General features: G+C 29.2%; 5 protein-coding genes and 1 pseudogene across 5 annotated transcripts; 4 read left to right on the plus strand and 2 right to left on the minus strand.

Annotated features, from left to right (window-relative positions):
- The first annotated feature begins 12,453 nt into the window (after positions 1 to 12,453).
- On the plus strand, positions 12,454 to 18,448 carry LOC130965602 (probable amidase At4g34880). The gene is made up of 5 exons (XM_057890371.1): positions 12,454 to 12,984; positions 15,373 to 15,587; positions 16,624 to 16,869; positions 17,170 to 17,356; positions 18,035 to 18,448. Exons 1-5 carry the CDS (start codon positions 12,454 to 12,456, stop codon positions 18,446 to 18,448), a joined length of 1,593 nt encoding a protein of 530 aa, XP_057746354.1.
- A 1,032-nt stretch (positions 18,449 to 19,480) lies between these two features.
- LOC130967921 (ubiquitin-like modifier-activating enzyme atg7) lies at positions 19,481 to 23,432 on the plus strand. Its single transcript, XM_057892973.1, has 14 exons — positions 19,481 to 19,752; positions 19,985 to 20,202; positions 20,339 to 20,530; positions 20,621 to 20,675; positions 20,762 to 20,856; positions 20,950 to 21,139; positions 21,229 to 21,328; positions 21,424 to 21,568; positions 21,651 to 21,809; positions 21,904 to 22,092; positions 22,261 to 22,455; positions 22,535 to 22,650; positions 22,756 to 22,912; positions 23,039 to 23,432. The coding sequence occupies exons 1-14, from the start codon at positions 19,620 to 19,622 to the stop codon at positions 23,216 to 23,218; spliced, it is 2,124 nt and encodes a 707-aa protein (XP_057748956.1). The 5' UTR covers positions 19,481 to 19,619; the 3' UTR covers positions 23,219 to 23,432.
- A 75-nt stretch (positions 23,433 to 23,507) lies between these two features.
- Positions 23,508 to 29,245, minus strand: LOC130967922 (serine carboxypeptidase-like 40). Its single transcript, XM_057892974.1, has 7 exons — positions 28,805 to 29,245; positions 27,407 to 27,514; positions 26,744 to 27,018; positions 24,742 to 24,996; positions 24,238 to 24,446; positions 24,023 to 24,128; positions 23,508 to 23,836 (listed from the first exon to the last, which is right to left on the minus strand). The coding sequence occupies exons 1-7, from the start codon at positions 29,217 to 29,219 to the stop codon at positions 23,678 to 23,680; spliced, it is 1,527 nt and encodes a 508-aa protein (XP_057748957.1). The 5' UTR covers positions 29,220 to 29,245; the 3' UTR covers positions 23,508 to 23,677.
- A 5,895-nt stretch (positions 29,246 to 35,140) lies between these two features.
- Positions 35,141 to 37,495, plus strand: LOC130965603 (uncharacterized; annotated as a pseudogene).
- An 8,768-nt stretch (positions 37,496 to 46,263) lies between these two features.
- On the plus strand, positions 46,264 to 47,948 carry LOC130968753 (protein BPS1, chloroplastic-like). The gene has a single exon (XM_057894201.1). It carries the CDS (start codon positions 46,809 to 46,811, stop codon positions 47,820 to 47,822), a length of 1,014 nt encoding a protein of 337 aa, XP_057750184.1. The 5' UTR covers positions 46,264 to 46,808; the 3' UTR covers positions 47,823 to 47,948.
- Positions 47,949 to 48,375: 427 nt separating this feature from the next.
- Positions 48,376 to 51,856, minus strand: LOC130968754 (agamous-like MADS-box protein AGL15). Its single transcript, XM_057894203.1, has 8 exons — positions 51,258 to 51,856; positions 50,420 to 50,495; positions 50,123 to 50,187; positions 49,926 to 50,025; positions 49,751 to 49,792; positions 49,332 to 49,373; positions 49,074 to 49,249; positions 48,376 to 48,918 (listed from the first exon to the last, which is right to left on the minus strand). The coding sequence occupies exons 1-8, from the start codon at positions 51,437 to 51,439 to the stop codon at positions 48,831 to 48,833; spliced, it is 771 nt and encodes a 256-aa protein (XP_057750186.1). The 5' UTR covers positions 51,440 to 51,856; the 3' UTR covers positions 48,376 to 48,830.
- Between the last annotated feature and the right edge of the window lie 12,824 nt (positions 51,857 to 64,680).

A 64,680-nucleotide genomic window follows, 5' to 3' on the forward strand; every position in this document is an offset into this window, starting at 1 on the left:
CAATTCCTTCATTTATTCATCAATGTTTCAAGCCTCCAAGAGAAAAATCAATACTTCACAAATCCAACACAATTCCATCTAAGTCAAGTCACAATTCATAATTCACAATCAATTAATGCCACAAAAGACCCATTATCAAACAAGGAAGGTCACTAGTGATAGTTAGTTAGAAAGTGCATTTGATTGTAATTTGAATTTTATTTAAATTTGTAATTTAGGATAGCTTATAAATAGGACCTTAGATACCTTGAGAAAAGGACCTTTGAAGAGGAGTCTTCGGTCTCTCTTATCCTCTTTCTCACTTTCTCTTCTTCCATCTTTTTTCTTACCCATTTTATAATTCTAAAGTTATGAGTTTCTAGTTTTCATTATTGGGGAAAGAGCTCTATTGTATTTTAATGGGTTAATGTGATTTCTTCTTCATCTTCAATTCATCTTTCATTTACTTCTTTAGAAAGAGTTTTTATTCTTCAGCAAAGGAACTAAATTTATTGGAAGATAGTTTAAATCCAATTTGAGTTTTATGATCACTTGGAAAGGTTAATTCATGGAATCAAAACTAGAAAACTCTTTCTTCCAATTCTTGTGATTTTGGATTTAGATTTGATACGTGACATTTAATCAATCCATATTTAGATTCATAAAATTATGTGGCACTAAATCAGAGGATAGGCTTCATCTCTTTTTCGTAAGGGATTGATCAAGGAATTGGCAACTAATCAAGTCAAGAGAAATTGGATTGTCAAGGAATTGAAATTCAATTACTTATGATTTGCCAAGAGATCAATGATTGCATATTGAAGTGGCGATGAGAGCTATTGATCCTAAGAATGCAACATCTCTTGATCCCAATGTTCTCTCCATTCTTAATTCTTGTCATTTACTTTTCAGTCATTTATATTATTGCAATTTACATTTCTAGTGATTTACATTCCTGTCATTTACATTCAAGTCATTTATTGCTTTTATTTATTTCTTTGTTAAGTCATTTCAATTCCAATTTACTTGATTAATCATAATCCAAATATGAATTGTCTAACTAGAATAATGGTGCACAAAATTAGAACTCGCACAACTTTATCGGCAAGCGAACTGAGTCATCCAAGTAATACCTTAGGTAAGTAAGGGTCGATCCCATGAGGATTGTCAGACTAAGCAAGAAATAGTTATCCTGTTGGACTTAGTCAGGCAAAAAGTAAAAGGAGTGGTTGTTGAAAATGCATAAACAAGAGAAATAAAGAAAGCAATTAAAGGTTTGGTGTAAAATCAATATAAGAAAATAGTTAAGGTCTCAGAGATGTTTACTTTTCCAGATTAAAACGTTTTACCAACTATTTTAACAATGAGTGATTCATTCTATGACAAACCATAAGTGATTAAACCCTAATCTCTTAGCGATTCAATCTCCTCTAATCCTCACCAAAAGCCACTCTCGTGGTCATTCAACTCAGATCAGAGGTTGAAGTTCAGAAAACTAGTTTAGCGCCACAAAAACCTCAATTACCCAAAGTTAACAGAATTTTATGTCACATATCCCAATTAGTTCATGTAATTAGCAGTTTAGGAGGAGTGTCTTCAAGCTGTAGCTCAAGCGAGATAGCTCTCTCGAGAATCACAAGAACTCATGTAGAATAAGGGTCGTACTCTCGTTCCACCCAAATTTATAAGATTAAGAATGAAAACAACACCTTAGAATTGAATCAAATATTAATTAAAATAGAAGAATAATAATCTTAATCCATATAAATAAACAGAGCTCCTAACCTTAACCAAGAAGTTTAGTTGCTCATAACTTACGGAGAAAATAGGGTTCTAAAAAGTACCGAAGGAAGAAGATCATAAACCTAATTGATCTTTTCCTTTAAATACTAACATAATAATAAATGCTAAACCTAAAAGATATTAATTAAAAATAAAGACTACAAAGATAAAATTAATAAGTGCTAAATCCACTTGGAGGCCCAATTGAGTGTGGTTCAGGCTGCTTGCTGGCGTTCAACTCTGGGATTGGGCGTTGAACGCCAGGGAGGGAAGCTTATGTTCTGGTTTCTTGGCCCCTGCTGGTGTTGAACGCCAGGTTGGCGTTCAGCGCCCAGGGAGAGTACTGCCAGCATTTTTCTCTCTTGCTCCAGACTCCTCCAAATTGCTCCGAACTTCACCTAAAACCATAAAAACACATGAAAAACTCAAAGTAGCATCCAAGGATGAATTTTGCACTAAAATCAAGCAAAAGTAATTAAAATCTAACAAAAATAGTATAAAAATGACTAGAAAAGGGTATAAGATGCTCACGCATCAAATAATCAATTGATCATTTGTTGCTTAATCCATTAATTCTCGTGGGAATGATAACCCACTCACCATGGTATTACTTGATGCAAATTGATGCACTTATTGGTAGATATGCGGAAATTCTGTATCAAGTTCTTGGCGTCGTTCTCGGGGATTAACGGTGATTAACAAACTACCGGTTGATTGATTATCTAGATTAGACATTTTTTTCATTTTTTGTTGTTCTAGTTATTTACTTGCTTTCAATGATTTCTTTTCTTTCGCCACTTAACTGTTTGTGTTATTGCCTCACTATAGAATTTTCTACTTCTGACATAAGAAATTTCAATTTTCCTATATCTTGGTGATTGTGTTTCTACATTATCAAGGAGAAATAGAATTTACATTACCCTTTGAGCAAGAAAATTACATGGTATATTTTTCTCCACCACAAAATGGTCATGCTATTATCCTGATTGTGGGTGGGAATATTAAGAACAAAGAATGAGCAAGTAAACCATTTGGAGTACTTCCCAGGACCACAACATGATTCATACTCCTATGAATGGAGCAACTATCCAAATGATGGTTGGAAAAATCAAAACCAAAGAAATTTCAATGTTTCATATCCCATCCATCAAGATCCATCATTTCTTGATCGTGCCATAGACAAACTACAACAAACACTGGATTCATTCATGCAAAATTGTCTAATTTTTTCTCATGATTTTTCACTTGACCCTACCTTACCACAAAACTCCTTTCAAAATTCACAAAATCCATTTCAATCATTTCACCACCAACAAAATCCATTTCACTATACACAAACCTTCTTTCAAAATCCACAAAACTCATTTCACTACCCACAAAACTCCTTTCAAAATTCACAAAATTTATTTTACTACCCACAAAACTCATTCCATAGCCCTCAAAACAACTTCACTACAGCACTTACATATCCACAAAACTATTTTCGACCTTTATCTCTCGAGCTAGCATCAGAACTATTTTTTCAAACTATCAATAGTTTCATTCAAGAGTCCAGAGTAAATAGAAAAAACTAAGAAGCCTCAAGGAGAAACTTAGAAGTGCATATAAGACAAATGACACAATATCTTACTGAGAAACCAACCAATGCCCTCCCTAACCCAAGGGAGGAATTCAAGGCCATAATCATGAGAAATGGAGTAGTGTTTAGCAAGGAAAATGAAGTGGTTACAAAGGAAGAGTTAGAAGTGCAAGAGCAAGACCAAGAAACCCCTGTGTCGAGTGAAATTTCAATGAAGAAGGAGGTTGTGGAGGCATACAAGCCTAGAATTCTATATCCTCCCAAAAGAAGTAATGCAAAATTTTACAAAAGAAAGGGAGAAAATTAACCAAAGGAGTCCATACTCCAATGAAGCAGAAAGTTGTATGGAGGGTGATTTCATTGAATCATCAATCCAAGAAGTTCTTGATAAAGGATATCCTCCAACCATTACACAACACCTAAACCTTAAAAAGGAAGAAGTGAAGGCAATCAAGAAAAGCACTGAAAGAAGAATTATGACCAATAAATAAAAGACAATATCCATGAAGAAAAGAAGGTCAACAAAAAGCAATCAAATTCCTATCCCAACAAGCAAGTTGAATCAAGCTAATAACAATAAAAGAAAGCTTGTTAGAAAAAAATCAAATCTGGGGGCATCAATTTTCTCCTATTCTTTTTTGAAGCTTAACCTATTGAAAAAAGAGGAAGAAAATTCAAGAACCAAAAGTCAAGCTAATTATATTAAAAGAGCACTTGTTGGGAGGCAACCCAACCATTAGTAACAAAATTTCTTGCTTTGCATAGTTTTAACCTTCAAATAATTTGCATGTGATTGCATAAAACAAATTTGGTGTTACCATATAACAATTTGAATTTTAATCTTCACTAGGGTCCTTGCATAATTTTAAGATAAAAGTATCAAACCAAATTTGGTTTTGGCACATAATTCCCATGCAATGTACCATGCATGACCACTTATTCATACAATCACACTCTCTGTTTTTAGTCACTTTATTTAGTCTTTAATTTTGCTTGCGTTAGTTGAATAAAAGCATGCATTATTCACATTACTTTTTGAAGACATTTATGATTGATCACAAATTCTATCACCGTTGTTTTAATTGTTGTTTAAGGACAAGTAATCATTTCAAGTTTAGTGTTGGAGAGGAAGATGATGAAAAAATTAATAACAAGAATGATGATGAAGTAATTTACAAAATGGTTAAGTTTTTTTTCCTCTCATTTCTTTCCTATGCTTTCAATTATTTTTTGTATTAATGTAGTTTAGTTATTAAAATTTTTTTATTTATGGGCCTCAATTTTACCAAAAATGCAGCCTAGTTAAATTTTTTTTTTTTAATTCGAAAAAAACTCTAATTTTTTGGGTGAACAATTTTGAAAAAATAATATTACCCACAAAAAAAATATTTTTGAGTTAACCATGTCAATTTTTTTTAAGGGATTGGTCAAATTTCAGGTCAGTCCTAAAAAAATGTACTACCTTATTAAAAAAAAGCATCCATTTGGCCTAAAAGTCGGCCATCTTAATTTGCTATTTTTTTCTGGTTAATCGAGCTAAGTCATTTAGACTCGTATTTTTACGAGTATTTTTTTAGCGTCAAATACTCATCTATTTAATTAAAGTAAACGTGTTAGTCTAATGAATTTGGCCCATTTTGACAATGCTAATTAATTCAAGAGCTAATTCAACTTAATTTTTATTGAATAAATTTCTAAATAATTTTAATTAATAATAAAACTTGTACGATCATATGTAAATAAATCTTCATATATAACAATTTAATTATCTTATATATTATATATTTTTATAGTATATTTTGTGACGGAAAATTCATTATGCTCCCATTTCTTAAAAATAAAATTTTAAATTTATCTTTAAATTATATTAATTTTAAACGTCAATTCAAAATAACATCAAACCTCCAATTAAAAATAACGATAAATTTGTGATCTAATTGCAGCAAAATGCTTTTTTAAGAAAAAGTTTTTTATTTGAGTTGTTTGTGAGATTTTTGAGACTCGGTATCTTACTAAAATATTGTAAGTTATTAGTTATTAAAAAAATAAAAATTAACTAACTAATTAGTCACGACTTTGGGACTTTAATTATTCTCTCATTTAAAATAGTTTTAAATTAGTGACAAAATTGTGACAAATTACATTATCTTATTTGGCAAATTTACTTCAAACTTTTCATGAATTTTTCATGGATTTATATAGAGATTATCAATTAGTAGCAACATGACATAAGAACAAAATAAGGACTAACGTTTTTTCTCATAAATTAGTAGCAACATGAAATAAGCGAAGAAAGTCTATCAGTTGTTAAGTAATCACTAATTTCTCACTAAATAAACTTTTGATTACTGACTCAATTTTGACCAGTTTACTTCTAAAATTTTCCCAGTTAACTTTAGATTTGTTATAACTCTGCGACAAACTTCCAATGAAATTAGCGAGTAATTTGCTACAAATTAGGTAGGGTATAGCTTTTGTTTTGCAACAAGATTGTAGTTGTTAAGTCGCTTCGCTAAATTAAACTTACGACAACTTAGCGACAAATGTATTTTGCCTACTAATTAGCAACTTGAAATTAGCGAATGAAGTGTATCAGTTGTTAAAAGGTCACAAATTTCTCGCTATTGAGGTCCTAGGTGCTCAATATCCATATTTCAACTTTAGCGACTAATTAGTAGGGAACACTTCCCTAACTGAATGATTTATCTGTTGCGATGACTATTTTCCGCCTCTAACTTAATTTGAATTTTACAATATTATGCGACAAATTAGCGAGAAACTACTTGCTCGCTAAAAATAAAAACTTTGGTAATAAATTAGTTAGAAAATTGTCCATCGCAAAATGCATTTCAAGTCTTTATGACAGATTGGCTAGGAACATTGTTCCTTACTAATTAGCCTTTTCGTACAAAGTTTATTTTGCGATGAACTAGTATGTTTTTTGTTTCTCGCTAATTGTATATCAAACACTTGCGATGGAATGGTGACAACAATATCTCTTGCTATTTTAGTTTTATTCGATTAAACTTCTCAGTGACTGATTTGCTAAAATATTGTCGCTCGCTAATTAATTTGTGACAAATTAGTGAGAAAAAATTTTTTCGCTCTTTTTTTAGCTACAAAACTCAATTTACGAGAAACAAACTTACTCGTAAATCTCTCATTAATCAGTTACATTTTTCAAGTTTATGATATTTGTGACCATTCATTAATTTTGTCATTAGTGCGTCACTAATTCTTCGCTAGTTAGTCACGAACTAGTGACAAAAATATTTCTCACAAAAGCTCATCGCTAATTTATCAAATTCTTATAGTGCGAATCAACTGAATTTGATTTATCTACCAAGGTAAATCGAATGAATTAGATTCGATTTATATATATATATATATATATATATATATATATATAATTTGAATAAGGTAGTTTCGAATTACAATTAGAATTTCTTCCCTCCCCATCTCACACACACACGGGAGAGAAAAAAAGCGAGACCACAACACGATAAAATTCAAAACTGCGGATATGGAAGACGACTCATATTCTATCTATCAATTGGACGGAGTTGTTCATATTGCTGGTAGTATCAATAAAGAGGTTAGTAAACAAAATCTATGTTCTTCAAGATAAATTAAAAATGCATGTTAGTAATATTAAGTCTCTTAGAGTATTTGATTATATTATAAAAGTTTGTTAGAATTTTTAAACTACAAATGTTAGTTAAAGTAGTGATTTAGTAGTTTGTTAGAATTTTAAAACTACAAATGTTACTTAGAGTAGTGATTATAAATGTTAGTTAGAATAACAATTAAAAAGTTTGTTAGAATTCGTAAGTTATAAATGTTAGAATAATTAGTGACTAGAAGTTTAGTTAAAATTTGTTTTAAATAAAAGTATCAGTGATAATAATAATTTAGGATTGTAATATATTTTATATTAATTTTTTATTAGAATTTTTCGAGTCAGGTAATTTTAGATTTAGCTTGGATTTGATTTTTTTGAATTTATTTAATATATGAATATTGTAAGATTATAATTTTGGGTATTTGTATTTTTTTCAAAAAGACATGCATAATTTAAAATTCATTTAATGTATTATTTTATTAATTATTATGGTTCTTAAATTTTTTTATCATTATGCAGTTCACCCATGTATTACCAGCATAAGAAGGTAGTATAGAATGCTCCTTGATGATAAGATCATACTGTACTTAGCTTGCAAATATTCATCTTATACCATCTTGTGAGGTTGAATGACCAGTGGTTTAGGTTGAATGAGCCGCTAGTCAATACATTTGTGGAGAGATTGCGTCTAGAGACGCATATTTTTCATATGTCATTCAGAGTGTGCATGATTATTCTACAGAATGTAACACATCGGTTAGGCTTCCTAATCGATGGTAAGTATTTTAGTAGATGTCTGACGAACTTTAATAAGTACATTGAAGGTGCTCGACCTGCATAGACTTAGTTTGAGGAGCTATTATGTATCTTTCTTCCTACAGACTGCATCGATAAATTTATTGTGAAGTACATTTGGATGCAGGACACATTCAATGTGTAAACTCTGCTAAATTAGCAAATAATTAATCAATAAATTAATTTTAATAAAAAAAAAATTAGAAATGCAAATTTACTAGTAAAATAATATAGAGCTAATTAAAACGAAAATTTTGACACCAATTTTAAAGGATTTGGCCCAAGATTGGGTCGAATGAGCCGAACTAGTCAAACCGGACCCAGAATAAGCCCAAGCCCAACCCAACGGCCCAAATTCACTTTAGAAAAAGCATTCTTCTTTCTTCCATTCAGCATAAACGCTGAAGCAACACCAAGGAAGGGGAAGAACACATGCAAACTCATAAACCCTCACCACAAATTCAAATCCACATAACTTTTGATTCGGAACTCCGATTGCTGCATCGTTTGCGGCCACGCAACCGCAGTGATAAGCTCTACAAAGCTCAATACCATTCAATATGAGAAAATCAAAATCTCAGCTTCTATTATCTCTTCTTCAATTCGATAATAGTAAGATTTTTGGGTGTTAAGATTTTGAATAAACTGATGTTATAGAATCAAATTGAGTTGAGGAATGAGTGAGCTTTGGTTCGATTGAGACACATACAAGGTAAGGTTCATAAACCTTAGCCAATTTCAGTTTTAGTATGTTAAATGTGAATTTTGAGTATGTATGGTGATATATGTGAAATTAGGTGTATATGTGTATATGTTGGAGGCTTGGTGGTGATTGGAGCTAAGATTTTGGTGGGTTTCTCTAAGCTTGAGGGGCTGTGTGGTGACTTGGGGGGCTGCCTTGGACTAAATATCGTAATTGGCTAAGGTATGGTTTATGTTTTGCGTGTTTAATATGTAAGGTTTTGTGAAAACTTGGGCTAGAGCACTATAAGATAAGTTGAAACGATTAATTATGTTAAATTATTAGTCTTTATGGTATTGATAGACAAGTTGATGTGGACATGTGTTGAGTAATTGATAATGTGGGTTGAATGCAAATATATATATATATATATATATATATATATATATATATATATATATATATATATATATATATATATATATATATGTAAGTTAGTATAATGATGATGGATGAAGGATTAATGATTATGGTAATTTAATGATATGGTTGAGATTGAGTGGTGTTTATGTGGAATTGTTGGTATGGTTATTTTGATTAATATTGTGGTGATGAGTTAATAAGATTGTTGTTGTTGTTGAAATTCTGTTGATTGGTTGGTTTATTATTGTTAAAAGAAGTGCAGAATTTTAATGCTTTAAAGTGAGCTTGTATGATATAAATCATGGTGATTTTTGATAGGTACATGGAACTGAGATTTCGGGGTAGGGTTGTGATATAATTTAAGTAGATAAGGTGATGAATAAGAGGAATGGTGGATTAGTATAAGTTGAAAACCTAGAGGACTAAATTTGGTTAGTGAAACTGAGAAGTCTTGCTGCAGAAATTTCTAAACTATTTGGACAGCAATTTAAAACGAGAACTGGGAATAATTTGGGCATGATTTTTGAACCAACCCATTTTCCTAACAAATTAATATAAGTCAAGATTACCCCATAAAAATTTCATGAAATTTGGCCAAGTGGTTTGAAAGATATGAATTTTTGAAGTTTAGTGGTTACTGCAAAATTTTCTGGTTTTCTGGTTCTGCAATACCAATTTTTAGATGCTATAACTTTTGATTTAAACAAAATTTTGAGTTGATTTCAAAGAGATTTTGAATATCTATGAGTCTACTTTAATTGAGCACCAATTTCATATCCATAGCTACTTTGTAGAGTTAGTTATGTCTCTTGGAAGTTGGGCTGTTCACAGAAAATTCAGAACCAATTACTAAAAATAGGGCAGCAATTCCAATTGACATTTAAATTAACCAAACGAAGTGCTATGAACCTGAAACATATTTTTCCTAAAATTTAGGGGTGTAAAGTGTATCCTCACCAAAATCTAGGAGTAACGGATTAGAATTGAATTTGTTATAGATTTTACAAAAACAGAGCTTCCTGTTATATTTTTCTGAATCTTCTTAAGTGCAGCAGCGAATTTTTATTGAATTTGTTATAAAATTCAATTCTAATCCAAAGGCGGTAAAACTTTGATTTAGATCCAAAAGGTATGTCCAAATTTGACTGTATGTATGAACGTAGGTAAGTAAAAGTGTGTAAGTTATCTTTAGGACACATTTAAAGTTAAACGGTGGTAATTTAGAGATGAAGAAAGATAACTAATAATTGGAGAAGATAGTATTTGATTCGATAAGATGAAGGAAGAGAGTAATGTAAGAAATTGAGACTTGATGATATTAATTAGTCAAGAATAATAAAAATGTATAATCAATGAGTTGAGTGAAATGGAGGATGACGAGATTGAGACATGAATTAGTATTAAGAATGAAAATGATAAATTGTAAGACATGATTGAATAACCTGAGCTTGGGGCGTTGTCTTCCCCATGTCAGCCGGGATTTTCCCGTGATATTTATTGAGAAAGTGCAGTAATGTCGCGAGTATGCCGGAGTTGCATATGTACGCTAATGATTGAACATTATTGAGTTTGGGGTACTATCTTCCCCATGTCAGCTTGGGGTATTCCTTCCCCATGTCAGCTTGGGGTGTTGTCTCTTCTCCCCATGTCAGCTTGGGATTCGTCCCATGGATATTATTGAGTTTGGGGCATTCTTTTCCTATGTCAGCTTGGGGTCCTCCCCATGGTGTATTCTGAGCTTGAGAACATGTCGGGATGGTTACGTAACCGATAGTTGATATCAACAGTCATAGGACATGCATGCATCATGCGCATTTGTTTGTTTTGATTGCTATGTATTATCTGAGATTGCCTAACTGAATATATATCCTGCTACCTGCTATACTTGCTACTTGCTCTATCTGCTTCTTCTTGTATGTGAATTTATCTGGTTGCTTGTCTCTACATGATTTATGGATGACGGAGGAGTGGAGAAAGGGTAAAATGGGTTGGAGTTGATGTTAGGTTTAAAAGTGAGTAAGTCTAGGAATGTTTTATATTACCTACCTCTTTTTATGGCTTCTGCTTAGAAATTAAGTTTTATAACTGTATGTTAGAGTTCTAGGATTGCCTTTGGCATTCCCAAGACCTTATATATTATATGTGTGGCACCTTTACCATGCTGAGAACCTCCGGTTCTCACCCCATACTATATTGTTGTTTTCAGATGCAGGTCGAGTGGCTCCTCGGTAGGCGTCTGAAGGTTCTGCGGCGAAGTGGTTTACTTTGGGGTCTCCTTTTGTTATTTTGATGTATATATATGTATAGTTTCTCCTCTTGTATGTAAGAATACTTTGTTTATGTACCTCTTAGAGGTTTTATGGAGAATTGAACTAGAGTTTTGAACATGTTCTTTTGGGTTATTATTATGTTTATATATGTACGTATAGGTTCTCCGACTAGCCTTGACTTCGCATGCTGAGTCAGGAGCTAGTTATGCTGTGTTCTTGGCCCTCTACTCATATCATCTATACATATATGTTATTGAACTTTAGTTTTCTTCTCACGCAAGTAACCACGTTTTCTGAGGGTTGCGCTTTTGAATTTTGCGATCTTGTTTTACCCGTTTTTCAATGCTCCTAGTTAAGTATCTCTTTCTCTATTTTATATATATATTTTAGAGGTCGTAATATCTTACTATCTCAGTCTTATAATTTAAGCATAAGATTAAGTATGGTAGGGTGTTACACAATGAACTTCCTCAGGGCGGACGCAAATGAAAATACAATTAAGAGGTATGCGAATATTATTTTAATAGTTGATATTTTATAAAAAAATAATAATATGTATAAATATTTATATAAATATAATGACTAATTTAGTCATTAGAGATGATTTCTTTAAACAATCTCATATTTTTTTGTGCTGTTTAGAAAGATTATGAGTTATATCTTATCTTTATAGTTTTTAGAAGTTAAAAATATTTAAAGAGTTAATTTTTAAAATTAGTTTATATTTATTAAAATTAAAAATTTTAACATAATTTAATATATGAATATAAATATTTAGGTTTATCCTTAATTAAATTATATTAATGTACATCAAATTCTATTGATGATCAAAATTTTCTCTCTATTTATATTTTTCATTGTTACTTTAAATTTTAAAATTTTTTTATCAAATATAATTATTATTTATATTATTAAAAGTCAATTTCAGTCTAATTTATTAAACATAAGTATTACAACTTTTTAAAAAAAATTCTTTTTAAGACCAACTTTAATAAATTATCTATAGAAAATATAAAAGTTATTTTACCAAATGATATCTAATTATTATCTGGCTTTAACTTCTTATTATATATACTTTTTTTTGTGTATTACACTCTACAAATCATGTATGTCCTTTTTTCTTTATTTTAAGGTATGACTATAGATTTTCGTAATATTCTATTCCATTGATAACTATTTTAAGTAATTTAGAGTAAAAATTTGTACACGTTAAAAATAATTAATGATTTGGAAGGGAGTGAAATCAGAACTCTATTTAAAGCAACCCTATGCATGGTGCAAACTACACACTACTCACTAAATAGAACTCGCTAAAGCTAATATGGCAAAGGCTTTCTTTTTCTTCTCATTGCTGCTTCTTCAAACACTACTCATCATGATCATTGCAACAAGCCATGTTCATGCAGTGTTTCAACTAAAAGAAGCAACCATCGACGAAATCCAAAGCGCTTTTGCGCAAAACGAAATCACATCAAAGCAACTAGTTAAGTTGTATAAAGATGAGATCTTTAAAAGAAACCCTATCCTTAGTGGCGTCTCGGATCTAAATCCGGACGCAGAATCTGAGGCTGAGAAAGCCGACCAAGAGCGCGCGGCCGGAAAAAAAGGGACAAAGTTGAGTGGAATACCGGTGTTGGTAAAAGACAACATTGTATACAAAAAAAACCAAATGAGTACGACGGCCGGTTCGTATGCGCTTGTTGGGTCGGTGGTGGCGGAGGACGCTTTTGTGGTGAAGAAGTTGAGGGAGGCTGGGGCCATCATTATTGGCAAAGCCACCCTGAAGGAATGGGCTGGCTTTAGGTCTTACAATATGCCTGGTGGTTGGTCTGCCTATGGTGGCCAAGGCAAGGTAATTAACCTCATTTTTTATTTTTATTTTTATTTTTCCAATAAATTTAATTAATTAAGATTTTAAATTGCTTAATAATTTTAATTTGTTTCCTATTTAGGAAAGGAAAAAATATATAGTGGAAAAACTTTCTAAGTGCAGGTTTGGAAGGTGGCAAGTGAGAAGAGGCGAGATAGTGGAGCAAGCTTCTGATGAATCAGAAATGAAATTCCGCATGCATTAAATGATGAAACAAACTTTACAAAACTATGTATATATTGATTAGTTTATATACAACTAATTTAACTGAACAAACTAAACTACAAGTCTACAACAAAAAATATTAAACACTATCACAATTTATTATTTTTGATATTCTAATAATTTAATAATATATTTTATTTTATATTTTTTAATATTAATAATTAATTGATAAACAAAAATAATAAATTTTGATGATTCTCTAAATATTTTTTGTCTACAATTATGTTCTAACTCGAGCAATAATTAATATCTAATTCCAGTAGTAAGTTAACCAACACATACTAACTAACTTAACTGGCAGCATAACTAAATATAACTGTCACCAAGTTAGTTATGCTGCTAAATCAGGAAAGTCAATCTATTACTATTCAACCACGACTTCTAACTTCTAGTTAGTAAAGAACAAGAACTTTTTTAAAAAAATTTACTACACTAAATAAATATATCATTTTTTTTAGAGTACACCTAAATATATTATAACAATAATATTTGAGAGACAGTAATAAATCAGTTTAAATAATTTAAAGTTATTTTATTTAGTATTATTAATTATTGTTAGAATAATTATATAATTTTAGATGAAATAAATATGTATATAATTATGAATGTTGTGTTTATAAAATTATAAATATTATATTATATAAAATAACTTTAGGTATTATCTCTCTATCATTATCGATATCATTAATTATTGTGGAAATTGTTGTATTTAATAACTTTATGATACTAAATATATTAAATCCTTATAAGTTATTTTGATGAACTATGTTATGTGTGTCCAAAAATTAATCATTAAATTAATCAGTAACTCATATAAAATATACATTATTGGAATATAAAACAAATTAAAATTAATCCATATAAAAGTAATCATCTTCACTTTTTTCATATATTAATTTATGACTTATCATTTTATTATTGTAGAAAAAATAAGATTCAAATTTTATCCAATATGCTAATCAAAATATAAATTCTAATTAGAGATGACAATGAATATTTATGGGTTGGTTTTTTTTCTATCCGTTTTTCATTTTTACTTCTGTTTAAAAATAAGGGTGTATGTGGATCGGATTAAATTGGATATGGCCGAAAATTCGATTCGATTTGAACAATTCCTATCAAATCGGATCAGATATGATATCTGCATTTTTTAGTGTCGGATCTAATCCGATCCGCAAATGTGCGGATCGGATATCGACTATATCCGTATAATTGAACTTTTTCTTTTTAATTATTTTTTTATGTAAAATATTCAATAAAAATATTTTTTCACACTTTTAAACTTATTTATTCCTAAAATATTTTTAATCAAACTTTTTTCTAAATAACAAAAAAAAAATAATACAGTATATAAATAATAATTACTAACTAAAACACACAAACAAGTAAATATAATACCAAAACATATATATATTTATTTATTTTGTAATTATGGTTGTGCGGATCTACAAATCCGTGAACGTAGAGCAGATATCCATTATTCGATCCGCAAAAGGTGCGGATCGAATGTTATCTGATCCGATCAATCTGCGAATCGAATCGTATCCGCAATTTTTGAATCGAATGCGAATATTTACTGCGGATCTGTAGATACGATATGATCCATGAACACCACTGTTTAAAACAATGTCTCTTGTCGTCTTTCCATTTTCATTGCAGGTCCCATTTTATTATCTTGATAGAAAAGACGAATAATTGTATATAACTATGAATATTCTTTAAAATTTATATTTAAAAAGTTTAACAAAAAATAATAACATAACAATTATAAAATAAATCAATCCAATATTATTCATAACATACATAATCATTATAAAAATATTAATTTCACAAAAAAATATAAAAAAAAAACAATTCTAATTAACACGATGACATAACTTAATTTTTGGTAGTTGATTAATGTTATAGATCTAATGATGAGTGAAAGGCCATACATATGCGCTCGTCCTTATTCCATGTATATAGGAGGATTCTTATCCGTTGCTTCGAAGAATTTTTTTTCAACCCTAATCCTAAGTAATAAGTACACCAAAAATAAATAGTCATACATATTACAAACCTACCTTGTGATATATATATATATACTTTCATTTTATATATTTTTATTTCTGATTAATGATATGGGTGCATGGATGGCATATGCAGAACCCTTATAACTTGAGCAATGAAGTGTGTGGATCAAGCAGTGGATCAGCAATATCAATGGCAGCAAACTTTGCAACGGTGTCATTAGGGACTGAAACAGATGGCTCAATAATTTGTCCTTCGTCATACAACTCAGTCGTTGGAATCAAACCCACCGTTAACCTCACTAGCAGATCCGGCGTGGTCCCTATTTCTCGAAGACAAGATTCCGTTGGGTACATATTGCATCATACAATTTTAAATTTATTACGTCATACGAAAAAAAATTATTTTATAATAATATGCATGCAAATCAAAAAGAACATGCACGCATCATTATATCATATCGCGTTCTTTTGCAATCAACACTCCTTAAACCTCCATTGTCTACATTGTACGCTTAGGCCATTGGCTCCCTATACTTTCTCATAATTTAATGAGTAATGTCTCGAATCAACTCTTGTTTTTTTAATCATTTTATTTATCCTAAATTTTATATATTTAATTTTAAATTTTAAATTATAATCCTAAATTTTAAAGTTGGCTCATATTAATTAAAAATTAATTGATATTAACTAATCAAAAATTAATTCTTTATATTTTTAATTTAATTTATGTTTTTACTTCAGTTTTGTAATTAATTCGTTGGTCTGTCTTACACAAAGTTCATTATCGCTGTTTATTGATTTTTGTATTGAGTTAATTAATTAATTAATTTTTTATATTGATATTAAATTAAATTTAATAAAATAATTAATATTGTATGTTAAGTATAATAAAATATTTTTTAATTTAAAGCTCAAAAGTTTAATTTATATTTTATTACGGAAACTAATATAACAATGAAAACACTTATACACATTTATATATAATTTTTAAATTGTTTTCTAAACTTTATTATTGGGTGAAAATCCTCTATGACGAAGATGTCTCTGTCTCTGGCCATAATATATCATGGAGATTCATGTAATTGTTTTTATATAAAATTTATAGTTAAGATCTGTTAGATGATTTGATATGATAGATTTAAATTAAATTATTATCTAATAATTTTTAATTATTATTTTCACACAAAGACGCTATACATGAATTTTCACTGTATTACACTTATTAGGTATTACACATATCTATTTTTATTAATAAAATATTTAATTTTACGCAATTGAATTAGATATAATTGTTCACTTAATTAGGATAAGAGAGAGAAATAATGGATATGACTTTAACAAAAAAAAAAAACCTCTTTTAATTAATTTTTTGTTGGATGAACAGGCCTGTGGCTAGAACGGTAGAAGATGCAGTTTATGTTCTTGACGTAATTGTAGGGAAAGATGAGAAAGATGAAGGAACTGTGAATGCCTCTAAACACATTCCAGAGGGTGGCTATGCTCAATATCTGAATCCTCGTGGTCTACAAGGAAAAAGACTTGGAATCTTGAGATACCCTGATTCTTTTAATAATTTTCCTGAAAATTCTGTCGAGAATGCTACATATCAACAACTCTTCCAAATAATGAGGTTCTGCTGCATCACCACTTTACATTATGCCACATTTATACATTTTTAATTTTAACTAAGAATTTAAGTGAAAACTCACATGCATTATTTTTATATAAAGTTAATATTTAATAATTATTAAATAATTTTACATAAAGACAACATGTGAATGTTTACTAAGAATTTATTATCATGTACGTATAGCTAATTAATATAAAAAAGTATTATATTTTCATATAAAAAAATAATTAGATGACAACGGAATTATTTTAGCATAATGTAAGTAGATTATTAATTTCTTGATGAATAATATATAATCAGGGATGAAGGTGCGACACTTGTGGATGACATAGTAATTGAGAAGAGTGAAGAAATTTATGAGAATGCAATGATAGCATTGTTAGCTGAGCTCAAGAGAGACTTGAATTCTTATCTGCAAAATCTCGTCTCTTCACCTGTGAGATCCTTGGCAGATCTTATAACCTTCAACTATAAACACGACGTTCTTGTAAGTATATGCATCATTTGTATAATTATTTATTTATTTATTATTTTATTACAATTATATATAATGACTTGTATGTTTGGAGAACTTTTTCAAAAATGGCCTTTTTAATAAATTTTAAATGTAAAAAATATTTACAGTTGGATATAAAATTAACGATTATGCTAAGTATAAATAAAAATATTAATATAAATATTAAAATATAAAATATATATATTTAATATTTATACACAATACATAATGATTAGTTTAGTGATTATTTTTACCTGTATGTAGCATTTTTTTAAACTAATTTACATACACTTGAAGTAATAACAACTAAAATATCTTATTTTGTCTTATAAATATTTTTTTGTAATCCAGAAAAAATTATCTAAAAGATTAAAATATTAAATATATTTTATCAAACATATTAAAACACTTTCAACCGTCAATAATATCTAAATGTTGATTTCTTTTTCTCTAAACATATAACGTCACACAAACTAAAAACCATCAAAATTAATTAGCACTTCCAACCGTGCATGTATAGATAATTTATTATTATCTTAAGAAAAAGTATATGTAAACAACTTTTAACCAACCAATTTTAAATAATTTTAAAAATATATGTTAATTTGTTGTTGGCTAGACTTTTGTTGATTATTTAGCGAAATTGTTATTTTAATTATCTTGGTACAGGAGAAAATCGTTGAATATCCACAAGACATGTTTCTAGATGCAAACAAGTTCGATGGAATAAGCAAAGAAGTTCAAGAAGCAATATCAAATCTAGAAACACTTTCCGAAAATGGGTTTGAGAAGATGATGAAGGAGAAAAAGCTTGATGCATTAATATATGTGGGACAAAAATTGGTTCCATTTTTAGCAGTTGGTGGTCACCCAGCAATAACAGTGCCGGGTGGATACAACAATGAGAAGATGCCATTGGGTGTTTCCTTTGGAGGATTAAAGTATTCAGAACCAACTCTGATTGAAATTGCTTATTCTTTTGAACAAGCTACCAAGAAACGTAGGCCTCCTCCTGATGATTTAATCATACTGCAACTACCACAAGGCAGGAGCCGCCGAGCAGCTCGATTTAATAAATATTAAATAAGATAAATATGTCCTAAAAGATTTTGAGATCCACTTATAAATTTTTACGTTAAAAAATATAAGGTAATTAAGTTTTTAAGAAAAATTTTGTGGCCACTTATACATCTTGAGAAAAAAAAAAAGTCAAGTTCGTTTTTGAAAATTATAACATTGAACTTATCGTTTTTTTTCTTTTGAAATAAAACTTTGTTCAGTGTTATAATTTTTAAAAATTTATTATTTTATTTCAAAGACTTATAAGTTTATTACAAAATTTTTTTAGAGACTTATTACCTAATATTTTTTTCTTATAAATTTATCGCAAAATCTTTTAGGACTTATTTATACTATTACTCTATAATAAATTTGTATGAATTGAATAAATTGGCGAATTAATTAGAATTGTTGTTTAATGTAATGGTATTCACACATTAGGTGATGAGTACAAAATGTTGTGAGTGATGTGGCTTTGTCATCCCCCTTATGAGATGAAAGCAATGAAATAAGTAGCATCTTGGTGCTGTCAATGCGTAAGTTTAATTAGTTTATTGTTTCAAGTTATTAGATGTAAGCACATGATTTATGTCATAAATTCACAATATTTTAATGAAAAAATATTGGTGGCAATCCCTATTTCAGCTTATTTCAGCACATGAGTTATTTAGTAAATTAATGCTTTTTTTTGTCAGCGTAGATTAATATACTTAAAATCCTATGATTATTAAATAATTTTTTTACGGTATCTCCTAATTTGGTAAGTTAAAAATTAATTCGTCACATATCAAAACTTTATTTAAAGATTTTTCGTTAAACGATGGTTACTACTTACTTTACAACAAAGCGAAATTCGAACTACTAATGGTTGTTTAGTTAGATTAATAGTCTACCAATTAGACTGATTTAAATTGGTCATATATACATATTTTTTATTGGTTTAAGATATTGAACTGGTCCATAGAAACAAAAAAGCCCATATGAGAAAGATCTAATTCGGCCCGTTTGGTAGGTGAAGAACTCAAACCGAAAAAAAAAGAAACAAAAGAGTGAAGAACAAGTTCCATTGATGAACACAAAGGTTGTTGACTGAAGAACCCCAAGAAGATTGGGAACCCAACAACAACCCAGATCTTCTTCACCTTCGCATTCCGTTTTGAAAGAAGCAAAAGTCAAAACACAATTGAAGAAAGCCATGTCGAAAAAGGAAGGAGCTTTGCTTCAATTCGCTCCGATGCAGAGTTCCGTCGATGAAGGCTTCTGGCACAGATTCTCTTCCTTGAAGCTCAACAAGCTCGGCATTGATGATTCTCCATTACCCATCATTGGTTCTTCCCCTTTTCTTGATTCTCTACCAACTACCATGCTTTTCCTTACAAATTTCCTCCCTTTAACAAAAGGGCAACATCAAAATTATAGTCTTTTTTTTTTCTTGTAATTTATTCTGATACATGCATAAGCATAATCCTATTGGAGCTGAAATGTAAACTAATTTTTTTTATGATCTTTTTAGTGGGTTCATTCATCCATTTAAGATGCTGCTATTACTTGAATTTATAGGTTTCTATGCACCTTGCTCACATTCTCAAGTGTCAAATCATTTAACTCTGCTAGCTGAGTCTTTGCCTTCTGAATCAAGTGATTCTTCATTGGTACCAGAACCAAGCTCCGGTAACAGGAACAAGTGTTCTGTACCTGGGATTCTTTACAATACTAATACTGTGGAAGGTTTTCATGCACTTGATAAAATGAAACTCTTGAAGGAAGAGGCAGCAAAGGTAAACTCTTCAATTCAGTTCTTATAGATATCTCAAAGATGAGATAGTTCAAAGTGGAAAAGTAGTTTAGACTTTTGGACTAAAATTATCAATCTCACGTGTTTTTTTTAACCTTTAACTTTTGATGTTAATTTAGATATGGAATGACATAGTAACTGGAAAAGCTGTGGAGGACTGTTCAATGCTTTCAAGATTCCTTCTTATTTCTTTTGCAGACCTCAAAAAATGGAGCTTTCACTATTGGTTCGCTTTCCCAGCTCTGATGCTTGATCCTCCTGCAGCCTTGGTTAACCTAAGGCCAGCTTCTCAGTGGTTGAGCGCAGCCGAGGTGCTCTGAGTTTTTCATCATTATTTGATATTATACCGTTGTTTAAGTTCGCTCTAACGTTGGTTTAGTTGTTTGATTGTGAAATGCCAGGCAGAATCCCTCTCAACTGCCTGTAATGAGTGGCGGAACTCAAAATCAACGGCAGGTATAAATATCATTAATTTCGTCAAGCACTGGGGTATAGTGTCACAGTTTGTTTCCACTGCTTCCTAATAACAGAGAATGTTGCAGATGTTCCGTTCTTTTTAGTCACTATGGATCCTCAATCGCGTGCTACTATTAGGCTCTTGAAAGACTGGGATGCGTGTCAGAGCGATGCTCACAAGGTCGCTTACCCTGACTCTGGTTATGATACTTAAATGCAGCCTTTGTGAAAATACAGATGTCCTTGTATGAAATTTACTAGATTTTATTGGCAGATCCTCTTTGGATTTTATGACCCATGTCATCTTCCAAATAATCCTGGCTGGCCTCTACGCAACTTCTTAGCACTTATCTCTGCAAAGTGGAATCTCAAGTCTGTTCAATTTTTATGCTACAGAGAGAATCGTGGTTTTGCCGATATGGGATTATCCCTTGTTGGTGAAGCATTGATAACTGTTTCGGAAGGTAGATATGCATTGATTGTTTAACAATTACGATATCATATCTATTTCTATTTTAACTTGAGGTTCTTACTTGAAGGGCTAATTTTTTAGGGTGGAAGGACACCATGCCGAATGCAGTTGGATGGGAACTCAATAAGGGGAGAAAAGTACCTAGGTGTATTAGCCTTGCACAGTCCATGGATCCAACAAGGTTTCTTTCCTTTGCTGTTTTCTCCCATTTATTTTATCAGCTAGTGCTTCTTCCCTCATGAGCGCTTCTATTGTTTTGTTTTACTGTTTTTACAGGTTGGCCGTATCTGCTGCAGATTTGAATTTAAAGCTTATAAGGTGGCGTGCGCTGCCTTCTCTAAACTTGAGTGCCTTATCTTCTGTCAAGTGTCTTCTCCTTGGAGCAGGAACTCTAGGATGCCAGGTTGCACGCATGCTTATGGTGTGTATTGAGGAAGTTATATAGTTACAATTGTTTAAATTCTTCTCATGGAGAGAGTTTATGATGCTTTTGCCTTTTTCAGGCATGGGGAGTCAGAAAAATTACTCTAGTAGACAATGGCAAGGTGGCCATGTCTAACCCGTTGAGGCAGTCTCTATATACTTTAGATGACTGTCTTAACGGTGGTAGTTTCAAAGCAACAGCAGCCGTTGAAAGCCTCAAACGGATATTTCCTGCAGTGGTAAGTTGTTGATCTCTAGGACTTTGCTAGATGCTAAACCTGATAACCCCTCCTTTTTTCCCTTCCTAACTGCATTCTTTTTCTTCGTTTTCAGGAAGCAGAAGGTGTTGTTATGGCTATACCGATGCCTGGACATCCAGTAAATAGCCAAGAACAGGAGAGTGTGCTCAATGATTGTAGGCGCTTGTCCGATTTGATCGATGCTCATGATTCAGTTTTCTTATTGACAGATACCAGGGAAAGTCGATGGCTGCCAACTCTTCTCTGTGCCAATACTAACAAGGTTGGCCAATTTATTCTCATTAATGGTATATCTATCGCTATAACATTACGTCACTGCCTGCACGTGATTCGCATTTTTTACAGAAGCATGTCTTATCCCATCCATAGTTTGATTTGGTATTTTTGACTAACATGCTTGCACATTTATATATTACCTATCCTTTTGCAGATTACCATTACCGCGGCACTAGGGTTTGATAGTTTCTTGGTTATGCGGCATGGAGCTGGTCCTTTTAGTCATGCCCATGGCTTCAATGCTGAAACTGCTATTTCTTCATCTGCTGATGTGCACAAAATAAAAGATGCAAAGGGAAAGCATAGACTGGGCTGTTATTTTTGCAATGATGTTGTAGCGCCGACTGATGTAATTTCCTTGTAGCATTAAGTGTGGTTGTGTTGAACTATTATAACATATGTAACTGATTCATAGATGCTTTCCGCAGTCAACCTCCAACCGCACCTTGGACCAGCAATGTACGGTGACCCGACCGGGACTGGCTCCAATTGCTTCGGCCCTTGCAGTTGAACTTTTAGTATCAATTTTGCATCATCCTGAAGGGTAATTCAACGAAGATTGATTTTTGTGCATGAAATTTGAGGCTTACAATTGAAAAAAAAAAATATATTCTACATGAATCTCATCACATCTTCACTATTTTTTCAGGATATTTGCAGAAGGTGATATTAGCAACAATGTCATTGGAACTAGTGAGCAACCTCTTGGTATTTTACCTCATCAGATTCGCGGTTCGCTTGCTCAATTTTCTCAAATGACCCTTGTAGGTTACTCGTCTCCTAGCTGCACAGCCTGTTGCGATACGGTAAGTTTTGGTGGCGTATGCGTCTGATAACGCCTCTTCTATTAGTTAGTGTTGTATGCTTCTATTCATTGCTCTGGTTCCATATTTTCTTAATCCCTTTGTTCTATAAAATTGTAAACCATTCAGGTTTTATCGGAATATCGAAACAAAGGGATGGAGTTCATACTACAAGCAATAAATCATCCTACATACCTAGAGGATCTCACTGGACTAACAGAGTTGATGAAATCTGCCACCGCGTTCTCATTGGATTGGGACAAAGATGATGATGATGGTGGTGGTGATGAGGACTGTGTTGAAATCTAAGAATTTCACTCAGTTGTACATAGATAAAACTAATCTATGTAAGTTGTATGATTCTTTTTTACCTATGTTAACTATATTCCCAAATAGTCAAATGTACAAAACTAATTTACAATGCTGTAAGGAAAGAACTTTCCACTCAGAATTTGTCATCTCCTCAAACTAACCAGAGTTGTGGTAATTAAATTCTGCTGCATAAATAAATCTTTGAAGACAACCTTGTTCATTTCATCAATTAGTCTTGGCATTTATTTCTTACAGGAGGCATAAGTGTAAAAAAGCAAGCTTAGAGTAAAAAATATTTCTATTTCATTTCAAAGTGAAGGCTTGTTTTGTTACAAGAAATAATGGAACCAAAGAAATCCAATTTTGATTGAATTTTGCTTTCTTTGGGGGAATAAATAAAAACTAGGCCCCAACTACAATTATTAGTTTTTATTGAAAGCATGATTACAAGAAAAACTACTGATATCTTTTAGTATCAGGAAGAGGGGTGCCATTTAAGAAATGCATAATCAAAGAGAGTGCTCTTGCTGGTTGGTAACTTGGTACTTGATGCCCTGCTCCTCTCACTGTAGCCAATGTTAGGCCTCCTTTGTAAACTTCAGTGTAGCCACCAACCTGTCTCACATGAAAAGGTTCAAAATGAGTTCTTAATCAATAACAGTTCAGAAAGAGTTCACTGAGGGAGTTAACTTTTTTCAGCCAACATTAATCAATTCTTTTGAATTCTAAATTTTAAAGTGAAAAAAAGTTGGCCAATGTTGACTACTTAAAAGTTGATTCTCTAATTTTTCGGAAAATTACCTCTCCATAGGCAAACCAAGCATGCCATTTAGTTTTGATGGGAAGGTTCATCTTCTTAATGGAATACTTGGTTGAAGTCACTGGCACCCTTCCATCTATGTCACCACTGTATCATACAATAATAACCACATTTACACATGTACAAATATTAGGAGACTATATGAAGTGGAAGGAATATTATACTATAGAAAAGGGTAATGAAGATATGATTTCACCTAAAAATCCAAACTCTAAGGTTATTATTGAGGAATTCATGTAAAAGGGGAAGGACTGTTGAGGAGCTATCACCCCATCTTCCAATGACATTACTGCATAGCTCCCAATCATATACGAGCTTAGTGACATTTGCATGGAGTGCTTCTTGAACATCTTCCCTATTCATATATGCATGTACATAACTCTCACTACATGGATCAGTCACAATCTGCAAAACCAAACAAGCCATCAGTTCATCTTCAGTTTCATATATATCATGAATTTTCTTAATTCATCTTAACCATATTCCGTATTTTTTTTAATTAATTGAGAAAAGAAAAATATTTGAATGACTCATTTTGCATATACTCTACTGACTTATATTTTATCATTATTGGATAAAGATATGAGTCAGTTTAACGTACAATGCAAAATGTGTACACTTAATAATTATCACTCAAAGTTATTTAAAAAAAAAAGATAATTAAGGATTAGAAAAATAAGGAATGAAATTTGAAGCTTACAGAAGGTTTCTTAGGATAAGCAGTGAGATTGTTATTCTTGCAGTCAGGAGCATAAATGTTGTATAAATCAATGTAGTAAATATTCTTGTCAGCTTCATAAGAGGCATCATCACACTCACTTGTAGTCTTTGAGGATGAGAAATCACAAAATTTTTCAATATCGGATGCTGTTTGGTCTGAGATGATTGCATGGGTAGCAAGAAAATCATACATTCCTTTGTTGTCAGTGTCATCATTAATCACTGCATTCCCAATCTGCATAATACAAAAAAGTTACAAGCATCCAGCATTGTTAGCTTAGTCTCATTTAAGTTCTATATTAATCCATTAATAATGCTTCTTTGTATAACTAATAATTGAATTGCAATTTTTCAAATGACTTTAAATCTTATCTGTTAAAGTTTCATACTATTGTATATTGCATCCAAATAATTAAAATACATATAAAGGTGCCATTATTGGCACAAGTGTCTGTAAAAGGCACCAAAAATGGTTTGGTCCTTATGCAACTTCTTACCACCCATACAATGGAAAGTTCCCAAAGGGGTTAAAGGACCACTTATCATAACTGGTCATAAGTCCAATAAAATAGGTCTTTTTTATATTGGAGAATCTCATCCATTTGGATATCACCATTACCCAAAAACAGAATGATATCATCATAGAAGAAACATGCCATCATGAGTCAACATTAACACAACTTGTGATACTCGTTTTAGTGTGCAGTCCAAGAATTCCAGGTATTTTAGGAATATTGGTATTTTAGTCATTTTAACAATTAATTTTAATTATTAATTTTAATTATATATATTTTATGATTGAAATCAACGGATAACATTATTAGAACACCAGTATTTTTTAGATTTGAATCCTCTAAAATTTGAATTTCATTTTAGAGAGTAAAGTGTGATTTCTCACAATTTATTTTATAGGTGGAATCAAGAATAAATATGAAAGAGAAACTATTCAATGGTAGAAGATCACACTTTACTTTCTAAAGTAAAATTCAAACTTTAAAAGATCCAAATCGATATTTTTTAATTAGTTAAAAAAAATTAATGTATAAACATAAGTATCCATTATAAATAAATTATACTTATTCTATAGAAGATGTAGTATCAACTTATTTATTATCTATTATCGAATAAAATTTGAACTTTATTAAGTCTAATTTAATAATAAAGAATAGATAAATTAACACAATTCTTTGTGTAAAATAAGTATAATAAAAAAAAATAAATATCCAATTCGGCCTTGATAATTATTTTGAAGGACTACGAGATTTTCAAACAAAAAAATACTCTTTTTAATTTTTGATATTTAACTTTGTAACACTGGTTAGTCTTTGTCAATGATCTCTTTTCAAAACATATTTATGTGACATGTTAATCACTAATATATCATTTATTTATAAGTAAAAATAATTTAAAAATTACTAATATTTTTTAATTTTACACAATAAATTTAACTAATGTATTTAAAAAAAGTAATAACAAATAAAAATAAAAATTAAACAGCCTTAATAATTATCTTTAAAAGACAATGAGATTTCCAACAAAAAAGAATTTGTTAATTCTAGTTGATTTTTAATGGATAAATTAACAGTTTAACATGTCATGTAGATTTATTCCGTTAATATAGATAAAAAGTATTGACAGAATAGCTAATCAATTTACAAAAATAAAGATCAACAACTAAAAAAGATCTTTTTTATTGAGAGTCTCATTGTCTTTCGAAATAATTATTAGCACCGTTTAAAATTTTTTCTCTCAAAAAAAAAAACCTTTCAGTCATTGTCATAATGAAAGTAACATAGAATTATGGAAAATGCCTAATGCACTTATATAGACTCTAAATAGTGTAGGACACAGGACCATATCATTAGTTTCTTTACTTTTCTAGACCTAAAACTAACATGTGAGTTGATAATTTTTTCCAAGCTCTTTTCAATTATTGGAAAAGCAAAGAGTAGTAGTAATAGAAGAGCAAGCTAAGCACATACCAATATTCCTTTGAGGTTGATGATTGTCCTTTTTGCCCTTTTATTATGGTAAAGGATAGTGTGTGCAAGTTGAGGAACATAATGTCCAGCATAACTCTCTCCAGAAATATAGAATTCTCTATCCTTGTATTCAGGAAATCTTTCCAACCAATTCACCAAGAACAAATAATTATCTGCTGCTGTTTTCTTATCCCCATTTGTCTTGTAATCTGATGTTGTGTTTGAGTAAGAAAATCCTACCCCAGTAGGTGATTCCAGGAACAAAACATTTGCAGCTTCAAAAATCAAAATCCAATAATTAAATTATATAACTAAGAAATTAATTTTTCAAATGGTTATTTTGGTATTTTACTCTAGAATTTAATTTTGATGCACTAACAATATAAAACAGTCGTTCAATCATATCTGTTTTTTTAGATAACTATTCATGTGATCAATGAAAAATTAGTTATTTTACTAACGTGACATTACATGATTGGATGCACGTATAAAACTAATTTACACGATAGTGCATAAAATTAAATTATTTTTTTATCTAATAATAATGGTTACATTGACAAAATTGTTACATAAAAAGAAAAATGTATCTAGACTTAATTTATATCTAAATACATTTTATAAGCAGAGAAATTGATTTAATTTATTTTTTAATTAATTAATTACCATAGTTCCATGAATATCTATTTTTGTAGAGTGTTTTGCCATCACTATTTACTCTGAAGGGTCCAAGTTCTTGCATTGCTCCATAGGCAAGAGATGAACACCCTGGACCTGGAAGAAATGAAATCATAGACAACAACAAAGTTTAATTTAGTTAGTTAATTTATTTTATTCTTAGCTTTTACAATTTTATATTCATTTGCATGTTACAATTATATGCATATTCTTTATTTTTATATGCAAACAAAGAAATCCTCTAGGTGCTTGAATTTTGGGATTTGTACAACCTGTTATACCACAAGATTACATGTTTAATTATTAATTGTTTGTAACTAGCAACATGGACCAAAATATATTAAAATTATTAACTTCATAAAATAACTATAACAGTCAATCAATTCTACAGCACATACATTTATTTAATAAATTTATATTATTAAATGAACAGTTCATTCCAGCATATTAGCAATTATATGAGTAAATAATATCTCAAGATGATGAAAGAGAAGAAAAGTAGCACTAATGATGGAGTATAATAATATGTTAGTTGAACAAATCTAATTGAATTTTGAAAACATAGAACATCATGCAACTTGCATTATTTTGACACTATGATGATTGATGTGATTATTATCATTTATCTAACATGATGTATATATACTTGCAAGATAAATTGACTACAGGAAAAAAAATGTTAATTTTATAAAAACAAAATAAATCATTGCTTAGGAAATAATAATTAATGAAGGGAAACGTCTCTATAGTCTATAGTAGTATATATGGCAGCTTCTTCTAATTTAGGATTTTTCTATGACATAATTTCCTTTGCCTCTAAAGTGATGTCTAGCTTAATATGAGAGCAAAGAAGAATCCAATGGGGACATTTCCATGTGCATTTTTTGTGGCCATACTCATATACAGAGTGTGAAATGATTTCATATCAACAAGAAGCTTCATTTTTCTTATTGTAATATTAATAGTATTTTGACATCAAGAATAGACCTCATAATTTAACTAATAACAACCACAAATTATTTGACAACATTTCTAACATCATTAAAATGTCTTTTTTCCGTGGTTTGGTTTGGCCGGCTGCTATTGACAACATAAATATATAATTTTAGTTGTAATTATGAATATTTTTAAAGGTGAAACAACTAATTTAACTGAATTAATCGAAAATCGATCCAATTCATACTTAAATTAGGCCGTCAATAAATTAGTCAAAATTAGTTATTTAGTATAATTTTTTAATAAAAAAAAACTAATTCTAAAAAAATATTTTTTAAAAATATATTTTAACATATTCAATTTAGTTTTGGTTAAATTTTTTATTTTAATTTTAAATTTAACTGCAAAGATACGTTATTAGTATGATAGTGATAGTGACATAAACATTACCTCCATTGAGCCAAAGAAGAAGAGGCAATGTATCCTTAGAATTTTGAGCTTCAACAAAATAGTAATAAAAGGCACGACCATTGGATTTGTCAACTGTAACATAGCCTCCATACTGAGAAAACTTCACTTGGGGTTGCCCTGGAAGCCTCAAAATCCTGTCTTTCTCTTTAAGTCCTTCTTGAGAATCAATGACATCATCATAGTTATGAAGCTCTTCAACCTCAAATTCACTCCTATGTGTAACATCTTGAGATGATGATGATGATGATGATCTTGCTCTAAACTTGGACTTATGAAGATTGTTAAGTGCTTGAACTTGCTTGTTGTTGCTACCATGAATTTCTGCCACAAAAGATGATAGAACGAGAAGGGATAGAAAAACAGAACAACTTGTTCTGCCCATTATTATGTTCATTGTTTTTGTATGTTTTTTTGAGAGAACAAATGAAGGTATGGGGGTTTTGTATGTATATATATATAGTTGAAGAGTGGAGAATAATTGTTAAAGATTTCTTATTTTTTATTATTATTATTTTAACTTTTTTTTGTTGCTGATAGTATCCTCTAACTCGACAGTTTAAGGACTAATCCATTGCGAATCTGAGTTTTATTTAAGAGTTTATCATTGACCAATAAATTACTGCATGCATAAGATGAGATTCAAATCCCGACACTTACTTAAGCAGACGAGTGAACTGACTACTCGACCAACGAAATTGGTTTATGATTTTTTTTAACTATTCCAAGTTTTAAGAACCATGAAAATGGGTCAAATTATTAGGTAGTCCAAAATGAATGTTAAAAGAGTTTGTTATTGGCCATCAATCATGTTCAGCCATGTGAATGGGATTTTTAAGGGGTACAAATTTCAATTGACAACACATGCAAAGTATATGAATAAGAAAAAAAAAACGGAAATGGTATTTAGTTTATACAACTACTAAATGTTTGTCTTTTTTTTGGGATAATTCTAAACAAATTATAATTTCTATTAGGATTTATAACTTCTAAAAAATTAAAAGAGAAAATGTAGAAGAAAAAGGTATACAGAACACCAAATTAAATTTTACTACTCAAAATCAAAATTGTCCAAATAGCACAAATCTAAAAATAATATAATTTAAATAAGAACGTACGAGTATTTTAAATGTATTGTGTTTTAATATTGAAAGTTCTCTTTTTTTTTCGTGTGATCCCAACAGCTATATAGGTTGTGGGAAGGAGGAGTGACAAAAGAAAAATCCATAAGAAATTAAGGAAAATCAGTTTTTTTTTTTTTATAAATTTCAGCATCATTTTATTTATTGAAGTTGAGAATAGGATAATATAATAATTATAGAAAAATACTATTTATATACTAAATATTCTTGACATTTGTATGAAAAATATAATTATTAATTAATTATATATTTAAATTATATTTTAATTAATAAAATAAAAAAATACATGTTAAATTGTAAAAATACTGGTGTCAATAATTTTCTTTTGACTTTTACATCTGTCATGACAATAAGTCATCATTATTTCAATAAACCTCTCTTCTTTAATACTAATAGGCTGAAATGATTTTTGGTGTAAAATACACTAAGGTGAAAGAGAGAGAGAGATAGAGAGGATTATTGAGGATTGGAAGAAAAAGAAGGAAGTAGGAAGATTCACACATTGCTTAATCATTCTTCATTAACATGTGAAATAATGATGCCCTTCATATGGATTTCTAAATCAAAATAATAAACAAAGTCAACGCACTGTTTCTAAAATTGATAAATAATTAGATGAACTTTTTCTCAGCTCTTCCTAACATTTTTTTACCTTTTTTAATATATGGTATACCATATAAGAAGAATTTTAAATGTTCCAATAGTTTAAGCCACTAATTTCAATTATAAAAAATATAAATATATATTATTTAAAATCAACGGTTAAATTTTTAACACCGATATTTCATAAATATTTAAAAAATTTTCAATCAGGTATATAGGTGAATACTTTTCATAGCGCCAAACCATCAATCTGCAATTTAAGACCTCCAATGTAAAAGTGTTAATATATATATATATAATATACACGTGTGTGCGTGTTTTTTAGATGGAGAAAGATGGCATTTGTTATTTCCACCAAGTTATAGTTTGTGCAAATCATATGTTTATATATTAATTTTTTTTTCTAGGTTATATTAAAGGGCAATAGCAATAATTATTACAAAAAATATCAGATATCATCAAATTTATTGATGGATTTATTAAAAGAATTTGTCGTAACTTATTTATCATTAGATTTAATAGTAAAATAAATTTGACAGTATAAACTTTACCAATAATTATTTATTGACGAATTTTTTCGTCCACCATTAATTACTGGCGAATTTTAGCGACTAATATAAAATTTTAATTACAAAATTATGGAGATTGTTACTGTTGAATTTTTTCTCCCGTAAATTTAACGGTAATATATTATTTATTATTAATAATTAAATTAATAGTTACTGGTGAATTTAATCGACGATAAATCCGACGGTAAAATTAAATTTTAAATTTTTTAAAAATTTAATATATAATTTTAAATATTTAAATTTAATAATTTTTAAACTAAAAAAATTTAAAATTTTGTAATTTCTTATAATAATTTATCTATACTTTTTTGTTAAAAGTTTACAAATAAGTTCAATTAAATTAAATTAAAAATCGAAAGAACAATTATTTACTTAACATTTACAATAAACCAAAGATAAATAATTTATTTCACATTTAAAAATATAAATTTAAACATTTAATCTAAGAACATGTTGTCAAAATCAATTATACCGTATAAACTATAAGTCTACAACAAAAAAAGTATAACTCTTATATACTAAAAATAATTATATCACATTAACTTTTAGGTCATGTTATGTTTCTATCACCGAGCATTCTATTAGAATAATGATCATAACTAGCAATCCAAGATTACACATAATAAAAAAAACTTAAAATACTTCTAAGTTCTAACAAATTGTCAAAAACATCAACAACACATTACATTATACAATAAAAAACATCAATGTTTATTGCACCAAATATTCAAAATTGTTTCATACATGATTGTTACTTCATGATAGAATGTGTAAATTATTGCTAATTTATTTTTATTCTATTTTAGCAAAATCAAAATTGCAATTATAAGTGCATATGACTTAAATTAGTAGTTTACATTAGAGATATCTTCACATTTCATAATAAGCAAGCATTATTCATTTGAACATTAAAAGTTAAAACAGCAATTACTTTAATAAAGTTTTGTATCGGACCTCATCAATTTATCATAAAAAAATCCCAAAAAATGTCGACATCTTATTACTTTAACTGACACAATTTATTAGCGTCCTATTAGAAGAATGAATGATTATTCAACCTAACTACTGATTGACTGGATCAAAAGTTCAACTGTAATTCAATCACAGTAACCGAATTATAATAAAATAATATATAAAATATAAATAAACACACAAAATATAATTATATTCTAATATAAACCTTAACCTCATCCAAAGTAAAAATTCTACATCAAACAAAGTATTACATAATCTCGTCTAAATCCGCACAAGTCAAATAAGAAAAGAAATATTCAAATAAGATTAATAAGTAGACACTAATTAGTATGCAAATAAATAACAGTTAGAACAATAAGTAAGCAGTAAGAATAATAACAGCTAGGGCCAAGGTAGTCAGAATCGCGTGTAAACTCGTGAAAACGCACGATTATACGCTTCTACTTCATCTTCTCGTTGCGCTTCTGCTTCTCGTCCAGAACCAGGTTGCTCCCTATGAAATCGCCGTTGAAGATCGCAGAGTCGCCGAAATCGTCGCTTCTGCTGCGTGGTTGCGTTTCAGGTTGAAGAAGTTCTTTTTCTTGGCCCTGAGCCCCTGATTGCAGCCCAACCCAACCCAACTCAATGACCCAATCTAAATTGAAGACCATGGAAGAGGAGCCCTAGCAGAGTAACGTAACAGTCTCTAATCTCTTAATCTCCCTCACTTTTACAGTTTATCTCCAATTCTCCATGGCCAAAATTTTAAATTTTCACCTCTCTGAACTCTGAAGTCTCAATCTCTGACTCTATCTCTCTTTCCTTCTGAAATTTGAATTTAGCGCGACTGGAAACCCCAATTTGGAGCATCGCCAACTCGCCGTGAGGTTTGCTGCTTGTGTTATCGACTCGGACTGGTGGTGGTTGGACTGCATGAGGCCGTGAGCATCACTTTGTGATTGCAACTTGCGAGACTCTCTGGCTCTGCCTCCCTGTCTCTGGCTCTTGCTGCTAGTTCATCAGGTAAGTTAAGAGTTAAGACATCTTTAATCTTTATCCTCTTCAATCTTATTTTAATTAGAAAAAAAGGTAAATGATATAGAGACATAGGGATAGAGTTGATTACAGGGTATGGTAGTGTCAAACATTTGTTCAAGAGCTTTAACCAATTCATGGTAACCATCATGATCTTAAAGATTGAGTTTAATCTCTGAGCATTGTGTCTTAATTTATTATGCCCAATAATGTTTAACACAAAATGTATTGAGATAGTAGTTCTCAAATTATGAATAATAATTATCTTGATTCTTGACACTTTAATTAAGCTAACTAGCTAAGTGTTCCTCTGCTATATATATGAGTTTAATTACCTTGAGACTTGAGTGACTTTATTAAAAATTTAGAAAAGCTGTAGTAGAATCTGTAAACAACATGGACTTCTCTATTCACAGAAAAAGAAGCTGCAATTGGTGGCATGTGCATCAATATATTATCCTTTATCTGAAACCAGCCATTAATCTTCTTTAGCAAACCTTATAAGCTTTTCTAAAAGGTAGATATAACAAATATGATATATAGAAGAAGCATATCACTTCCTCACTCTAGTAAGATAATTGAACGCTACTTCTGTGGTTCTATGTCAATATATGACAAAATTTCATCCTAATTTATGTTAAAAGTACAAGCAATGTACCTAACTAATTAGACTAATTAGGCCAATTTCTGTATTTTCTAAAAAAGATTGAAAAGAAAGTAACTGCCACTAGGAATCTGACCTACATGCTACATGATTGTAAAATTATATGGACATATATTATATTATAGGAAACAGCACCTACCAACCAACCAATAACAGGAATGTCCATTTTCAATTCAAGGAATTTATAGCTACCAATTTCACACCAAAGAATTCTGCATAATTAAAGACATTACTCTTTAAAGTAATATCAGGTAAGTGAAATGTTAGAAGTCACAAATTCAGTTAGAGACTATAAATTTCACAGCATTGGTTCAGTGCATTATGGAGGACAAGACAAAGAACTTTGCATATCTCAACTCTCAACCAACTTAATCTATTAACTTATTTTTGATAGGATTTGTTAACCATTAATTAATCTTGTTTACTGTCCTGTACTTTTGAATTTCTTATCTCTCTTATTTTGGTGTATATATATTTGTATAAATAAGGGACATTAGATCATGTGCCTGTTGTATAATAATTAACCATATAGATAAATGTTTAAATTTGATTTGATTCAGGATTTTAAATTCATCAACCATTAGCACATACATATTTTATGATTGGTTGAATTAGATATCCAAGTGATGCTTATATAATCTTTGTTCTCTATCAGATAAAATAAACTATAACAATAATTAAATAAGTGCTGAGTTATAAAATTCTATCACGATTAATTAAACCTTTGGCCTTATGTTGATTTACCTCAAGATCTAAGGCATGTATGTGGTGGTGTTCTCACTTGAATAAACCCTGACAAGAACAAGATGGCTGGCCTTATTACTTTTCACAACTCAGAAGCCTTGCTTGTGTTATTATTGTACTTCCATTCTAACTGATGCATTTCAATGATTTGCTTATACTAAGTTGCTGAATTGTAATGTATTCGATCTTCAATTCTTCACCATAAGCAATTATGATAGTACTAATAGTTGTGTAGCAATAAGCACTACTACACTATATTGGTGTGGGGTTTGTATGTAATAATATTTATTGAAAAAGACTATCTATCTATGTTTTTATATAACGCATAAAATTAAATTGTATGTGTACATTCATTATTTGAGCTTTATGGTTTTGTTGCAATAATATTTATTTCATGCATGTTATAACTATCTATATCTTAATCAATTCATTATTTGTCACCTATATTATCCCAATAATTTTATAACTATCTATATCTCTGAATTATTGTTGTGGACTTGTGGCATTGAATATAATTCTTGAATTTTTGTTAAATTGTTGAATTTTTGCTATGATATTGAATTGATTCATTGAATATTTACTGTTTTTATTTTTTTTCTGAACAGGAATGGCATCGACTCAAGCTAATGCAAGTGAAAATCCGACTAACATTCCAGCTTCTCAATCAGGAAGTACAGCTGGAATTGCTAGTAAAAGAAAAGTTTCTAAGAATGCTCTTGGAAGTAGAACTGATGTAGGATGGGAGCACGGGATATCTGTTGGAGAAGATGGAAAGAAGATACAATGTAAATACTGTCATAAAATTTTTTCAGGGGGAGTTTATAGATTGAAACACCACTTAGCAGGAACTCAAAAAGATGTTGGGGCCTGTACAGCTATTAGTGATGAAGTTAAGAAGCAAATGTGGGATGTTGTGAGTGGGTTGCAAGTGAATTTGATGAAGAAAACAAGCGTGGGTGGGGCAAGCCCAGGGGAAGCTACTAAAGAAGTTGACACTACCGGTGAAAAAAGAAAGGGAAAAGAACTAGATGGCAACATATTCAAGAAAACACGCATTAGTACTCAAACAACAATCAACAATATATTTAAGAAGAATTTGAGAGAGGAAGTATGTTTAGAGATTAGTGCTTTTTTCTACAACAATGGCATCCCCTTTAATGTTTCAAGGAGCGAGGAATACAGTAGAATGTTTGAGAAAGCTATAAGATATGGACAAGGATTCAAGCCACCATCCTACCATGAATTAAGGGTGCCTCTTTTGAAGAAACACGTGGAGCTTGTTCAACAATTACTAGAGGGACATAGAGCATATTGGAAGCAGGTTGGTTGCACAATAATGACTGATGGTTGGACAGATAAGAGAAGACGGACCATCCTAAATTTTTTGGTTAATAGTCCTAAAGGGACTGTTTTTCTAAAATCTATTGATGCCTCTCATATTACTAAGACAGCTGATAAAATCTTTAAAATGATAGATGATGTGGTTGAAGAGGTTAGTGAAGAAAATGTCATCCAAGTTGTCACCGACAATGCGGCTAACTACAAAGCTGCAGGAGAAATGCTAATGAAAAAGAGAAAAAAATTGTTTTGGACGCCTTGTGCAGCACATTGCATTGATTTAATGTTAGAAGACTTGGAAAAAAAAAGTAACACTTCACAAGGACACAATTTACAAAGGTAGAAAGATTACTACTTACATATATGCTAGAACTGCTCTTATTGCACTACTACACATCCACACTAAGGGGAAAGATTTGGTGAGGCCGGGTATGACCCGTTTTGCAACTTCTTACCTTACTTTGGGATGTCTCAATGACAACAAAGGTTCCTTAATAAGAATGTTTCTTTCTGATCAATGGACTTCTAGTAAATTTGCAAAGACAAAAGATGGAAAGATAATTGCAAGTGTGGTGTTAGATAAGGTGTTTTGGAAAGAAGTGGTAATTTGCTTGAGGGCTGCCTACCCTCTTCTTCATGTGCTTCGTATGGTGGATTCAGAAGAAAAGCCGGCAATGAGATTTATTTATGAAGAAATGACAAGTGCAAAGGAGAAAATACGAGATGCATTTCAAGGAGTTGAGACAAAGTAAAGTGTCTAATTATTTTATTTTTTAATTATTTTATTTTTTAATTAATGCAATTCTAAAAATATTATTTATTTTGTAAATAATTTATTAATTTTTTTATGTTTTAGTTATATACCTATTTGGGATATTATTGATGCAAGATGGGGAAACCAACTTCATAGGCCATTGCATGCTGCAGGCTATTATTTGAATCCTCAAATTCATTATAGCTCTGGTTTTAAAATTGCTTATGAGCTTAAGAAGCAGTTTTATGCTTGTATGGAAAGGATGACAGGAAATCCAGATTTAATCACTAAGATGGATGTTCAACTTGAAGATTTTAAGACTCAAAAAGAGTTTTTTGGTAGTAAAGTAGCTCAAAATGCAATTTATACTAAAACTCCAGCTCAATGGTGGGATTCTTATGGAGATCAGCATCCAGAGCTCCAACAATTTGCAATTCGTGTCCTGAATTTGACATGTAGTTCATCTGGATGTGAACGTAATTGGAGTGCTTTTGAGATGGTTAATAATTAAATATAAGTTGCATTTTACTTTTATAAATTTGGTTGTTAATTCCTCAATTCTATCTTGTTGTTTGACTAATATTTTTTATCTACTTTTGAAAGGTTCACACAAAAAGGAGAAACCGTTTAAAAGCTAAAACCATGAATGATGTTATGTTTGTGATGACAAACTCAAGATTAGCAAAGAAAAAACAAACTAGAAGAAGTCTTGATTATGACTATAGTCTTGATGAGTTGGACTCTGATGAAGAGTGGATTGTTGCTGACGAAGATGGAGAAGAAGAAGATTTAGATGCTCTAATTCCAGATGAAGATGGTAATGCAGAAGTTTGTGAAACTCGTGAAGATTTTATGACTGATGAAGAATAAAATAATTATTAAATAACTTGTTTAGATTTTAGTTAATTAGTTATTTATTCTAGTAGTTTGGTTGGTTTATTTGCTACTTGAATTTATTTTAGTGTGTATGAACTTGTGAGTTGTGAATTTGTGTTTTGATTTGTGAATTTGTGTTGAATTGTGACTTTTGACTTGTTATGGTATATATATATTAGTTATAATTCTATAGGTAATTTAATTTATTTGAGATTTATTTTATTTTCTGTAAAATTAGTTTTTGCTATTAAATTTTTTTAAATTTTTATAATTTACGAGTTATATTTACGCTCCGTCTTACGATTCAACGAATTACGATTTTGAGTTAGCTTAACGAGTCGAGATAAAAACTACGAGTTCACTATCTTGGCTAGGGCAAATAAATTCAATGACTACATAGCAAAAAATTTAATAACACCTGACAAAAAATTAGTAAAAAAATTATTAGCAAAAAATTTAACAAATCAACAAAAACAATGACAACAACAACAATAATTACTAACAAATCAACAAAAACCATAACAACAATAACTATGAGAACTAAACAATTATTAACAAAAATTAAAGTAATAAAAAATAATAATAACAAATAAATTCAATAACTACAAGAACTGAATATCTATGCAGCAACAACATAATAATTAATAAAAAGAATCAGCAACAAGAAGAACAACTAACAGAGGCTGAAAGCGATGGCAGATGAGAGGCAGAAAATGATGATATGCCAACAGCAGAGCTCGCAGAATGACAGACAAAGGAACTCGCAGCTTCAAGCTCTGGGAGAAGAAGGGGACACACCGTTGGAGAGGGGGAAAAGGGGTTAGGACAAATAGGAGTTAGGGTTTTTTATTAAAAAAAATCAAAACAAGATGGAATATGGAAAGGGATGAGGGCAACCTACCTCGATGATGGAGGAGAGACACAACTCCGACAATAGAAGGAGCGGCAGCGGCAGCTCTTCCAACGGTGGCGAAGACAGAAGGAGAAACTCCGTTTGAGGCAACGAAACACGATACAGGTGACTTGACGCAGACTTTGGAGAAGAATGGAGGTGGGCACCGCTGGTGAAGGGTGGGCGGAGGGGTTGCCAGAGGTAGTTGTAGCGGAGAGAGAAGAGAGAGGAGAATGGGAGAGAGAGAAGAGTGTTCTCGAAAGTGAGAGGAAAAGGCCGCACATTTTTTAATTTAGATCAGGTTTACCGGCGGATGAATCCGACGGTAATGCATTGCGTATGACCAAAACGTAGCTTTCCATTAATTGAGCTTTATCGGCGGATAAATCCGACGTAGCATTCTCAAGTTTCATCTTTCTTCGTTTCATTCAATGGAAAAGGAATAAATGGGAGGATTTAGAAAAAGTCATTGACAGAAAATACAAATTAGATTGGAGAAAAACCAAAAATTATGTCAATCTCTTTTGTAATCATTTTCTGTTTTGTTTCTTGAACCTAAGAATTTTTGTTGCTAAGTTGTGTGAATACTTAGTATTGAGAGTCTAGGGAGTGAATCTAGCCACATCAAACTTCGTTAAAAATTTGGTTTGTCCTAGAAAGAATTAGGAAGAATCCTAAAAAATTGGTGTATGTAAATATTTGTAAAGATAGCGAAAATTCTTCTATAATTATAATGGAGATTAGATATAAGTCACATTACACAAAGTGGTTGAACTAGAATATATGACTCCGTATTTTTCTCTTTTCTGCTCTATTTCTGGTTTGTTCATTATGAGATAAAAATAAATTATCTCCTACATAATTACTTTGGCAGAATCACTTTCGCAGACACAACAAAATCTAATTTTGGTGATAAAATTTAAAAAGAATTAAAAACCATTATAAATTCAACTTCCTTCTCTAGACAATAAAAATTTTTCAAGAGAACCATTGTCCTTTTTTTTTTTGGTTGCATGAGACTCTGTGATTTCTTTCTAAAAAATAGTCAATTATCAAAGCTAATTTATAAAAAATATATATTATAGACTAATTTTTTTTATCAATATTAATCAATTTTTTTTACCAACACTTTACTTTTTATATTACTTGAATTAATAATTTAGAGTATAAGATGAAGAATTTAATTTTGTGTTTAGATTAGTTAATATTAATTAAAAATAATAAATTTAATCACTCATGTATCATTAATAATTTATAAATAATTTATCCATTAATTAGAAGCATGTGATATAGGTTTCTTTGACTAAAATGGTGGGGGAAATTAGCAGAAAGCAAATGACAAGAATCATATTAAAAGGTGCAATCACAGCATGAATTGAAACACTTTTGGAAGGTTCCCTTCATAGCTTTACCTACCGAGCATAATTAACGAAGATTTATTTATGAGAAAGAAGAATATCAACAAAGTATGATTGGTAATTTTGTACATGTTTGCATATCACAAAAAATACTATAGTATAGTTTTAATAATATAATGATGTTGAAGTCTTGTGAACAGAAATTAATCACAACAGTTGCTAGCTGTAGATACCAAATAATTTAATTAAGGGCATAAAATATAAATTTCCTTGTTCTATTATTTGCATGTGGGTTCCACTTCTTTTTTGCTTTTTTCTAAGTTTACTAAAATCCCAGAAACACGATTACATTCATTTAAAGTTCTGATTTCTCATACGAAAGGCTTAGGCATTTTTTTCTTTTTTTTTTTTACTAAAATTAGGAAAATTCGAATTTCTGGCTTTTTAAATGAGTATGGAAGAATGATGTTATTTAAGTTATAATTCATTGGCAAAAGATTCATGCATTTGAATAAACATGTAAAAATGAAAAATATTGTAATTCTTTTGTTTTAAAATTTTGGTACACTAAAATATATTGAATTTTAAATATACCAAAATTTATAAATAAAAAAAAAAGTATTTTTGAGTGGATGGAGTAGTTAAATTTATAATTTAACGGCTTATATGCTATCGCAATTTCACGGGTTGTTTCCCTTATCTTTTTTTTTTTTTTATGAGACAGTGCATTATTAAGAACTCTATGCATATCAGAATTTAAATTTTTCTTTGTATATAAAATAATTAATTTTTAAATAAAATTTATATATATGATGAATTAATTCTTATTATTTAAGATAAAAATATTTAATAATAAAAAATAATTAAAATAATAATTAATAAATATTAAATAAGATAAATTTTAATTTTTTTATCCTTATAATATTACTATTTATGACTAAGAGATAGTATGAAAAACAAAAAGAGAAATTTTATATCCACAAATTAGAATATCTTTCTACCAAGTTACAGCGCTGAATGATATATTAGGTAGGGATTATATTCCGTGAGTCACGGGTCTCACAAAGTAGAGTCATGGTTTGATTAACACTCTATGTATTAAGTAAAATATGGCAAAGCAATTTAATGGGTCCCTAATTGGAAAAATTTTAGCACCACAAAAGTTTGACTGCAAAAGTTGAGTTGGAAAAACTTATCGCATTTCATATTCATAACATACCACACAGTCCTTAAAAATGACGTTAGTAAAATGTTAACAAATATCTGACTTAAATCATGATAGTTTCTTTAAGAAAATAAATTTAAGAGAAAATTCTATTCTACTTTCTTAAAAATGTTAAAATGACGTTTTTTTTATTTTATAGAATGTATATTCTCTTTTTTTATAATTTAAATTATTTTTAATTTATTTTAAATTTTTTATGTTAATTAATGTTAATTTAATCTATTTTTTTTTTAAAATAAATTATTTTTAAAAATATCTTTTAACAAAAATTTATATTTTTGTCATTAAATTTGACTTACTAAAATATCTTTTAATAAATTATCTTTTATTGATTAAATTGTATTTTTATCAAAATATTTTAAAAAAAAATTATAACTAGATTTTTATTTCTAAGATACCCTTCAATAATTTTTTTAACTATTAAATTGTGATTTTACCAAAATTTTTGTTAACAATTATAGTTATATTTTACTATTAATTTTTTGATATCAATATATATTATTTTAACATTAAATAAAAAATCTTAATAAGATTATTTTTTGATATCAATATATATTAATTGTTATACATATTAACAATAATATGATTCTTTTATTTAATATTAAAATAATGTATATTGATATCGAAAAATTAATAGTAAATATAAAAATAATTATTAACAAAAATTTTGGTAAAATTACAATTTAATAATTAAAAAATTATTAAAAGGTATCTTAGAAAAAAATTTAATTCTTAATTTTTTTAAAAATATTTTTGTAAAAATACAATTTAATTTATAAAAATAATTTATTAAAAGATATTTTGATAAAAAAAATTTATGACAAAAAATTTACTAAAAGATATTTTTATAAAAAGTAATTTATTTTTTCTTGAAAAATAGAAAAAGTTAACATTAGTTAACACACAAAAAATTAAAATGGATTAAAGAGGAGATTTTTTAAAAATTATAAGAGAAAAAATATATATTTTACAAATAGAGGGAAGGAAAGTGTCATTTTAGTAGGATTTGGATTTTCTAAAGTTTGTATTTCACTTTAAAGAGTAAAGTGTGATATTTCACCATTTATTTCATATGTGGGACCAAGAATAATTCTGAAAGAGAAACCATCTAAGGGTAGAAAGATTACACTTTACTCTCTAAAATGAAATTCAAACTTTAGAAGATCCAAATCCATTTTAGTATCTCTCAGGAGAAAATAGTGGAATTTTCTCTAAATTTAAAAAGTGAAGTCTTTCAAAGAATAAATTAATGCAAGCGTGATCTAACCAATTTGAATATCAACTATATTACGTGTACATCAAAAAATTAATTATTCGTATAAAAAATATATTAAAATATAAAATATACATTTAAAGTAAATTAAATAATATATATTTATATAAAAATATATAATACAATAAATTTTTGATATCCACGTATATTTTTTTTGTTAATCAACTCAAAAATAAAATATATGGGAAGTCGTTTTTTGCTTTCAATGGTGGAACTTTGTTTATGTTCCTCTAGGGCTTATATTTTTGGGCTAACACTCAGCAAAACTAAATGAAGGGAAACTAAAGGCCGTTCAAGTATTGGGCTCAATATAAGACCAAAAATAATAGTATTGGGCTCAACACCAAAAACATTAGGCTTCTTTCCCTGATCCATTGTTAAATCTTCTCTCTGGGTTGCCCAATATATTAGGCTCTCAAACAAAAAAAAAAAGTGAAAGAAAGTGCTTTTTTATTTTTTATTTTTTCATATTTTGCATGCGATCTTATAGAAAACTATAAATTCGAGGTAGCCCCAAATGTTTCAGATTATCCTCGCAATCTCAGTTAAATACTTAATATCATTTTGTTTTTGCAATGATCGAATTAGAAAAGATGTTAACATAGTAGTTAAGCAAAATGTAAAAAATCATACACAATTACATACGTTACGTTATTTTTGTATGGAAGAGAATTACGTTAGTTTGTAGTTTTAAAAAGAAACTACGGAAACGATGAATAGATTTGTGGTGTTGACTTTTTTACTGTTTTTTAGATTTTTAACTTTGAATTGTGTTTTTTATATATATATAGTGTTGATTCACATAAAATTTATTTATTATTCTAAGTTGAATTCAATTCTAATATTTTTTTTTTTATCACACATAAGTCGATTTTTATTTTCTTTGTAAAATGCCGTGTTTGAGTCCATGTTGTTAGTAGTTGACTTCATCAACAAGTAACCGCGTATGTCTGAATATAGGAGCTATCGATTTCACAGTTGCACTGCACGTAATGAATAGGGATATAATTGTTATATTGAACTGAACTATACCATTTAATTCTCATTATATTCATTATTCCTAAAACTTATTCATCTCTGTTATTTGTATACTCTCTATTTTACAATATCTGATCTATTTGTATCTATTAAGGTTTAAAAATTTGTTTATAATATTTGAAGACTCTCCTACAGTTATTTTTATATAAAATTAATAGTTGACAATTATAAAATAATAATTTAATTAAATTTATTAAATTATTTAACAATTTTTAAGTATTAATTTTATGTGAAGACAATTTTATAAGAATTTTCATCATAATATTTAGATTTTTTATTTTCAAAATTTATCTAAAAAAATAATAAATGTATTATTAATTACATTAGTTAAAATCTGTCTTTTCAAATGATGATAATAATTCTGTTTGTTGATGTATTTTTATGAATTTATTTAACATGTCTTTAGGACATATGATAAATTAATTATTAATAAAAATTTTTAAATATTTTTATTTAATAAATATAAAATAAATACATTAAAAAATTAATTTTTTTACATTTTTAATTAAAATTGTTTTAGTTTATAAATTTAACATATTAGATAAACCCATTTTTATAAATAATTAGTACATGTATTCGTGTCTTGTATAGAATAATGTACAAAAATGTATAAAATATTTGTTTAAAAATTAAATAAAAATATGCATGGTAATTTTTGTTATAAAAATTTTATAAAATTAATTAAATTTAATAATTACTGATTTTTTATTCTTATAATTATTAATAACTTAAATAAAATAATATTCTAAAATTTATTTTATTATTTATTTTAAAATAATTATAAATATTTTATTTTTCTAATTATTTTTAATTTTATTTATTATTTATTTTCAATTAATTATATTAATGTACAAATAAATTAAATTTAAATACGATAATACTTTATTTTAGTCATATTCTAAATTAATAAGTAAGAGAGAATAAATTAGTAAAATTAGCTATATATAAGAGTAATAGTTAGTGTGAACTTGATCATGTTGTAATTTTTCAATTTTTATAATAACTTGAATACATTTTAATAAGTTTTTAATCCAAATAAATATTTAAAACTTAAAAGTAGATAATAAACTAAAATTAGAAAGAGCATATATAATTATATATATGAGATTGCTTATCCACGAGTTAATTATTTTTTATATGATAGATAAAAAGGTGTATTACATTGGTATGAGTTAAAATGGGTGTATTTTACAAGTGTGATGCACAATACAAATTGTTACTTACGATTTGTATAACAAAAGAAATCGTTATTCACAATTTCATAAATTATATTTTTTTAAATTAAAAAATTAAAATCGTGACTAACAATTTTTTATTTTTTTGTCTTATTTAAAATCGTAATTCACAATTTCTGTTAATTTTTTTTAATTTTTTATCTTATTTAAAATCGTTATTCACAATTTCTTTTTATTCCATATCACTGCATTACACCAAAACATCATAATATTAATAAAAAAAACTAATAATAACCCAATATAAAAAAACTTAGCCCTTATCCACCCTGTGAAATGCTCATTATTGCATACACTCTAGCAAACGGTGTCATTCATCATGTTTTTTGTTCCCTTCCTAAAAGCAATTCTTCAATCAATGACGTAAGCGCTTACAATATTTAACAAGTGATTTTATATTGGAATTTCAACATACATCTTAATCTTATCTTAATGTCTTAAAATTACGGTACAACACATTTTGTCATAGTATATTTTAGATTAGATTAGAAGAGATTAATCAGTTAGTTGACTTCTAGAATTGTAATAAATTTTAAATTTAATAACTAATATTTTTTTGGTGACAATTTAATAACTAATATATATACGGGTACAGATTCAAAAATATTAGTATGGGCTAATAATATATATAATATTAAATTATAATAAAATTTATATGTAAATAAATTATATAATATAAAATATATTATAAAAATAAATTGATAAAAAATATATTTTAAAGTATAAAAAATATGTATATTTTTTATTAATAAAATGACACAGGTCAATTTTTTATATCATAAAATTTATCAATAATAAAATTTATTTCAAATTTTTTAATAATTTTTTTAATATAAATTAAAAGATAATTAATAAAAAATTTATCTTCTATTTTATTTTTGAGTCTATTTGATCTTCATAATATTTATAGTTGAAAAAAATATTTCAGTTGGAATAATTGAAACATAATTAATACCAAAAAAATTAAATAATCAATCAAATGATATATTAAAGATTTTTGTATCTTTGTTAACATTTGACATAATTTAAAAATTGTACACAAATTATTTAATTCAACATGATTAAAAACATTAAATTTATAATATTAAACTTGCATTTTAATATAAAATTTTTCTTAATTACTAAATTCGTTTGAATAAAACTGTTTTATTATTTCACTTACTTTTTAGATATTAAATATCATTAATATTTGGACTGTACTTTTATTTATATTAAATTAAATACTAAATATATTTTTTAAATAAAAAATAAATTATATAATATATAATAATTTTATATACTTAATAATTTATTATTATTATTATTATTATTATTATTAAATCCAGGAGAACCAAGGCTCACTTACTCCCCCTATATATATTTATAAAACTACGTTATAAAATAAATAAGAATGAAGTGAAACATTCTATAAAAAATATTTCGTATCTCATAAAGACACAAGTTCAAATCTTACCATCGATATAATATTCGTTCTTGTAAGTGATATATTATAACATCTTTAATATTCGGTTTTAATTCAATTTTATTTAGGGTCTCATAAAATATTATATTTGTATCATAAAACAGGAGAATTAGTCTTGAATCAGCCTAAAAACAAAAAACTAAGAATGATGTTACCAAAACAAATACAATGATAAAAAATACAACGTTGCTTGTGATGTAAACCAGCCAAAAAAAAAAAAGGAGAAAAAAAGAGAGTGAGATTCACATAATATAACATGTGAGAACCAAAACGTTATTGTAGTGACCCTCATATACTGTCACTGAAGCTTCTCCTTCAAGGGAACTCCCTATTTCCAATTGGCAACTCTAAAAGCAATAACCAACCACAGTTACAAAGTACCATTACCTATATAAATAGACAAATATACCCTCCCTAGGTATTCTGAATTTGGTATATTGATCAAAGTAATTGCATAGGGCCCTTTTTTCCACAACATAACTTATATCATAAACCAACCTCTATTAACCAAAAATGTAGGTCAGATCAGATGAACCTATTTGACCACCGCAAAAATGGGTGCCCATAGTTTTTTTTTTTCTCTTAATCTCTATGGGAAAAGAAAACACCAATTGTGTGTTTTGATCATATCCGCAACCTAGTTGCATTCCAATACTAATCTACTCTCTTTTGCTCTTTTTTGAGATCAAAAACCAAACTTTATCGGCTCAACTTTCCAACCAATAAGTCATCTACAACCAAACTTTCAAAGTCTCTTACTTTTTTTTAATAGTTCTAATTCTCAACTCACCCCAACAAAGTTATTTGTATTGTGTTCTAAGTTGTCAATGGTACTCTTGGAACATACCTTTGCAAAACTCTACAACAAGCTGGAGAATCATCACAACCACAACCACCATCACCATCAAAATCAGACCAACCATGATCATTATAACCAACCTGAGAAGTTCTTAGCTTCCTTGCATGCTTTTAGATGCGAGGTTTCCAGATTCATAGGACAGTTATCACTTGATGTGTTGAAACCAGGAGGAGGACCGTCATCATCAGAGATCTTGTTCTTGTCCTTGACATGGATTGAGAAGTGTTTTGGGATCTTACCCTTCACAAACAAGGCTTTTGCAAATCTTGTTGTGGATATAGATTACCCTTTAAGTACATGGGAGGTTGGTTCCATTGAAGGGTATCTCAGCTACAGTTTGTGTTTGTTGGAGATTTTCAATTCAATTTCTTCATCACTTTCTCATCTTGCACAATCAAGGCTTTCTCTTGCTCATGGTTTATCAGTTTTAGAAGATTCTTCACTTCCATCTTCTATGGCAACAAAGCATCTGAAACCGATTGAGCCATGTTGTTCCAATTTCAATGTCAATTTTGCCAACGAATTGAGCAAGGAAAGTGATCAAGGAAGGATTTTTAGTGGCAAAGAATGGGTTGTTAGTGAAGCTTTGAAGGAAATGAAGAGTCTTGGCTTTTGGGTATGTGGGATTTTGCTGTCTGGTTTGTGTAGTAATAATAAGCCATATATGGAGTTAAGAGAAATTCTAGGTGGCTTTGATGGTTCTTTGGTTGTGACACTTGATTCCAAGATCAATGAACAAATAATGGAGAAAATTCCTGTGTTGAAGGAGGTGAAGGAGATCAATGATTCTGTTGCTCAAGTTCTTGTTGATGGTTCAGATGTTGCTGCCAAGGAAATGCAAACAAAGCTGCAAGTGTTGGAGAATCTATGTGATGTTGTAAGAACTATGGTGGATGATATGTTCAACAAGGTAATGACACAGAGAACTGAATTAATAGATTGTCTTAGATTGAAGAAAGGACCCAAAAATTCTGTTGTTTGATTGTTTGATTTGATTTCCTGTGTATAGACTTATAGTTTCATAGGGTCTTTTAAGTTTTGTAATGGTTTCAAAGTGTATGATCTTAATTTAACAAGTAATGTAAATACTAAAGATTTCATTTCATTATGGAACACTGCACTGTAGCCAAGGTGTTGTTCTTGTGAATAACTATATTTATACATGTCTCTGATGTGAGAGTTTCAAAAATGGATCTTTCACTTTACAAATTGCGCAGAAATCAGACACAACTCATTCTTACAAAGCTTTTGTTCATCATTTGAGCTAATAAGCAGGATTTGAAGAAATCCCAGGTAAAATGGAAATAAAGAAAATGGGTAACAATTTTTATTTTTTTTGTCTTCTCAAATCTCTTAAAAATAACCTCAACAAAAAATTGGTTATTAGAAATATTAATTCTACTGACATGAAATAAATCTATAATATCTTTAAAATATTTTCAAATGTTTTTAAATGAAGTTAAAAACTATATACTTTCAAGGTCCTAAAATCTCAAAAGATCAATAAATTTTTCCCCTTGTTTAACAAGTAATATTTAAGTGGGAGATAAATAATTTCTTCTTGACATAGACAAAATTGAAATCAAAGGTTGAATGACTGAGGCATATTCTAGATTAAAGTAAAAGGACACCAAAACATCAAGATGAATATGCAACAACAGAAAAATAGACTAAGAATCCTTTTGATTTTTGTAGATAACTAAAGCATGGTTCATAATAACTTAAAACTTTCCCCAAGCCCCAAGCCTGTTTACCCCAAAATGAGGTAGAACTGATGAAATCTGAATCTGAAGCTTGCCAAAATCTAAAAAAAGAGCCAAATTCTACATTATATGATTTGATCTTGGGGGGGTTCACCTAGGATCCTACTTTTTTTTCCACTTCTCTGATCTACACTGAAACTGCACAAACTATAACTGCACTAAATTAGTTTCAACTTTCAAGTTCTTCTACTTTTCCTTGTTGCAAGAAAGATAAGTCAGAACTGGGATCAGAGTAGAGCAACTTGGCTTTCTGACTCATTCGAAAATGTTTCTCTCTCAGTTGCCTTCCTCTTGTGACTAACATCAGTTGGCAACCTGAAAAACAAGAATCAAATATTAGATTAGAATCTACATAACATGTAGGTACATGAACATAAAGAATAATGGACTTTGTATGCAGCAAAAATCATAGAATAGCATGATTCTTATGCAGCTTAGTTGTGAATTTGGAGGTCGAATATAGGTCGTACCCTAAATGCAATGCGGTGTCCGAATCTCCTCTCTCGTTTTCACAGTTACTTGCCAAGCTGGTACACTTAACAACACCATTATCTACATAAACATTCTTTCTTTCCACATGGGGGTAGTGAAGATAAGACGGGACTACACGTTCTGTTACCGGGAAAAGACAACGAAGCTCCTCAATCTGTAAGAGATGACAGTATTAGTATTCATAGTACAAAGGCAAGGATTCCGGAAGCATGTCAATAACGCGAATAAACACTTGCCTGTCTTCTCAAAGTTTCATTCTCCAACATAGCTCTCTGTTCCTGTAAAGAATAAACCAAACAAATATCAGAACAAAGTTATTGTCAATCCTAAAATGAACAAAGATTTCAACTTTATCTACAAATTTCTAGTCGCTACAAGCAAGTTCTTCGCTTTCTACATTAAGGACAAGAATAATCGCAACAAACATGGATTGGAAAGGTATAACATAATATGTTTATTATTGACTTAATCATATGTAGATTTTAGGAAATAATGAACTTCCTATAAATAAAACACTGAACTGAATAGAAAAAGTATGACTTGTAAATCATATGTAAATGACTAGTCGAGTAAAACATAATTTTATGGTTGTCGCACGCATCACCACTCAACGAAGCAAGTAGGCTTTAGACAGTTTTTTCAAGTTTCAAAATACCTGAACCCTAGACTGCTCCAGTTGATCCATAAGTAATTCCTCCTGAAAGAGTAAACAAAATTAAGACTTTGAACAGTGATAGTATATTACGAGGTAAAATGATTTTATCACATTCCACTTATGAACTTTGCTGAGGAAAGGCGAAGGAACAAAGATAACATGAAATGTGACACACCTTCCTCTCCTTGACCGCCAACAACCCTTGGTTAAGTTGCTGCTCTAGATGTTGCAGTTCTTTTATACACAATCCTGTCAGGTCCTTACCCAGTAGCCGTCTATAGTCACAGGCGGAAAATATTCATTGAGAGATAACGCATGTCGCAGAAGACGACGAGGAAATAACTAGAAATGTAAAGGTTTAAAAACACATACAGTTGCTTTCTTTCTAGCTTTGCAATTTCATCTTTAAGAGCCTCCACCATCTTAGAATCTTCCTTCTGAAGAAAAAGATTTTTTATTAGAAACAAAAATCCAAAAATTAAACTAAGACAAGTACCAAATGGAAGGAACATTAGAACAGCAGCTATATTACAGACATGTCATTTTTTATTACTACTACCAATGAACCATTGCTTTGGTTGATGGTTCTGCAACTAAGAAGAATAATCTTATAGACTACAAACTGAAGATTAAATTTTATTCTACTAAAAGGGTATTATAACAGAGTACCTCTGCTTTACATTCAACTATAGCCACCTCTGAAGAATCGGTGCATTTGTTGTATCTTGAAAGTGTTCTTTTCATTCTGTGAATTGGGATCACAATTTAGAAAAATAAATGCATTTAGTGGGGAATGAACGGTCCCCACATTTCAAACTCACTTAAGTCAATTGAATCACAGAATAAAGCAAAGCAAAAAAGGCTTGAAAAAACAAAGTTGTTTCATCTTAATGATTGAATAATGTATATCATGCATCTATCTCATAATCTCATTCATCAACTAATCATAAATATCATAATTCAACAAAGTAACCTTTGCAATAGCATGCAAATGCAATGCATTAAACTGAGCAAGTTGTGAAAAACACCTTGACCTAAAAGGATTAACCAGCAAGAAACAAATGGACTTACAAACCCAACTCAGAATAATATCTTCCTATAGAGAAAGTGAAGATAGGATTATAAAGAAATAACCAAACTGAAAGGGAGGTTTAACTTAATAATCAGCTAAAAAGAAATCACTTTCACACACAAAATAAATAAATAAATAAAATCAATTGAAACAAGCATATATGAAATAAAAAATAAATCACCACATCAAAATAAGGAAAGCAAATAAATTCAGCGATAACAAGACCAATCCTGTACCAGTCAAACCATCAGAATTAGAACCAAATTTTCACATGCAAAAATTGATAAACATGATAAGAAAGAAATCTGAGGCAACAAAATAAAGAGACTAACCTTACAAATAAAATTGTAGAAAAAAAAGTAACTCATACAATCAAAAGTAACATGCAAGCATGTTAAACCATAGAAAAACCTTAAAAGTGACATAGATACATACCCAGAACTGGAAAACTCAAAAAGCTTCCCTGTATTAGAGAAGATGATGACAGCCACCTCAGCATCGCAGAGAATAGCGAGTTCCTGAGCTTTCTTAAGAAGACCGGTTCTCCTTTTGGAGAATGTAACTTGTCTGCTGTTAGCATTCTCAATCCTTTTGATTTCAATCTTACCCCTACCCATCTCCTTTTTCTCTTCTTTTATACCCAAAATAAGCTTATCAAAACCCAAAAACGCAAACTTGATGTGAAAAAAATATGGGAACAAAGAAAATTGATGAAACCCAGTTGGAATTTTAATCCAAACACCTTTGTTTCTCAAACAGAAGCTCTGGGTATATGTAAAGGTGCTTCCTTTTTTTATTTTTTAAACTCTCTAAATCCTAAGCTTTAACACCCCAAACCTGGTTTTTGAAGGGTTTTTTTTTTCTTTTTCTTTTTTTGTTTTTGTTTTTCAATGTTTGTTTCTGCTTGGGGAAAGGGAGAGTGCTAAATTTGGTGGAGAAGATAAAGAGGTGAGAGAGGGTTTTACCCCAAAATGGCCAGTGCCTGGAAACGGCAACTTTGCATGGCTATTGTATGTATTTAGAGTTGTGCATGACTCTTCTTTTTTGCCACATTTAGTGTGTTTTTGCTGCCATTGGCCTCTCTTCTGGGTCCCACCATTTTCCATTTTTTTCTCACCTTAACTCATCTTTTAAAGAGACTATTTGAATTTGAACCTTTTTTTTTAAATTAAATTAGTCAAATTTTTACTATTGAATTTCAACTTTGATCTTAACATTTACAAATGTTTTGCATCTTGACTGATGACTATAGAAAGTTGTTTTCCCACTTTTAGAATGCAAAATTGGATTGGATGTGCATGAGATTTTTTGTTAAGAGTGTGAGAAGTAAAGTTAGAATTGAATTCTTAAAAGAACTTAATTTTAATAGATTGAACATATTTTTATGTGCTCGTTTAATTAAATTCGTTTTTTTATGATTATTTAGTTAATTAATTTAAAAAATGGTTATTTTTATAAATATAATTTTTAAAAGTGTTCATGTTCAAATTTATTTAAATAAAATCGTTTATTCAATTTAATTCAAACTGAAAATTGATCAAAATTATATTAATTTAAATTATATTAAATTCTACTTTTGGAAAAAAATCATAAATTGCGTCAAATTTTGTATCTATTTATCAAAAATAAACTAATCCAATTTAAATTATAAAATATGATATAATATTATTAATTGTTATTCAATTTAAATTTACATATAATATATTTAATTTATTACATATTTTTGTCTTATTTATGTATTATTTTTATTTAGTGAATATTTTTTTACTACAAAAAATATAGATTTATTTATTTGTTTATTTTTTAAAAAGTTAAATTAGTCAAATTTTTAGTATTGAATTTCAACTTTTAACATTAACAAATGTTTTGCAAAATTGGATGTCTGTCATATTTCTTTTGAAACACTATTAGTGTAAACAATTTTATATGTATGTGATTAAATGATGGTATAAAATATTAGTTATAATGTGACAAAATTAAAATTGAATTCTTAAAAGAACTTAATTTTGATAGCTTGGCCACGTAAGATATTTTTATGTAAATATCTAATTAAATTTAATTATTTTGATAATTATTCAAGCGATAAATTTAAAAATAGTTCTTTTGTTAATTTAAAAAGGTCATATAATTATATAAATGCATAAAATAGACCTAAATTAAACATTATAGAAATTAAAATTTGTTTTAAACTCCATTAAAGTAAAATGATGAGATACAAAATACTCAAAATTTAAAATTAATACACTAATATTTCTTAACTTTTAATATTATATTATTATACTTATAATGGTTACCGGCATTTGTTTCGAGGTAAAAAATATATTTTATAAAATTATATTTTCAAGAATATTATACATATTATACTCATATATTATTTAAAAAAATTGTTTAATTATTATATGAATTGTTGAATTTTTTTAATATTTACAAAAATAAATTATGAGTATATATTTTTTATTCTATATATCTTCATAAATAAAATTTTAATTTCCAAAATATTTCTGTACCAATAAAAGGATAAACCCTATGACAAGAAATATACTAATCATGGTAGTCATTGTATATGTTAATTTTTATTTTCTCAACATGAAAATATCAAATACTCCATTTTTAGGATCAAATAAAAGTGATAAATATTAAGCAACATTTTTTTATTTATCTTATATTTAAGTTAATACTAACCAATTCTTCATTTTTTTACCTAAAAATATTGGTCTCTACTCTCTAGCATTTTTTATAATATCACATATTACCAATAAACTTTTTAAAAAGTAATATATTTTTTATTTTTTATGTACAGTTTTTATGAATAAATTAAAATAATAATCCATTTATATTTTTGGTAAAATTTGGCACTATTTTTTTAAACGCATACCTATAGAAACATGATATAAATATTTCTAAAAAATTAGAAGAGAGTAATTTAAAATGATGACAGATTATTTATCTATTTATTTTTTTATTTTTAATAATATCATAGAGTCGTTATAACTTACAATAATTTTATGTCATTTTAAATATTAAAAATATTATTTATATATTAAAATTAGTCATTAAAATTAATTATTATATATTATGTATAAATAAATATATTATTTAATATATATTTTATATATTAATATATATTTTATACTAACAATTAATTTTAATAACTAATTTTAATATACACGTGACATAGTTGTTTACGTATTTAGAATTTTTCTCTTCTTATATGATAGGTTGCTCCATTTTAATCTTTAATCTTCTCAGTAATTATATATAGCATTTTTTGTGTAGTACTTATTCTTTCTTTTGCTGATTCTGATTTTATCATCTTACCACATATGGAAGTCTATTCCACCTACTTTTGGAATTAGCCATTACCTAATTCAGGGAAAAGACAGTGGCATTATGAACACTTTGCTTTTTTGGGGAGTATAAGGTAGAGAGGTTCCTTTAATCTTTCTCATGTTAGTATTAAGGTTTTCAAAAGGGTGGGTCCCACTTGGAGTCTTCACACTTTTCCTCATCAAAATAGTAGTCTTGGTTTGGCTTTGGCTAAGTGCTTGACTATAAATACTTTTCCTAAAAGGAGGAAGAAAATAGAACTAGGAGAATGGAGAATGTGAAAGAATTAGAGGTAAAGTTCCATATTTGGAGAGAGTCATTGTAATTGGACTAGTGTTGTTGCGGTGCTTATTGGAATATTGTTTTTTTTTTTAATATAAAATTGGGATTTTGGAATATTTGGTTTCCAAAATTGGTTTATAGATGTGGCAAAAGTGGAGTAAATGAATGCTTTTTGGTGATTGTCCTTTTGCTTGATGTTAGAGGCAGAGGGCAGAGCGCATGGTTCTATCGCTTTCTTTGAACTTTAAAGTCGATGACTTCTATGTTGTGTGGACTTTCTGACTATTCCACACTATTTTTTTCCTCAAAAAGAAATATTGAAGATGTGTGGAGTAGATAGTGAAACATGTATATAGCTGAACTTTATCTCAATTTTTTTTAAAATAATATGTAATTTATTTTTTATAATATGTTAACTTTTAATTGAATAATATTTTAATTTAATTATTAATTATATTAATAATTTGAGTTATTTTAATTTAATTAAGATTAATATCTTATGCATAATAAAATTATTTTATAATTAAATTATTATTTAAAATGAGTTATTATATAATTTCTTAAAAAAATAAATAACTATGCCTTTTTTTCCTAAATCATTCTAGACGGAAAAAAAAATTAATTCTTTAATATTATTATTTAAAAGGTGAGATAAATAAATAAATGAGTGATCCGCATTTTATTTATTAATGACTTTCTCTATCATGAATTGAATTCTAAAATTTTTTGTTATTATTTAAAACAAGTGATTATTTGACCATACTCTTACAGTGAAGTAAAAGTCATGAAAAAGATGATGTACTTTAACCATTAGATTACAAGAATTTTTTTTTCCAAATAAGTTTTTCTTTTCTCTGTGTCATGGAATTTTTTTTTAAGAAAATGTGAGTTTTGTTTATTAATATTTTTAAAAATTATACAATAACCCCTTTTAAATTATAATTTAATTACAAGTTAATTTTATTATGGTTAAGTTACTTAAGTATAGTTAGTAAATAAAAATTAACATGTTAGTAACTAGATTAAGATATTATCTAATTAAAAATTAACATGTCATATAAAGAGTAAATTATATATTATTTTAGAGAAAGTAAAATAGAATTTACCATATATATATAGAGAGGTCATTCTAATATAAGTATGTTTTGATAACTACAGTAACTATAGTATTTTAAAAAGCATTGTTAAAATTAAAATAATATTTTTTATTGTTAAATAATATTTGTTAAAAAAGTATTGTTTAAAAATAATGTTATTAAAATAAAAAAATTTTAATAACACTTGGGGTGGCAAGCGGAGAAGCTCGCTTCGTCCCGTTCCGCCAAAAGCCCGCCCATTGACGGGCTGGCTCGCCCGCTCCGCTTAGTGAGGCGGTCCAAAATCCTAACCCGTCCCGTTTAATGGCGGGCCGGCGGGCTAAACCCGCCAAATATTCTCTTTTTTTTTTTTTACTTTTAGTTATTAAATAATATAGATAAAGGCATAAAAATTTTTTTCCTATTTTTTACTTTTAACTATTATAATTTTTAAAAGTATAAACAAATTATAATTTTTATATTTACAAACATTAAAGTCTTTGTAATTATAAATATTGTTCCCAAAACAAAATAAACATAATCCAAAATATAATTACAAATATTATCTCTAAAACAAAATAAATATAATCCAAAACACTCAATTTTCATCTTCATTCTCTTGTAAGTTGGGTTGGAGAAAAGTTGGATTTTGGCAAAAAAATTGTAAAAATACCCCCTTACTAAAAAAAATACTAAACCCAACTGGGAAGCTCGCCCTGTCCCGCCAAAATTCGCGATTTAAGCGGTGCGAGTTAGACATACTTTTACTATTTGGCGGTCCCAATTTTTCAGCTCAACCCGCCTTTTTGGCGGTTATGCAGGCTAGCCCGATGAATTTAGGCCCGTTTGCCACTCCTTTGCATAATCACCATAGCATAATGTCATATTATAATTCACCTATATATATATTCAATAAAAATATTCAATCAACAATTTGTTTATATATACATATATAAAATGATACACTTCATTTTTTGTTGATGTAATTCTCTAAATAAATTATTCTATAACATGTTTTATTTTCTTCTCATGTATTATAATTTTTTTGTAATGGTTTTTTGTTGAATCATTTTCCTTCCCAAAAGATTATACAACGTATATATACATCCCAAATTTTTCTATGAAAATTTGAACAGCGATTTATTTGACTTTTTAGTCCATTTAGTCAAACAATTATTAGAAAATAATATATCTCTATAAGTATGAGGACATGTTATTGGAAATAAGTCATTCTGTTTGATACTTGGATGATGCAATTTATGGTTTCTTTGATTATTTTCTTTTTCTTTGAAAGGTTGACACTTCCATATATTATTGAAGTTTTTCTATGGTTTAATATGGTTACATGTGACTTTTGATCATATCCAAATTTTTTTACTCTATTGTAAAGAGTACTTTAAATAATATATATATATATATATATATATATATATATATATATAATGTATTCTGTGAGTAATTATTTATTTAAGTAAATATTCATATCATGATGAAACATACATAATAGATATATTTTTAAAAGAATAGTAAATACTTATCATTTTAACCACTAAACACAATTTTTTTATGTTTGAAGAAAAAATATATGAAAAAATACGATAGATAATTTTATATATGTAAATAAAGAATTAATAACTAAATTAGTTATTATATATATTATTCAGTATATTTTAATGTATAATTTATATTACGCATATTTAATATGAATAGTTGTTTTTTTTATATATATAATATAGTTGAATCATTTATACAACTATATTATAGATATGCGAAATCAATCAATAAAATATATATTAAAAATATATGAAATAACATATATATTTATATATAAATATATAATAACTGATTTAATAATTAATTTTTAATATATATCATTTTTTAAGAATAAAAAAATGAGAAGATAAATTTATTCAAGAAACTTTACTATATATAAATTAAAGATAAAAATCTTATTTCCATGAAAATTTGCGCGGTGTAATTTGTTGAGTTGTTTTGCAAGTGAAATCACATAGTCATCTATATATTAAGGCCCAGTTTGGATAAATAACTTAAATAAGTTCTTTTGAAAAAAAAATTTAAAATATAAGGACTTTTATTAATAGTAGCTTATAAACAAGTTATTTTGTATTTGGATTTTTAATTATAGAAGTACTTATTTTAAAGTTGTAGCGTTTGGATAAATAACTCAAAAAATACATTCCAATTAGCTTTAAATTTTCTTCCGAACTTGCCACTTTCATAAATTTATTGGAGAAGAACATAAAAAAAACTATAAAACTAATTATAAAAATAATAGCAAGCTGTATAAAAATAAAATCACATATAAAAAAATAAAATTAAAATCACATGCAGAAAAATAAAATTAAAAATGAGATTTCATAGCATACACAATGTTCAATACAAATTTAATAATAAAAATAGAATGATAAAATGATAAAAAAAAATACCTGGAAGGAATATATGCTGGTTCAGATGAAACAGAAGATGGTGGTGAAGAGTCAATACTTCCAACAAATGAATCATTACGTGAAAATGGTGGTGGAGGGTGGAACATTGCGTGAAGATGACGGTGGAAGGCCAGTGCTTCTAGAAGATGGAACCTTGCGTGAAAATGGTGGTGGAGGGCCAGTATTTCCAGCAGAAACAAGAAACATTTTTTCACAGATTCAAGAATGAAAGTAAATTTTTTTGTTTTGAAATCAATTTTTTTTCCACGGAAGTAATAAAATGACTTATGGAGAAGGAGATAAGTCATCTATTTTTACTTCTTCCAAAAGTTGTAAATTAACTTTTTTGGAAAGTCAAAAGCTCTTCTTTAAAATGGTACCAAACACGCTTATAATACGTGTATGCTTCATAAATAAGTTAGCCAAACAACGACTAACAATTATTTTTTTATGTACTTATTTGATTTAGGTCCAGTTTGGTAACCAACTTAATTAAACTATTTTTGATAAAATAATTTAAACAATAAATGACTCTGTTAAAAGTAATTTATAAATAAGTTATTTTGTATTTAAATTTTTAACTCTAGAAGTACTTATTTTATAGAAATGTGATGAAAAGTAGAAGTATTATGAGAGAAGTCATTTTTTTAACTTCTCTATAAACTCCTAAATAACTTCTTAAAAAGTTACAATTTGATTTTAAAAATTGCACTAAACATTAATACTACTATTTTTTATAAGTCAAAAATAAAAAAAAAAAGTTACTTTTAAAGTTCCAAACAAGCCCTTACTCCTTCATGCATTATACCATTTGAATATATCTCTCTTTTTGTATTTTATTTCTTATCGGTAGTTATTAACATCCATGGTTATTTTTAGTAACACGTTTAACAAAAAATTAAAAAATAGGCAGGAATTATTGGATTTATTCAAATATTTGTTCTAGTTTTTTCTCAAACAAATAAGTCAAATTTAATTTAAATGGGTTTTAATTCAACTAAAATATAGCTTTCCAAATCCGTCTTTGAAAGTATTTGCATCAAGTAAGTATGATGATTATCTATCTATATGTAATACTTAGCTTTATATCTATCTTCGTGGCTTTAAAAAGTTAAAAATAAAATTGGGCGACACATGTAAATAAGATGGAAAGATATTACATGTCTTTGTTGTGCTTATCTGCCAAGCTACACGAAAAAATTCTGCTAGGCAGTTTTGCAATCCAATCATGCTTCATTCTCTTTCTTTATTGTTTGGTCCACCATGCAAGTGGACTTAGCTAGGTAATGAAACCCTACCATAATATATAAATAATATAAACAAATTAATGGTAAAGAGAATGTAGCCAGCTGCTTGTGACTTGTGAGATTTGTCTCTCTCTACATATATTTTCAGCTTTATGAATTATGAGTGATTATACTCTTAAGTAATTTTGATTGACAATTCTGGATCTAGACGGGAATTTTATTTCTATATATATATATATATAAAGAATTTTAATATATACTAATAATGTGAAAATACTCATTTAGTTACATCAATTTTTTTGTATGATTATTTATATAATTAATATAAAAAATAATTATTTTTATTTATATAATATTACATAATTAGATGTATGTATAAAATTATTATTTATTTATATCAAAATTAAATTCATAAAAAAAAATTCATTAGTAAAGAGTATGAAATGTATAGTAGTAGACTCTTAATGTTTTTAAGAAGAGAAAGAGATGGACTTTTCTAAATAAAATACAGAAAAGACTGTCATCCAATAATATAATAATTCTGAAGAGAAGGGTAAAGAATAAAACCAAATAAAAACAATGAACTTTTTAATTAAAAATAAGAAAACGAAATATCAGGGAATTCAAAAAAATCTTAAGATGAATTTATTTGAATTTTTTTCTATTTTTAATTTTATTATTTTATATTTTTTAAATTTTATAAAAAATAAAAAAATAAAAAAAAAATCTTTTTTACACGTTATTTTCTCTTTTTCATAAAATTCTAAATAAAAATATTAAGAAAAATAATAAAATAAACTACAAATCAAACACATCTTTATTTTCTTTTGTGTGTTTTGGTAATTCCTAGCAAGAGCTTCTTACATATCAATCCACTAGTTTTGAATATCCGGGTACACCAAATGAGTTCTGATTTGAATAAGACCTGCCACCATTCCTTCAAATTTGTATTAAAAAAAATTAAAAACCTTTATTTAGAGGGACGAATGTAAAAAATGTTGCCAATAGAACAAAATATATATTAAAAAAATTAAACTAAAATAAAATTAAAATCTAAATTTAAAGAGAAATTAAATTAAAAAATTCTAAATTTGTGAGAGAAAAGAGAATTTTTCTCTCTAAAAATCTATTCTAAACATAAACTAAAACTATCTTGATTACTTTCTCTTGATCATCCTTAAGTTTGGTTTGAAATATTTCAGAAATGAGTTGGATTGGGTTCGAAAAAGCCTGAAATCATGACTCACGTGTTCACTTAATTGAAATCACGTGCTAGCAATAATGTGTACGTCCAAACTTGCGAATTCCCAAAACATGCGTATGCATACTCATGCGTACGCGCAACATGAAATTCATGTGTGCGCACAATTCTAAAGTGCTCCAAGCCTCCAAATTTCATTTCTTCATGAATTCTCTACTTTTGCATGTTTTTTCCTCATTTTTTCAATCCATCATTGCCTTGTAAGCCTGAAATTACTCAACAAACACATCAAGGCATTGAATGGAATTAAAAAATGAATTAAATTTAGCAATTTAAGGATCTAAAAAATATGTTTTTAATCTTAATCTCAATTTAGGAAGAATTCACAAAATTATGCTATTTCAATGAATAAATGCAGGAGAAGTTCATAAAATCTACTCATTTCAATACAAAATAAATCATAAAATTGTGGTTTATCAAGGACATAAATAAAAAAATTATAATTAATAGATAAACAATATATAAAATTATTTTTTCTTAATATATATAAGTTATAATTTATTGATATAGAATTATAAATTACGTTCCTGTTATTTGAGTTAGCTCGTGAATTTGAGCAAGCTTGTGAATTTTTACCAAATTAAACTTGAATTTAAAAAATAGTTTCAATTGTTAATGAGTCGAATTGTGAGTTAAGTTCAATTTTTGTGGATCAAATTTAAGTTTAGTTTAACTCAACTTAGCTCGGCTCACTTCTAGTCTTAGTGTCAAAAATATTCAGTGCTATATTAGAAAACCATTTATTAACAGCTCACAATTACTAAATGCGTTTTAGATGGCTATGTGATCTTATTTCTTTTCATTTTTAAGCTTAGTGCGTATGAAAGAGAATATATAGAAAGAAGTTGAGCTCTATAATAATTGATGAAGTATAAACCGATTACCAATATAGGAAACTAGAGAGGGTTGAAAAATGAAACAAAATCAAATGAAATCTGGCCAAATTGACAAGCCATATTAATTTATTCTTTCTCTGAGCTACGTATATTATATAGGATACTTACTCACCTACATATTATATTGCAAGTTGCAGAGATACATAGAGTGACAGAAAAAAAAATTATGTGAGTCTCTGATAAACCCTATTTTGAGGGTTTATCTTGTATTGATTTCAGGGGTTTTATCAATAATTCCACACGCTTTTTATATGAAAATACAAGACTTTGTGTTCCCTTCCTAATTTTTGCCTCATGGATGAAAACATGCGTATTTTGCACTAAAGCTAGATTTCTCTAGGATAAAACTAGGACTTGTGACTCAAGTTAATTACTCTCATTTGACTTTCCTCTATACTTAGGGGTTAACTAAATGAAGCAAGGTCTAATTGTTATCATCATTGAAGAAACTATAATGATAAAATTTCTAATGCCAACCCTAGGCCAAGTCTTCTAAAATTGATTGTTTGTCATCTATTTTGCTAAACCCTCAAAGAATCATAACAAGGCTTCCTAATCAATAAGATGCATTCTCTAGCAATTCCAAGGGAGGACGACTCGGGAGACTAGTACTCTCGGTTATAGATTGTAGGATTGTTTGATGCGAAGTTTGAATGTCGATTAGACTATACTCACGATTATATCCATTATTGAATTCTATATCGGCATGCTAAATTTCGTTTATCAAAATGACGCCGTTGCCGGGGAATTTGCTTAGTGTGCCATGTTATTGTTTAGAGTAAATATGTGTATATGTACATAGTTGCATTTCATTGTGATTCTTTGTTCAAGTGACTAACCCCTCATCGTTACCATGAGTTTTACTTCTCCTTCATTACATGACGCGTTCACAACCGAATCCGAGCTTAGTCCCCTTTGATCCGGAAATAGAACGAACTTTGCTTCATATTAGACAAGCTCGGAAGCGGTTAAGTTTTGGGGAAGGTGAAAAGGTTTTCACCACCTCAACCACCTTACTAAAAGTGAACATTGAACCGTCACTCAAAGAAGGCAATAACCATTCTCCCATCAATATCACTAACAACTCTTCTTTTGTTTTAGGTACTAACGCCATGGATGCTCCGAGGAGAGTTACTATCAAGGAAGCGGGTGCACCGGATTATGTCCTTCAACCCCTTCATGTAACTCACCCCAACTTGAATGCAAACTTTGAACTCAAGACCGCTTTGATCAACCTCCTACCTAAATTTCATGGGCTTCCCGCACAAGACCCTATTCGACATCTCAAAGACTTTCATCGTATATGCTTAACAACTAGACGGGAAGGATCCGATGAAGTTGCTATATGGTTGTTTGATTTCCCTTTCTCTCTTGAGGACAAGGCTAAAGAATGGTTCTACACTCTATCTAGTGAAGTCACCTCCGATTGGGACTTGCTTAGAAGAAGATTCTTGGATAAATTCTTGCCCCCGGAGAAGATGGGTAGGCTAAGGAAGGAAATGTCATGTATTGTACAAGGTGAAACGGAACCACTATACGAGTATTGGGAACGGTTTCGTAAGCTACTAGACGCATGCCCTAATCACATGCTTGACACTCAAGTGTTGCTTGGATACATATGTCAAGGGATGCGAGAACAAGATAGAACTCTCTTGGACACCTCTAGCAATGGTTCTTTTTCTAAATATAAAAAGCGGAGGAGGCATGGCAACTTATCATTGACTTAGCCGAATCCAATCAACATATGAGACGAAGAGTCAACCGCCCAAAAACCGTGAACGAGGTATCAACTAGTAGCGAAACCACCGCTCTAACCAACTCCTTGAGTGAAATGACATCCATCTTGAGGCAACTCCAATTGAGCCAACAACAACCACAACAACCTCAACCATACCAACAACACTCTCCACCCCTCAACAATACAATCAACAATTGGTCCCTTGATGAGCGGATAATTTGTACCCTTTTTGGCATTGTTTTTAGTATGTTTTAGTAGTTTGAGTTGAGTTTTTAGTATATTTTTATTAGTTTTTAGCTAAAATTTACTTTTATGGACTTTACTATGAGTTTGTGTGTTTTTCTGTGATTTCAGGTATTTTCTGGCTGAAATTGAGGGATCTGAGCAAAAATCTGATCCAGAGACTCAAAAGGACTGCAGATGCTGTTGGATTCTGACCTCCCTGCACTCGAAGTGGATTTTCTGGAGCTACAGAAGCCCAATTGGCGCGTTCTCAACGGTGTTGGAAAGTAGACATCCTGGGCTTTCCAGCAATATATGATAGTCTATACTTTGCCCAAGATTTGATGGCCCAAACCGGCGTTCAAAGTCACCTCAAGAAATTCCAGCGTTAAACGCCGGAACTGGCACCAAAATGGGAGTTAAACGCCCAAACTGGCACCAAAGCTGGCGTTTAACTCCAAGAAGAGTCTCTACACGAAAATGCTTCATTGCTCAGCCCAAGCACACACCAAGTGGGCCCGGAAGTGGATTTTTATGTCATTTACTCATCTCTGTACACCCTAGGCTACTAGTTTTCTATAAGTAGGACTTTTTACTATTGTATTTTCATCTTGGGATCTTAGATCATCTTTAGGTCTTTGAATCTTTTGATCACTAGGAGGCTGGTCTCACGGCCATGCCTAGACCTTGTTCTTATGTATTTTCAACGGTGGAGTTTCTACACACCATAGATTAAGGTGTGGAGCTCTGCTGTACCTCGAGTATTAATGCAATTACTATTGTTCTTCTATTCAATTCCGCTTGTTCTTTGTCCAAGATATCACTTGTTCTTCAACTTGATGAAGGTGATGATCCGTGACACTCATCATCATTCTCACTCATGAACAAAGTGACTGACAACCACTATTGTTCTACAAGCAATCAAAGCTCTAGTGAATATCTCTTGGATTCCTGATAACACGATGCATGGTTGATCGCCTGACAACCGAGTGCTCGCCTGACAAATGAGCCAGCCATTCCGTGAGATCAGAGTCTTCGTGGTATAGGCGAAAACTGATGGCGGCATTCAAGAGAATTCGGAAGGTCTAACCTTGTCTGTGGTATTCTGAGTAGGATTCAATGATTGAATGACTGTGACGTGCTTCAAACTCCTAGCAGGCGGGGCGTTAGTGACAGACGCAAAAGAATCAATGGATTTTATTCCGGCCTGACCGAGAACCGACAGCTGATTAGCCATATGCTGTGACAGAGCATGGGAACATTTTCACTGAGAGGATGGGAGGTAGCCACTGACAACGGTGAAACCCTACATGAGCTTGCCATGGAAAGGAGTAAGAAGGATTGGATGAAGACAGTAGGAAA

The sequence above is a fragment of the Arachis stenosperma genome, chromosome 3, assembly GCF_014773155.1.
Source record: "Arachis stenosperma cultivar V10309 chromosome 3, arast.V10309.gnm1.PFL2, whole genome shotgun sequence".
Lineage (NCBI taxonomy): Eukaryota > Viridiplantae > Streptophyta > Magnoliopsida > Fabales > Fabaceae > Arachis > Arachis stenosperma.

What these genes read in the sequence shown, in the direction of transcription:
- LOC130965602 (XM_057890371.1), top strand. Translation starts at nt 12,454, where the DNA reads ATGGCAAAGGCTTTCTTTTTCTTCTCATTGCTGCTTCTTCAAACACTA. An exon ending in CAACTCTTCCAAATAATGAG is followed by an intron (nt 16,870 to 17,169) that starts GTTCTGCTGCAT and finishes ATATATAATCAG; the next exon opens with GGATGAAGGTGCGACACTTG. An exon ending in ACTATAAACACGACGTTCTT is followed by an intron (nt 17,357 to 18,034) that starts GTAAGTATATGC and finishes ATCTTGGTACAG; the next exon opens with GAGAAAATCGTTGAATATCC.
- LOC130967921 (XM_057892973.1), top strand. Translation starts at nt 19,620, where the DNA reads ATGTCGAAAAAGGAAGGAGCTTTGCTTCAATTCGCTCCGATGCAGAGT. An exon ending in AGTGGTTGAGCGCAGCCGAG is followed by an intron (nt 20,531 to 20,620) that starts GTGCTCTGAGTT and finishes GTGAAATGCCAG; the next exon opens with GCAGAATCCCTCTCAACTGC. An exon ending in ATTTTGCATCATCCTGAAGG is followed by an intron (nt 22,651 to 22,755) that starts GTAATTCAACGA and finishes CTATTTTTTCAG; the next exon opens with GATATTTGCAGAAGGTGATA.
- LOC130967922 (XM_057892974.1), bottom strand. Translation starts at nt 29,219, where the DNA reads ATGAACATAATAATGGGCAGAACAAGTTGTTCTGTTTTTCTATCCCTT. An exon ending in TAGATATTCATGGAACTATG is followed by an intron (nt 27,019 to 27,406) that starts GTAATTAATTAA and finishes TGATTTTTGAAG; the next exon opens with CTGCAAATGTTTTGTTCCTG. An exon ending in TCAACCTCAAAGGAATATTG is followed by an intron (nt 24,997 to 26,743) that starts GTATGTGCTTAG and finishes TGTATTATGCAG; the next exon opens with ATTGGGAATGCAGTGATTAA.
- LOC130968753 (XM_057894201.1), top strand. Translation starts at nt 46,809, where the DNA reads ATGGTACTCTTGGAACATACCTTTGCAAAACTCTACAACAAGCTGGAG.
- LOC130968754 (XM_057894203.1), bottom strand. Translation starts at nt 51,439, where the DNA reads ATGGGTAGGGGTAAGATTGAAATCAAAAGGATTGAGAATGCTAACAGC. An exon ending in TTTGAGTTTTCCAGTTCTGG is followed by an intron (nt 50,496 to 51,257) that starts GTATGTATCTAT and finishes CCCAATTCACAG; the next exon opens with AATGAAAAGAACACTTTCAA. An exon ending in TGGAGCAGTCTAGGGTTCAG is followed by an intron (nt 49,374 to 49,750) that starts GTATTTTGAAAC and finishes TATTCTTTACAG; the next exon opens with GAACAGAGAGCTATGTTGGA.